The sequence below is a fragment of the Rutidosis leptorrhynchoides genome, chromosome 8 (genome assembly GCF_046630445.1).
Source record: "Rutidosis leptorrhynchoides isolate AG116_Rl617_1_P2 chromosome 8, CSIRO_AGI_Rlap_v1, whole genome shotgun sequence".
In the NCBI taxonomy this organism is placed as follows: Eukaryota; Viridiplantae; Streptophyta; class Magnoliopsida; order Asterales; family Asteraceae; genus Rutidosis; species Rutidosis leptorrhynchoides.
In genome coordinates, this window is record NC_092340.1 from 163,496,898 (window position 1) to 163,568,986 (window position 72,089).

The window sequence follows — 72,089 nt, forward strand, 5'->3', positions numbered from 1 at the left end:
CAAATTTAAACTTAATCTTTATATGTTTCCGACATGATAAGCAAAGTCTGTAATGTTAAGTCTCAAAATTTTTGAACTGTTATCATTTGACCTTTGACCATGCCCGACGATTCACGAACAATTGTTTGTAAATAAATATGTATATAAATATAAATGTAAATGTATATAATAATTTGACATTTTAAAATATAAATTAAATATTAAAATTAAATATGTAAAATAAGATACAAAATAATTAAGTGTAATTTAAAGTGAATCTATATATGATTACAATAATTATTATTCTATGTATACTATAATAAAATTTATAAATAATAAATATTCAATGAAAGTTATTATATATGTAATTTCAAGATAAAGTATAAATGTTATATTAATAATATGATCATTATCATTATTAGTAATCAAAATTATTAAAATTTTAATATGAAATTTGATATAAATTATTATATTATTATTATTATTATAATTATCATTAATAATATTAATAATATTATAAGAAGTATTATTATTAGTATCATTAATAATAATATTATTAACATTTTATAATTTCTCTCATTCTTATTGTTATTAATATAATGCGGATAAAATTATTATTAATATTCTTATTATTATTAATATAGTTATATTTATTAAATAATAAAGATAATTAATACACTGATTTATAAATATATATAGATATATAAATAAAGTCAATTATATATTATAGAATATAGATTCATTCATGAATCAGTTACAGGTTCCTTTCAACTTTAATTTTATTTTCCTCTTTTGTGTACGATCTATTCTCTCCTAGCTATAAAACAAACTGTGATTTGTCCTACAAAAATCACGTATCTACCTGTTGTATATTTTTATTTATCTGATTGATACCTATGTCCTTCCTGTCTGATTTCTGTTGCAAGTCGATTTCAATTGATCAAATCATGTTAGAGCATCCAACAATTACATTGTACGTTATATAACTCTGTTAATATTAGGAAAATAAAACCAATTTTGAAGAAACCGAACCACCTTGTAACATTATCACCACCCAAACCTACCACCACCTTTGTGAAGTTCTTGCAACCACTGTCGACAACCACTTCATCCCAAACCCATTTCGCCATCCTAACCCACCATCTTACATTACTTTCATTCGTTCTTCTTCGAGAATCACTTCCACCAACCACGAACACTTATTTTATTTTTCTGTTTCTTCTCCTTTCACCTACAAAACACCACACAAACAATCACTCGGTCATGATTAAACTAACCTATTGCTGCAGCCATCACCGAATAAACATTACTGTTGCTACTTCATTTGATATTTCTGTTTAGATCAGACAGCCCAAATCCACCATTATGAAATCAGCCATCTGTCTTTGTTTCAAATACCAAAAACCACCACTAATCACATATATATCTATACATTATATACATTCGCTTACACATGAAACCAACTAGCTTGATCACCATAGGACGACCATGAATCGCCCTAACCTCGAGCCACCATCGAAAGTACTATTGTTTTTCTGCTACGTATCTTCTTTCTTCTTCCGTTTTCAATTAGTCGTAACCATCAACCACTTGAAGAACCGCCACCTTGAATCATTTAAAAACCACCAATGAAGTCACAACAACTACGAGCCATTGTGAACCACCATTAATAACTCTCTCTCTCTCTTCTCTCTATCCTCATATTGATCATAAACGACCACCATTCCACCTTCATTTAACCCACTCTGCCACCTCTTTCTTCTTCTTCTTCTTCAAAAACAGATCGTAAATTACTAAAGCTGATGTCCCTTTTGTCACCCAAACGCCACCCCACTGCCCTTGTTTTTTTTTTTTTTTACGAAGAATGCTAATGCAACTTTTGCTAGTACTTCTTCTACTAATATAAGGTGGTGATAATTAATGATAGTGGATAATCATTAATACTAAATGACGAATGAGATTTAGTAATCTAAAATGCCCCACTCCACCCACATGCTAATATAATACTTGCTATATTTTTTTTTGCCGACCAATTCGAAGATAATGGAGTAGAATATGAGTGCTATTAACAAGTGGAGTGGTTAGATATAAAGATTGATTACACCAAAAATGGTTGGACTAGTATACGATTTCTTTAACAAAGAAAACCCCACCATGTTGTTACCTTTTAAATTAGCGAATTTAAATTACTGGGACAATGAGCTATTACGATTATGTATCGAGCTATATTTTGGATTTATACTTGGGCCGTGTGATTTTGATTGTTGGGCCAAAGAGTTCGATTAATTGGTGATGATTGAAATAAATGATAGATGAAAGAAAATGATAATGATAATACCGATCAAGATGATGATGACACAAAGATGATAAATCGATGTATGAGGAATACGGTTAGGATTAAGATGATGATGCTAGAGTGACAAGTATTACGAGATAAAAGAGTTTTAGGTGCTAATTAGAACAGAAAATAAGGAGCGGAGGATTTGTTAGAAGGGGTTTCAGGTTAGCGGGAGGTCGCGGGTTCAAGCCTGGGTCGGGGCAAATATGTTCTTTTTAGAAAGCCTTTGAGGTAGTCATTCAAATTTTTTTATTATTATTATTATTATTATTATTATTATTATTATTATTATTATTATTATTATTATTATTATTATTATTATTATTATTATTATTATTATTATTATAATTCTTAATATCATAAGTATTAGTATTATTATTAGTAATATTATTATCATTATAGTTATTAATATAAATAATAGCATCATTATTATTATTATTAGTAAAATCATTATTTTTATAATTATTATTATTAGTATACATTGTTATTAAAAGTAACATCTTTATTTAAAAGCATTATTCTTATTAAAATTATCATTTTATAATTTATATTAAAAGTATCATTTTTAACTCTATTATCATTATTAGTATTTTTTTTATCATTTCCAATATTATTTTAGTATTAATATAATTTTAACAAACAAAAGATATATATACATATATACAAAAAATGTATTAAATACATAAGCGTAACAAAATTAATATTTTTATTTATTTATTTTAAATATATAAAATAAATATATGAAACATATATGTTATTAATATAAAAATGATATAACTAATAAATTCATCTATATATATAAATTTTTTCGATTACAATTATGTGCGTTAATATATATATATATATATACATGATATAGGTTCGTGAATCCGATGCCAACCTTGCATTGTTCAATATCGTCATATGTATTTTTACTATAAAATACAGTATTGTGAGTTTCATTTGCCTTTTTACCCTTTATATTTTTGGGATGAGAATACATGCGCAATTTTTATAAATGTTTTACGAAATAGACACAAGTAATTGAAACTACATTATATGGGTGAATGATCGAAGCCGAATATGCCCCTTTTGCTTAGTAACCTAAGAATTAGTAAACCGATCTACTATTTGACGCGAATCCTAAAGATAGATCTATTGGGCCTAACGAACCCCATCCAAAGTACCGGATGCTTTAGTACTTCGAATTCGTTTTTATCATGTCCGAAGGATTTCCCAGAATGATAGGGGATATTCTTATATGCATCTTGTTAATGTCGGTTACCAGGTGTTCACCATATGAATGATTATTTTTTCTCTATGCATGGGACGTATATTTATGAGAAATGAAAATCTTGTGGTCTATTAAAATGACTGAAATGAATGATTATGATAAACTAATGAACTCACCAACCTTTTGGTTGACACCTTAAACATGTTTATTCTCAGGTATGAATAAAATCTTCCGCTGTGCATTTGCTCATTTTTAGAGATATTACTTGGAGTCATTTATGACATATTTCAAAAGACGTTGCATTCGAGTCGTTGAGTTCATAAAGATTATTATTAAGTCAATTATAGTTGGATGTATTATGAAATGATATGCATATCGTCAACTTTCGATGTAAGGAAAGTTTGTCTTTTCAAAACGAATGCAATGTTTGTAAAATGTATCATATAGAGGTCAAGTACCTCGCGATGTAACCAAATGTAATGTATTCGTCCAGATGGATTAGGATGGGTCATGAAATTATTAATTATGGGTTAATTTGGATTATGTTTTATCTTCAACGAGTGATAAAGAGTAAAGACAAAGTAAAAAAAGGCTAAAGAAAATGGGTCAAATGGGTAAAACCCACTCAAAGTGTACTAAAATGTATAAAATTTGTGTCTTTGTTTAATAAACCATAGCTTCAATAATATTTCTGATGCAATTTCTAAACTTTTTATATCAGTAAGATGATTTTGTTAGTTTCCCATAGATGAGATCCGTATAAAGATTCATGTTAATGAAAACTCAAGAAAGATTGGAAGTAAGCGTTAACAGTTGTAACGACTCAACTTCATTTTATTAAAAACACTCCTTAATTTTTTTTTTGTGAGATAGTGCATCTGGACGACGTCCAGTTATCTAGACGGCGTCCAGCAGTGAAGTCCAGGACAGCGTCCAAGCCTTCTGGACGGCGTCCAAATGAACTGAAAGTTTTTGATCAGTTTTTCAATTTCACGCGAGCGAAAAACCCGCTTCCCGACACATTTAAACGAAACGGTTTTCACAACACTTTATAATAATTATAACTAAGAGATTTCCATAATAAAATCGAGTTTTACAACACTGAGCCCACATCGACCCAAATTACGACAAGTGACCATTTCAACCCATTTTAGTTTAATACAAAACATAGACCGAGCATGGTGATTGGGGATACGCTACCCAATTCTAATCAAATCTAAAAGCAAGTATTCTAAAGCAAACTACGCAAGTTCACTAGTCCTCACGCTTACCCGAGCCACCGCCTCCACGCAATCTATAAAAATGTAAACAACGAGAGGGTATGCTAACGCTTAGTGAGTAAGAATATACTACTGATAGTGCTCCAAATGATCACATATTTAGTCGCAATATCCTTCCAATATGTAAAGTTTTTAGTTGTAATTGTTCTATTTTTAAGTTGTAATCGTTTATATTAAATAAGTACGAAGACAAAAGAAGAAAATGAAGATTGAAGACGCAAACGTCCAAAATGCTCAAACTTACAAGTTACAATCCAAGTGGTTCAATTTATTGATGATCAACATCTAAATATTGATAAAAGTACAAGTCGCGGAACGCAAAGTACAAGATATCTAAGCATACAAAAAGACGTTCGAAAATCCGGAACCGAGACATAAACCGAGCATCAACGTGCGAGTCAACGAACCTAAAATTACAAGTAAACTATGCACAAGAATATAATATAATATAAATATAATTAATTTAAATTCTATATATTATATATATTTAAATAATATGTCGACAAGCTAGTGTACAAAAATAATTGAAGCTGGACAGCCTAGCCATGCGAGTGCATGAGAAATGCACTAAAACCCCATGCACTTGCATGAGCCCATGCGAGTGCATGGGAAATACACTAAAATCTCATGCGAGTGCATGAGCCTCAGGATCAGGAAATGTTCTATAAATACCAGGCTTCTGCTCGAGTTCATTTTACACCTACACCATATCAATATCTCTCTACTCCCTTTGTAATATATATATATATATATATATATATATATATATATATATATATATATATATATATATATATTAGGTTAGTTTGGGTAATGTAAAGGTTATTTTACGGGTTTTAAAGTTGAAATTATGTCCGTGTAAAGCTACGCGATAAATAATCATCGTAAGTTAAATTCTCCCTTTTAAATTAATGTCTCGTAACTAATTTATCATTATGCTTATTTGAGCCGAAGTAATCGTGATGTTGGACTAAATATTAAGACGGGGATATTGTGCTTTGGACCATAATTGGGATTTGGACAAAAGACCGACACTTGTGGAAATTGGACTATGGGTTATTAATGGACTCTATATTTGATTAATATAGAGATTTACAATTTGACGTATCTATAAATATCCACATACGCTCGATTGGGTACGATGAGCGGAATATTAATAAATACTAATAATTGTTCATTTGACCGAACACGGGAATGGATTAATAGTCAATGGACTCATTAAAACATGGGTGGATTACATTAAAGGGTAATTGGTGTAATTGTTAATAAAGTATTAAAATCTTGAATTACACACAGTCGATAACCTGGTGTAATCATTAACAAAGTATTAAAACCTTATTACAGTTTAAGTCCCCAATTAGTTGGAATATTTGACTTCGGGTATAAGGTTAATTGGTGAAGACACTCGCACTTTATAATTATGACCGATGGACTATTATGGACAAAACCAGATGGACATATCAAATAATCCAGGACAAAGGACAATTAACCCAGGGTAATAAATTAAAATCAAAACGTCAAACATCATGATTACGGAAGTTTAAATAAGCATAATTGTTTTATTTCATATTTCTTATCGCAATTTTATATATCGTCAATTAAATATCGTTATTTACTTTACGCACTTTAATTATCGTCATTTATCTTTAAGCTTAAAATATAAAATCGACAACCAGTCATTAAACGGTAAAACCCACTTTTATAATAATAATAATTGTAATATATATATTTTGTACAAATATAGTTATATAAAAATATAGTGTAAAATAAGTCGTCTCCCTGTGGAACGAACCGGACTTACTAAAAACTATACTACTCTACGATTAGGTACAGTGCCTATAGTGTTGTAGCAAGGTTTAGGTATATCCCCATTTGTAAATAAATAATTAAAACTTGTATCATATTTCGTCAAAATAATAGTATTTCGTAGACCTCCGCTTGCACATCAACTACTGATGTGTGCGAGTTAGTGTACGAAATACTATTATATTTTACTACGAAATATGGCAAAATATTACACAATTTTTATATAATTTATTTACAGATGGGATATACCTAAACCTTGCTGCAACACCATAGGCAGTGTACCTAATCGTAGAGTAGTATAGTTTTTAGTAAGTCCGGTTCATTCCACAGGGAGACGGCTTATTTTACACTATATTTTTATATAACTATATTTGTACAAAATATAAATATATATATATTACAATTATTATTATTATAAAAAGGGAGTTTTACCGTTTAATGACTGGTTTGTCGATTTTATATTTTAAGCGAAGCGTAAAGTAAATGACGATATTTAACTAATGATAAAATAAATAACAATAATTAAAATGAAAATAAATAAAAGTACGAGGAAATATAAAATAAAATATATTATGCTTATTTAAACTTCCGTACTAATGATGGTTGACGTTTTGATTTTAATTTATTACCCTGGGTTAATTGTCCTTTGTCCTGGATTATTTGATATGTCCATCTGGTTTTGTCCATAATAGTTCATCGGTCATAATTATAAAGTGCGTGGGTCTTTGCCAAATTAACCTTATACCCGAAGTCAAATATTCCAACTAATTGGGGTCTTAAACTGTAATAAGGTTTTAATACATTGTTAATGATTACACCAGGTTATCGACTGCGTGTAACCCAAGGTTTTAATACTTTATTAACAATTACACCAATTTCCCTTGAATGCAATCCACCCCTATTTTAATGAGTCCATTGACTATTAATTCATCCCCGTATCCGGTCAAATGAATAATTATTAGTATTTATAAATATCCCGCCCACCGTACCCAGTCAAGCATATGTGGTTATATATAAATACGTCGAATTATAAATCTCTATATTAAATTAACAAGATATCATTTAGTTAATCAAATATAAAGCGCATTAATAGCCCATAGTCCAATTTCCACAAGTGTCGGTCTTTTGTCCAAACCCCAATTATGGTCCAAAGCCCAATAACCCCGTCTTAATATTTAGTCCAACATCACGATTACTTCGGCTCAAATAAGCATAATAATAACTTAGTTACGAGACATTAATTTAAAAGGAGAATTTAACTTACAATGATGAATTATCGCGTAGTGTTACACGGACAGAAACTCGACTTTCAAACCCATAAAATAACCTTTACATTACCCAAACTAACTAATATAAAACTAAACTATTATATATATATATATATATATATATATATATATATATATATATATATATATATATATATATATATATATATATATTATATTACAGAGGGAGAGTAATATGATAGATGGTGTAGTTTTTTCTTCGAGCAGAAGCCTGGTATTTATAGGCATATTTCCTGATTCTGATGCCCATGCAAGTGCATGGGGTTTTAGTGCAAATCTCAGGCACTCGCATGGGCTCATGTGTGATGACCTGGGAATTTCTGACTAAATTTAAACTTAATCTTTATATGATTTCGACACGATAAGCAAAGTCTGTAATGTTGAGTCTCGAAAATTTAGGAAACTATGTTCATATATTCAAATTTAACCTTTGACCGATTCCGACGATTCACGAACAATTAACTGTAAATAGATATACATATATTTAAAATATATATGTATGTGTATATAAGTATATAATAATATGAAATATTATATACTGAAATTGTTTGAATTAATGGTGTAAAATAAAATAATAAAAGATATAACAAGATATAGTATTACAATAAATCTGTATATATAAATTTATGATTTATATACATGATTATTATTTTATGTATATTACGATATATATATATATATATATATATATATATATATATATATATATATATATATATATATATATATATAATATAGAAATATGCAACATATATTATACAATTATTATATATTACATAATTGAAAAAAAAAAATTATATTTTGAAACAGATAAATTACAATTTCAGTCGCTATCTTTTCTGTATAATTTGTCTACTTGATTGAGATACATATCGAATGCAATTACATATACAACAAAATTTCTGTTAACAATCTCTTTCTCTTTAGCTTTAGTTTCTGTTCTTGATAATGAAAACTGTCGACCACCATACCTACTACACTACAACTTTGATCAATTAATGTAAACAACATCCAATTAACCCAAACACTACTTCATCATCTATCATACTTCCTGTCTCTGGACAAAATTACAACCATCACTTACTTTGAATCCGCAAACTTATCAACTCAAATTCAATTCTAAAACTGAACCCTTTATTGCTGTTGCACTTCTACTCTCGATTTCCACCTTGCAAACACACTCCAGTTCTACAGCTTCTGTTTTCTTTTCTTTATTTTTTTCTTCTTCTTTCTTTTTCTTTTCTATCGTTGTTTCTGTACAGGGACAGCAGTAGCTGTGGTAATGTTGTTACTACAGCTGCAAATGTGTTTCTATTCCATCTAAAACATAACCAAACCTCCACTACAAATTGACCCATGCTGCTGCAAAAGTAATTGCTACAGTTATAGTTCGTTCTGTTTGCTAATCTAGTTGAAACCACTACCACCCACGACCATCAAAACCCAGGTCAAGTATATTCGCAATCAATCAAGAAAACACAAGTCAATAGAGCAAACATATTTACAATCTAAATTGAAGAGTTAGAGAAGTATATTACACCGAAGAGTGAAAAAATTGCTGAACCAGCTATACGAATTTTTCCTTCAAAATAGCACGAGTACACATCTGTCATTAGAGACCAAGAAAAAGCCGGTAAAATTTTAAATCTATGCGTATGATCATTTATTTACCTGATTTCCTCATTATAACTATGAAAATGTCAAAATTTAGAACATAACAAATGAATCAACAATTTCAACGAAATCAAAACAAGAACTACAAATTTAAATTATGAATAAATATATGAACTCATACCTTTATACTATTAAATTCGAATTGTATAAAATTCAAAACCCTAATTTTACCTGCAACCCAATACCTTCGTTGCTATTATCGGACTGTTTATAATTCCTATTACAGAGATCAAATCATCTCATTTGTGAAAACCTCTTGCTGCTGCTATATTAACCAAACATCACCGGTTGCTTAATCTTTTCTGTTTTTAATCAGCACTCGAACCCCACCATCCACAAACCCACATAAACAATCGAAACCGAACAAGAACCAATAATTTTTCTTTTCTGTTACAAACACTCAATCAATTCGTACATACAATGAATAATAAATTAAACCTCTTTCAATCAACTAACAAAATTTCAATTAAATCAATGAAACCAAAATCTTTTTAGGGTTTTAATTAGGTGTTTGTTTGATTAGAACGAATTGATGGATCGTACCTGAGACTTGTCTTCAATTCCTGCGAGAAACCTTGAACGAATGAACAAATGAATTAGGTCAGATGGACGTTGTAGAAGTGATTGGGGTGAATTGGTTGTCTAGAAATATAAAGGGAAATACTAAATAAATAAAGATAAAATGCTCCGTATATCTTCCTTCATTATTTTTATAACTTTATTTAGTTACTTTATTATTATTATTATTATTATTATTATTATTATTATTATTATTATTATTATTATTATTATTATTATTATTATTATTATTATTATTATTATTATTATTATTATTATTATTATTATTATTATTATTATTATTATTATTATTATTATTATTATTATCATTATACACATAATCAGTAAAACAGAAGATATAAAAGGTATATTATGAAAATAATTATAAGTATTTCTTATTAATAGGTTATATTTATAAGTTATATAAATATTAATAATCATAAACCAATTTTGTTTTTAAATACTAATTAAACTGATATAAGCTTAAAGATATATTAATAAGTGTTTAACATAAAACTTTTTTTACAATTAAAATATTAAAGATATATAAATAATGCTAGAAACTTAATATAATATGTTTTGTTTAATTATGATTAAAGCAAATTCAATTCTTATTAATATATTAATAATTATAAATAATTAAATATATTAATATTAATTATTAATTAAATTATTTTAATAAGAACTTTAACATTAATAATTTACTATAATGATAAATATGAATGATTTAAAATTGATAATATAAATCTATTTAATTACTAACAGAACATATAAATTATTAAAATATAAAAACGGATATGAAAGTATATATAAATAGTAGTAGAAATATATATACAGTACTAATAAGAATATTATATGATTAAAAGTTATTTTATTACCATTAAAAGTTCACTATATTATTTAATATATATACTTAATATAGGTTCGTGAATCCGAGGCCAACCCTGCACTGTTCAGTATCGTCATATGTATTTTTACTACAAAATACAGTATAGTGAGTTTCATTATTCCCTTTTTATATACATTTTTGGGCTGAGAATACATGCAAATGCTTTATTAACTGTTTTACAATATTTATATGCGTGAGTTTCATTTGCTCCCTTTTTAAATGCTTTTGCAATATATATTTTTGGGACTGAGAATACATGCGCTGCTTTTATAACTGTTTTACGAAATAGACACAAGTAAATGAAACTACATTCTATGGTTGGATTATTAAACCGAATATGCCCCTTTTTAGTCTGGTAATCTAAGAATTAGGGAACAGACACCCTAATTGACGCGAATCCTAAAGATAGATCTATCGGGCCTAACAAGCCCCATCCAAAGTACCGGATGCTTTAGTACTTCGAAATTTATATCATGTCCGAAGGAGGATCCCGGAATGATGGGGATATTCTTATATGTATATTGTGAATGTCGGTTACCAGGTGTTCAATCCATATGAATGATTATTTTTGTCTCTATGCATGGGACGTATATTTATGAGAAATGAAAATCTTGTGGTCTATTAAAATGATGGAAATGATTATTTATGTTAAACTAATGAACTCACCAACCTTTTGGTTGACACTTTAAAGCATGTTTATTCTCAGGTACGAACGAAGTCTTCCGCTGTGCATTTGCTCATTTTAGGGATATTACTTGGAGTCATTAATGGCATATTTCAAAAGACGTTGCATTCGAGTCATTGAGTTCATCAAGATTATTATTAAGTCAATTATAGTTAGATATATTATGAAATGGTATGCATGACGTCAACTTCCGATGTAATGAAAGATTGTCTTTTCAAAAACGAATGCAATGTTTGTAAAAATGTATCATATAGAGGTCAAGTACCTCGCAATGTAATCAACTGTTGTGAATCGTTTATAATCGATATGGACTTTGTCCGGATGGATTAGGATGGGTCTCTACAGTTGGTATCAGAGCGGTGGTCTTAGCGAACCAGGTCTTGCATTAGTGAGTGTAACTAATAGTTGTTTAGATGCATTAGGGAGTCTGGACTTCGACCGTGTCTGCATGTCAAAAGTTTTACTTATCATTTCTAGTCGGAAATCATCTGCTTATCATCCTTAGGAAATTACCTGCTTATCATTCTTAGTCTAGACACATCTTACTGCAATGATTGCATGAATAGTGTATAGACAAAATTCATATCTTAGCGTATCTGATAATTCATATCTTAGCGTATCTGTTATTGTAGACGTTGCCTGACAGCTTCTGTAGATTCCTCCGTAACTTATGGGATTTTAGTATTATATATGCATATGTAAATTATGTATAGCAGGGTACTAATCTACATCCTATAGTCTATTTCATATCAAAAATCTTTCATCTGATCGTACGAGATGAATCCCTCACCACTAGTTCAAGTCCCTCAGATTCTGATATAGAGTTTCACCTAAGCTCCGGAAGCAGCGTCACCAGAATGAATCAACCAATCATCCATCCCCAATTCATCTGATGGGTTCGTAGCCTACTCAATCAACGGAGACGCGAAGAAGGCGATCCCTTCCACCAACCGGCGAACCTATTCGAAACACCATTCTCACCCTCATTTCCCGAATACCTTGCCACGATTATATTATATCTAAAATTCTAAACCTTATTCATCCGCTCGTTCCGACCGACAGTCATTCCGGAATAATAGAATAAGTCAATGAACTTCGCGCTCGAGTAATCAATTTGGAGAATATGGTGCAAAATTTACCAGCTTCAGCAACATCACCGGCACCAACAGTACCATCAGTAATAGCACCAGTACCATCAACAATCCACGCCTCAACATCTCATTATGTACCCCGAGCATAATCATCATTCTACATATCATTTTACATCATTTACCTTCGTTCGACATGGCGATTATGAAATCTCTAATGTTTTAGAGATTATATATTCTAGTTCTAACGGTAAACTAAATGAGTTTAATATCATATTAACTCAATGAATCCATGATTACATCTAAAGAAAATATATATGTATATATGTTTTCATAAAGATTGTAATTAAAAATTCTTTCGTACAAACTGTTAATGGTGAAAATATTTTAACGGGTAGGTAATACCCGAGGAATATTTAGATTTCACATTAATAAGTTACACTGTAAACTCTCTGAATCTGATTCAACAGTCATTTACTATCCTATTTATAACCACCGATATACGAATCCGTTCACCACAGAATAACCATTTTTATTCAATTTCATATTTGGATTTTGACTTCTCAGAATCCAACAAGTGGCATAATGAAGAAAATATTGAACAAAAATAAAATTTGTTAGAAACAAATGAATTAACTATTTGAAATATTGTTAAGAATCCACGCTAACTGTTCCTAGCTAACTGGTTACATTTTATTTACCGCAATTTAATTATCGCAATTTATATTCTCGCAATTTAATTTATCGTCATTTTATTTCTGTTATTTACTTTACGCACTTTATTTATCGTCATTTATTTTCTGTTATTCATTTTACGCACTTTAAATATCGGGACACGTATACAAGGTTTTGACATATCATATCGACACATCTATATATATTATTTGGAATCACCATAGACACTCTATATGCAGTAATGATCGAGTTCTCTATACAGGGTTGAGGTTGATTCTACAATAATATATATAGTTTGAGTTGTGATCGAGTCTGAGACGTATACAGGTCACGATACGTATTAATTCGAATATTATATATATATAATTATATATGAATTATTATTTGTACACTGCTAACTGTGAACTATCAACATTGGACAATTAAAATGAATTAAAATATTAATTATAACATATGAAACTAAACAATTCTTCAAGTTTGCCACTTGATTTCATCTTAAACCTCATTTGTATCTTGACGATTACAATCTGCGTTCAAACCTTTCGTGATTCTTGAAAACACCTCAATCGGGAGGATGAATCAACCGCACTTCATCTACGGAAGAAAATATTTACGTATATAGTTATGCACGTGAAAAACTCTCGAAACCTTAGTAAACGTTTAACACGTATCTGTGCTAGCTCCTTTGGTGTTGTTATTACCGAAAATCACTTTGCAACCCCTTTCTAAATTAGCCAATTTTGTCACAGCTTCAACAAGTCAACTTCGACTTTTCATTCGGATTAACTTTATTATAACCTTAATATTTATGCGTGTTCTTTTATTGTTACCGGGGAACCTTTTATATTCCACCATATTACCAGCAGACGTACCAGCAACCTCGTTGCTTCTTGGCTTAAATCTCTCTGATAAATCATTATATTTTGAAACCCTATCATATACTCATCCGCATCTTGTAACGAGAACTGCCATACCAATTACCGGGAATCAGTAATCAGAACTTTGAAAACTCACAGCATATCTACATCAACTGTTATATGTATAACATTTATCTCTTAGAATTATGATCTTTCATTCTGAAATTCTGGAAAGCATCCCGTCTGTGAATCAATACTTGGAATGTTGAAAAAGCTGAATGAAGCAGCACAAACTGTAAAATGACCTTAACAGCCAAAAGTTTGATGATAAAGAATAGCGTGTTGGTAAATCTCAGAAAAAGAGAAGGATTGGAACTGGAAAACGGATTGAGCAGATCATGAAGGAGATTGTGGACAAATCGCAAAGACTAAATCTGCCTTCAAAGAATCCAAATGATTCATCTACTGAAGTCATTAACGATTACGTTGCTCCTAACTCTAAACCCTCGCGGACAATATTCTTCATCATCCTCTGATCTTAGATATTCTAAGATATCATCTTATCTTTCATTATAAATATCCTCGATATTTCTGAAGATATTTTCATAACTAATCTTATCTGAAATCATTTATCTCTTCGCGCTATCAGTGTTACATCATATAAGAAACTGTTAGTTTCTATATTATGTAAACTTTCGAGCCTAAAATATGAATGTTATTGAAGTAATGTTGGGAACTGATGCATGAGTTAGTATCATATAATGACACTTGATCAACGTGATTATATTACAGTAAGTCATGCTGAGTTCTAATGAAATGTGATGATGGTTCACAGTAGATTATACCATCATCGTGTGTCATGTTACATAACTCTTTCATTCTGCTTAACTTCTGAACATATCAAGAAAGTATATTCTTGATAATTCTATTCTCAGTTATTCTGGTAATTTGACAAATCAAATCGTGCTAATACATTAGTTCTTATTTAGAACACGATGTTTATTCAAAATTCCATACTTACGAATTCTGGACCGTTACTCGATTTATTAGAGGTCGGGAGGATAATAAAAAGGCAAAGAGCTCCAAAATATAAGAGAAAATATAAAGCCCAATAACAACACGGAGGTTACAAACCATGGATATTAATAGGAACAGCAATATAAAGACACGGCATAATTAAGAATAGTATCACCCCAAGGTTATATTAAAAGTAAACAGATTTTTCTGGTGGAAGATTGAAAAGAAGGATGACAGAAATGATAATTAGGAAAATAATAGGGATTAGAACTGGACTAAGCATTTTCACAATCTTTTGGATGTATGAACTAAGAAAGAAAGTATAGGAATGGTGAGAATAATGGAACGGAGGAGTTTAATTTATAATGGAAATATCAGACATAGTAATCGGGGCAGATCACCGTATTTAATTATAGAGATCTTAATTTCCTTACTCGCTGAAGATTCAAATCTTTTAGATTTCGAAGATTTTCTTAAAATCCCTTGAATTCCGGAATTCAACCATGACTAGTCAAAAGTTATGATGAAACTTGTCTTTCTCATTTCACTCTTTTGTAATAACTTCACTCGTACGCTTTGCATAATCGAATCGTTTTAGCTATAGTACTCAATGATGATGAAACTCTATTTATCAATTCATATTCGTCATGAAAACATTTTTATTGTTAGCCATGACCACCTCACTCAAATTTCGGGACGAAATTTCTTTAACAGGTAGGTACTGTGATGACCCGGGAATTTTCGACTAAATTTAAACTTAATCTTTATATGATTTCGACACGATAAGCAAAGTCTGTAATGTTGAGTCTCGAAAATTTAGGAAACTATGTTCATATATTCAAATTTAACCTTTGACCGATTCCGACAATTCACGAACAATTAACTGTAAATAGATATACATATATTTAAAATATATATGTATGTGTATATAAGTATATAATAATATGAAATATTATATACTGAAATTGTTTGAATTAATGGTGTAAAATAAAATAATAAAAGATATAACAAGATATAGTATTACAATAAATCTGTATATATAAATTTATGATTTCTATACATGATTATTATTTTATGTATATTACGATATATATATATATATATATATATATATATATATATATATATATATATATATATATATATATATATAAATATAGAAATATGCAACATATATTATACAATTATTATATATTACATAATTGAAAAAAAAATTATATTTTGAAACAGATAAATTACAATTTCAGTCGCTATCTTTTCTGTATAATTTGTCTACTTGATTGAGATACATATCGAATGCAATTACATATACAACAAAATTTCTGTTAACAATCTCTTTCTCTTTAGCTTTAGTTTCTGTTCTTGATAATGAAAACTGTCGACCACCATACCTACTACACTACAACTTTGATCAATTAATGTAAACAACATCCAATTAACCCAAACACTACTTCATCATCTATCATACTTCCTGTCTCTGGACAAAATTACAACCATCACTTACTTTGAATCCGCAAACTTATCAACTCAAATTCAATTCTAAAACTGAACCCTTTATTGCTGTTGCACTTCTACTCTCGATTTCCACCTTTCAAACACACTCCAGTTCTACAGCTTCTGTTTTCTTTTCTTTATTTTTTTCTTCTTCTTTCTTTTTCTTTTCTATCGTTGTTTCTGTACAGGGACAGCAGTAGCTGTGGTAATGTTGTTACTACAGCTGCAAACGTGTTTCTATTTCGTCCAAAACATAACCAAACCTCCACTACAAATTGACCCATGCTGCTGCAAAAGTAATTGCTACAGTTATAGTTCGTTCTGTTTGCTAATCTAGTTGAAACCACTACCACCCATGACCATCAAAACCCAGGTCAAGTATATTTGCAATCAATCAAGAAAACACAAGTCAATAGAGCAAACATATTTACAATCTAAATTGAAGAGTTAGAGAAGTATATTACACCGAAGAGTGAAAAAATTGCTGAACCAGCTATACGAATTTTTCCTTCAAAATAGCACGAGTACACATCTGTCATTGGAGACCAAGAAAAAGCCGATAAAATTTTAAATCTATGCGTATGATCATTTATTTACCTGATTTCCACATTATAACTATGAAAATGTCAAAATCTAGAACATAACAAATGAATCAACAATTTCAACGAAATCAAAACAAGAACTACAAATTTAAATTATGAATAAATATATGAACTCATACCTTTATACTATTAAATTCGAATTGTATAAAATTCAAAACCCTAATTTTACCTGCAACCCAATACCTTCGTTGCTATTATCGGACTGTTTATAATTCCTATTACAGAGATCAAATCATCTCATTTGTGAAAACCTCTTGCTGCTGCTATATTAACCAAACATCACCGGTTGCTTAATCTTTTCTGTTTTTAATCAGCACTCGAACCCCACCATCTACAAACCCACATAAACAATCGAAACCGAACAAGAACCAATAATTTTTCTTTTCAGTTACAAATACTCAATCAATTCGTACATACAATGAATAATAAATTAAAACCTCTTTCAATCAACTAACAAAATTTCAATTAAATAAATGAAACCGAAATCTTTTTAGGGTTTTAATTAGGTGTTTGTTTGATTAGAACGAATTGATGGATCGTACCTGTGAAATGTCCCGTTCTTATTGATTAAAAACATTCTATATTAATTGATTTCGTTGCGAGGTTTTGACCTCTATATGAGACGTTTTTCAAAGACTGCATTCATTTTAAAACAAACCATAACCTTTATTTCATAAATAAAGGTTTAAAAAGCTTTATGTAAATTATCAAATAATGATAATCTAAAATATCCTGTTTACACACAACCATTACATAATGGTTTACAATACAAATATGTTACATCGAAATCAGTTTCTTGAATGCAGTTTTTACACAATATCATACAAACATGGACTCCAAATCTTGTCCTTATTTTAGTATGCAATAGCGGAAGCTCTTAGTATTCACCTGAGAATAAACATGCTTTAAACGTCAACAAAAATGTTGGTGAGTTATAGGTTTAACCTATATATATCAAATCGTAACAATAGACCACAAGATTTCATATTTCAATACACATCCCATACATAGAGATAAAAATCATTCATATGGTGAACACCTGGTAACCGACATTAACAAGATGCATATATAAGAATATCCCCATCATTCCGGGACACCCTTCGGATATGATATAAATTTCGAAGTACTAAAGCATCCGGTACTTTGGATGGGGTTTGTTAGGCCCAATAGATCTATCTTTAGGATTCGCGTCAATTAGGGTATCTGTTCCCTAATTCTTAGATTACCAGACTTAATAAAAAGGGGCATATTCGATTTCGATAATTCAACCATAGAATGTAGTTTCACGTACTTGTGTCTATTTTGTAAATCATTTATAAAACCTGCATGTATTCTCATCCCAAAAATATTAGATTTTAAAAGTGGGACTATAACTCACTTTCACAGATTTTTACTTCGTCGGGAAGTAAGACTTGGCCACTAGTTGATTCACGAACCTATAACAATATATACATATATATCAAAGTATGTTCAAAATATATTTACAACACTTTTAATATATTTTGATGTTTTAAGTTTATTAAGTCAGCTGTCCTCGTTAGTAACCTACAACTAGTTGTCCACAGTTAGATGTACAGAAATAAATTGATAAATATTATCTTGAATCAATCCACGACCCAGTGTATACGTATCTCAGTATTGATCACAACTCAAACTATATATATTTTGGAATCAACCTCAACCCTGTATAGCTAACTCCAACATTCACATATAGAGTGTCTATGGTTGTTCCGAAATATATATAGATGTGTCGACATGATAGGTCAAAACATTGTATACGTGTCTATGGTATCTCAAGATTACATAATATACAATACAAGTTGATTAAGTTATGGTTAGAATAGATTTGTTACCAATTTTCACGTAGCTAAAATGAGAAAAATTATCCAATCTTGTTTTACCCATAACTTCTTCATTTTAAATCCGTTTTGAATGAATCAAATTGCTATGGTTTCATATTGAACTTTATTTTATGAATCTAAATAGAAAAGTATAGGTTTATAGTCGGAAAAATAAGTTACAAGTCGTTTTTGTAAAGGTAGTCATTTCAGTCGAAAGAACGACGTCTAGATGACCATTTTAGAAAACATACTTCCACTTTGAGTTTAACCATAATTTTTGGATATAGTTTCATGTTCATAATAAAAATCATTTTCTCAGAATAACAACTTTTAAATCAAAGTTTATCATAGTTTTTAATTAACTAACCCAAAAACAGCCCGCGGTGTTACTACGACGGCGTAAATCCGGTTTTACGGTGTTTTTCGTGTTTCCAGGTTTTAAATCATTAAGTTAGCATATCATATAGATATAGAACATGTGTTTAGTTGATTTTAAAAGTCAAGTTAGAAGGATTTACTTTTGTTTGCGAACAAGTTTAGAATTAACTAAACTATGTTCTATTGATTACAAGTTTAAACCTTCGAATAAGATAGCTTTATATGTATGAATCGAATGATGTTATGAACATCATTACTACCTTAAGTTCCTTGGATAAACCTACTGAAAAAGAGAAAAATGGATCTAGCTTCAATGGATCCTGGGATGGCTCGAAGTTCTTGAAGCAGAATCATGACACGAAAACAAGTTCAAGTAAGATCATCACTTGAAATAAGATTGTTATAGTTATAGAAATTGAATCAAAGTTTGAATATGATTATTACCTTGTATTAGAATGATAACCTAATGTAAGAAACAAAGATTTCTTGAGGTTGGATGATCACCTTACAAGATTGGAAGTGAGCTAGCAAACTTGAAAGTATTCTTGATTTTATGTAACTAGAACTTGTAGAATTTATGAAGAACATTTAGAACTTGAAGATAGAACTTGAGAGAGATCAATTAGATGAAGAAAATTGAAGAATGAAAGTATTTGTAGGTGTTTTTGGTCGTTGGTGTATGGATTAGATATAAAGGATATGTAATTTTGTTTTCATGTAAATAAGTCATGAATGATTACTCATATTTTTGTAATTTTATGAGATATTTCATGCCAGTTGCCAAATGATGGCTCCCACATGTGTTAGGTGATTCACATGGGCTGCTAAGAGCTGATCATTGGAGTGTATATACCAATAGTACATACATCTAAAAGCTGTGTATTGTACGAGTACGAATATGGGTGCATACGAGTAGAATTGTTGATGAAACTGAACGAGGATGTAATTGTAAGCATTTTTGTTAAGTAGAAGTATTTTGATAAGTGTATTGAAGTCTTTCAAAAGTGTATAAATACATATTAAAATAGTACATGTATATACATTTTAACTGAGTCGTTAAGTCATCGTTAGTCGTTACATGTAAGTGTTGTTTTGAAACCTTTAGGTTAACGATCTTGTTAAATGTTGTTAACCCAATGTTTATAATATCAAATGAGATTTTAAATTATTATATTATCATGATATTATCATGTAAGAATATCTCTTAATATGATATATATACATTAAATATCTTTACAACGATAATCGTTACATATATGTCTCGTTTAAAAATCATTAAGTTAGTAGTCTTGTTTTTACATATGTAGTTCATTGTTAATATACTTAATGATATGTTTACTTATCATAGTATCATGTTAACTATATATATATCCATATATATGTCATCATATAGTTTTTACAAGTTTTAACGTTCGTGAATCACCGGTCAACTTGGGTGGTCAATTGTCTATATGAAACATATTTCAATTAATCAAGTCTTAACAAGTTTGATTGCTTAACATGTTGGAAACATTTAATCATGTAAATATCAGTCTCAATTAATATATTTAAACATGGAAAAGTTCGGGTCACTACAGTACCTACCCGTTAAATAAATTTCGTCCCCAAATTTTAAGCTGTTGAAGGTGTTGACGAATCTTCTGGAAATAGATGCGGGTATTTCTTCTTCATCTGATCTTCATGCTCCCAGGTGAACTCGAGTCCTCTACGAGCATTCCATCGAACCTTAACAATTGGTATCTTGTTTTGCTTAAGTCTTTTAACCTCACGATCCATTATTTCGACGGGTTCTTCGATGAATTGGAGTTTTTCGTTGATTTGGATTTCATCTAATGGAATAGTGAGATCTTCTTTAGCAAAACATTTCTTCAAATTCAAGACGTGGAAAGTGTTATGTACAGCCACGAGTTGTTGAGGTAACTCAAGTCGGTAAGCTACTGGTCCGACACGATCAATAATCTTGAATGGTCCAATATACCTTGGATTTAATTTCCCTCGTTTACCAAATCGAACAATGCCTTTCCAAGGTGCAACTTTAAGCATGACCATCTCTCCAATTTCAAATTCTATATCTTTTCTTTTAATGTCAGCGTAGCTCTTTTGTCGACTTTGGGCGGTTTTTAACCGTTGTTGAATTTGGATGATCTTCTTGGTAGTTTCTTGTATAATCTCCGGACCCGTAATCTGTCTATCCCCCACTTCACTCCAACAAATCGGAGACCTGCACTTTCTACCATAAAGTGCTTCAAACGGCGCCATCTTAATGCTTGAATGGTAGCTGTTGTTGTAGGAAAATTCTGCTAACGGTAGATGTCGATCCCAACTGTTTCTGAAATCAATAACACATGCTCGTAGCATGTCTTCAAGTGTTTGTATCGTCCTTTCGCTCTGCCCATCAGTTTGTGGATGATAGGCAGTACTCATGTCTAGACGAGTTCCTAATGCTTGCTGTAATGTCTGCCAGAATCTTGAAATAAATCTGCCATCCCTATCAGAGATAATAGAGATTGTTATTCCATGTCTGGAGATGACTTCCTTCAAATACAGTCGTGCTAACTTCTCCATCTTGTCATCTTCTCTTATTGGCAGGAAGTGTGCTGATTTGGTGAGGCGATCAACTATTTGAAATGTCCCGTTCTTATTGATTAAAAACGTTCCATATTAATTGATTTCGTTGCGAGGTTTTGACCTCTATATGAGACGTTTTTCAAAGACTGCATTCATTTTAAAACAAACCATAACCTTTATTTCATCAATAAAGGTTTAAAAAGCTTTACGTAGATTATCAAATAATGATAATCTAAAATATCCTGTTTACACACGACCATTACATAATGGTTTACAATACAAATATGTTACAACAAAATAAGTTTCTTGAATGCAGTTTTTACACAATATCATACAAGCATGGACTCCAAATCTCGTCCTTATTTAAGTATGCGACAGCGGAAGCTCTTAATAATCACCTGAGAATAAACATGCTTAAAACGTCAACAAAAATGTTGGTGAGTTATAGGTTTAACCTATATATATCAAATCATAATAATAGACCACAAGATTTCATATTTCAATACACATCCCATACATAGAGATAAAAATCATTCATATGGTGAACACCTGGTAACCGACATTAACAAGATGCATATATAAGAATATCCCCATCATTCCGGGACACCCTTCGGATATGATATAAATTTCGAAGTACTAAAGCATCCAGTACTTTGGATGGGGTTTGTTAGGCCCAATAGATCTATCTTTAGGATTCGCGTCAATTAGGGTGTCTGTTCCCTAATTCATAGATTACCAGACTTAATAAAAAGGGGCATATTCGATTTTCGATAATTCAACCATAGAATGTAGTTTCACGTACTTGTGTCTATTTTGTAAATCATTTATAAAACCTGCATGTATTCTCATCCCAAAAATATTAGATTTTAAAAGTGGGACTATAACTCACTTTCACAGATTTTTACTTCGTCGGGAAGTAAGACTTGGCCACTGGTTAATTCACGAACCTATAACAATATATACATATATATCAAAGTATGTTCAAAATATATTTACAACACTTTTAATATATTTTGATGTTTTAAGTTTATTAAGTCAGCTGTCCTCGTTAGTAACCTACAACTAGTTGTCCACAGTTAGATGTACAGAAATAAATCGATAAATATTATCTTGAATCAATCCACGACCCAGTGTATACGTATCTCAGTATTGATCACAACTCAAACTATATATATTTTGGAATCAACCTCAACCCTGTATAGCTAACTCCAACATTCACATATAGAGTGTCTATGGTTGTTCCGAAATATATATAGATGTGTCGACATGATAGGTCGAAACATTATATACGTGTCTATGGTATCTCAAGATTACATAATATACAATACAAGTTGATTAAGTTATGGTTGGAATAGATTTGTTACCAATTTTCACGTAGCTAAAATGAGAAAAATTATCCAATCTTGTTTTACCCATAACTTCTTCATTTTAAATCCGTTTTGAGTGAATCAAATTGCTATGGTTTCATATTGAACTCTATTTTATGAATATAAACAGAAAAGTATAGGTTTATAGTCGGAAAAATAAGTTACAAGTCGTTTTTGTAAAGGTAGTCATTTCAGTCGAAAGAACGACGTCTAGATGACCATTTTAGAAAACATACTTCCACTTTGAGTTTAATCATAATTTTTGGATATAGTTTCATGTTCATAATAAAAATCATTTTCTCAGAATAACAACTTTAAAATCAAAGTTTATCATAGTTTTTAATTAACTAACCCAAAACAGCCCGCGGTGTTACTACGACGGCGTAAATCCGGTTTTACGGTGTTTTTCGTGTTTCCAGGTTTTAAATCATTAAGTTAGCATATCATATAGATATAGAACATGTGTTTAGTTGATTTTAAAAGTCAAGTTAGAAGGATTAACTTTTGTTTGCGAACAAGTTTAGAATTAACTAAACTATGTTCTAGTGATTACAAGTTTAAACCTTCGAATAAGATAGCTTTATATGTATGAATCGAATGATGTTATGAACATCATTACTACCTTAAGTTCCTTGGATAAACCTACTGGAAAAGAGAAAAATGGATCTAGCTTCAATGGATCCTTGGATGGCTCGAAGTTCTTGAAGCAGAATCATGACACGAAAACAAGTTCAAGTAAGATCATCACTTGAAATAAGATTGTTATAGTTATAGAAATTGAACCAAAGTTTGAATATGATTATTACCTTGTATTAGAATGATAACCTACTGTAAGAAACAAAGATTTCTTGAGGTTGGATGATGACCTTACAAGATTGAAAGTGAGCTAGCAAACTTGAAAGTATTCTTGATTTTATGAAACTAGAACTTTTGGAATTTATGAAGAACACTTAGAACTTGAAGATAGAACTTGAGAGAGATCAATTAGATGAAGAAAATTGAAGAATGAAAGTGTTTGTAGGTGTTTTTGGTCGTTGGTGTATGGATTAGATATAAAGGATATGTAATTTTGTTTTCATGTAAATAAGTCATGAATGATTACTCATATTTTTGTAATTTTATGAGATATTTCATGCTAGTTGCCAAATGATGGTTCCCACATGTGTTAGGTGACTCACATGGGCTGCTAAGAGCTGATCATTGGAGTGTATATACCAATAGTACATACATCTAAAAGCTGTGTATTGTACGAGTACGAATACGGGTGCATACGAGTAGAATTGTTGATGAAACTGAACGAGGATGTAATTGTAAGCATTTTTGTTAAGTAGAAGTATTTTGATAAGTGTCTTGAAGTCTTTCAAAAGTGTATGAATACATATTAAAACACTACATGTATATACATTTTAACTGAGTCGTTAAGTCATCGTTAGTCGTTACATGTAAGTGTTGTTTTGAAACCTTTAGGTTAACGATCTTGTTAAATGTTGTTAACCCAATGTTTATAATATCAAATGAGATTTTAATTTATTATATTATCATGATATTATTATGTATGAATATCTCTTAATATGATATATATACATTAAATGTCTTTACAACGATAATCGTTACATATATGTCTCGTTTAAAAATCATTAAGTTAGTAGTCTTGTTTTTACATATGTAGTTCATTGTTAATATACTTAATGATATGTTTACTTATCATAGTATCATGTTAACTATATATATATATCCATATATATATGCCATCATATAGTTTTTACAAGTTTTAACGTTCGTGAATCACCGGACAACTTGGGTGGTCAATTGTCTATATGAAACATATTTCAATTAATCAAGTCTTAACAAGTTTGATTGCTTAACATGTTGGAAACATTTAATCATGTAAATATCAATCTCAATTAATATATATAAACATGGAAAAGTTCGGGTCACTACAGTACCTACCCGTTAAATAAATTTCGTCCCGAAATTTTAAGCTGTTGAAGTTGTTGACGAATCTTCTGGAAATAGATGCGGGTATTTCTTCTTCATCTGATCTTCACGCTCCTAGGTGAACTCGGGTCCTCTACGAGCATTCCATCGAACGTTAACAATTGGTATCTTGTTTTGCTTAAGTCTTTTAACCTCACGATCCATTATTTCGACGGGTTCTTCGATGAATTGGAGTTTTTCGTTGATTTGGATTTCATCTAACGGAATAGTGAGATCTTCTTTAGCAAAACATTTCTTCAAATTCAAGACGTGGAAAGTGTTATGTACAGCCGCGAGTTGTAGAGGTAACTCAAGTCGGTAAGCTACTGGTCCGACACGATCAATAATCTTGAATGGTCCAATATACCTTGGATTTAATTTCCCTCGTTTACCAAATCGAACAACTCCTTTCCAAGGTGCAACTTTAAGCATGACCATCTCTCTAATTTCAAATTCTATATCTTTTCTTTTAATGTCAGCGTAGCTCTTTTGTCGACTTTGGGCGGTTTTCAATCGTTGTTGAATTTGGATGATCTTCTCGGTAGTTTCTTGTATAATCTCCGGACCCGTAATCTGTCTATCCCCCACTTCACTCCAACAAATCGGAGACATGCACTTTCTACCATAAAGTGCTTCGAACGACACCATCTCAATGCTTGAATGGTAGCTGTTGTTGTAGGAAAATTCTGCTAACGGTAGATGTCGATCCCAACTGTTTCCGAAATCAATAACACATGCTCGTAGCATGTCTTCAAGCGTTTGTATCGTCCTTTCGCTCTGCCCATCAGTTTGTGGATGATAGGCAGTACTCATGTCTAGACGAGTTAATGCTTGCTGTAATGTCTGCCAGAATCTTGAAATAAATCTGCCATCCCTATCAGAGATAATAGAGATTGGTATTCCATGTCTGGAGACAACTTCCTTCAAATACAGTCGTGCTAACTTCTCCATCTTGTCATCTTCTCTTATTGGCAGGAAGTGTGCTGATTTGGTGAGACGATCAACTATTACCCAAATAGTATCAAAACCACTTGCAGTCCTTGACAATTTAGTGATGAAATCCATGGTAATGTTTTCCCATTTCCATTCTGGGATTTCGGGTTGTTGAAGTAGACCTGATGGTTTCTGATGCTCAGCTTTGACCTTAGAACACGTCAAACATTCTCCTACGTATTTAGCAACATCGGCTTTCATACCCGGCCACCAAAAATGTTTCTTGAGATCCTTGTACATCTTTCCCGTTCCAGGATGTATTGAGTATCTGGTTTTATGAGCTTCTCTAAGTACCATTTCTCTCATATCTCCAAATTTTGGTACCCAAATCCTTTCAGCCCTATACCGGGTTCCGTCTTCCCGAATATTAAGATGCTTCTCCGATCCTTTGAGTATTTCATCCTTTAAATTTCCCTCTTTTAAAACTCCTTGTTGCGCCTCCTTTATTTGAGTAGTAAGGTTATTATGAATCATTATATTCATAGATTTTACTCGAATGGGTTCTCTGTCCTTCCTGCTCAAGGCATCGGCTACCACATTTGCCTTCCCCGGGTGGTAACGAATCTCAAAGTCATAATCATTCAACAATTCAATCCACCTACGCTGCCTCATATTCAGTTGTTTCTGATTAAATATGTGTTGAAGACTTTTGTGGTCGGTATATATAATACTTTTGACCCCATATAATTAATGCCTCCAAGTCTTTAATGCAAAAACAACCGCGCCTAATTCCAAATCATGCGTCGTATAATTTTGTTCGTGAATCTTCAATTGTCTAGACGCATAAGCAATCACCTTCGTTCGTTGCATTAATACACAACCGAGACCTTGCTTTGATGCGTCACAATAAATCATAAAATCATCATTCCCTTCAGGCAATGACAATATAGGTGCCGTAGTTAGCTTTTTCTTCAATAACTGAAACGCTTTCTCTTGTTCATCATTCCATTCAAATTTCTTCCCTTTATGCGTTAATGCAGTCAAGGGTTTTGCTATTCTGGAAAAGTCTTGGATGAACCTTCTGTAGTAACCGGCTAGTCCTAAAAACTGGCGTATGTGTTTCGGAGTTTTCGGGGTTTCCCACTTTTCAACAGTTTCTATCTTTGCCGGATCCACCTTAATACCTTCTTTGTTCACTATGTGACCGAGGAATTGAACTTCTTCCAACCAAAATGAACACTTTGAAAACTTAGCGTATAAATCTTCCTTCCTCAATACTTCTAACACCTTTCTCAAATGTTCACCGTGTTCTTGGTCATTCTTTGAGTAAATAAGTATGTCATCAATGAAAACAATGACAAACTTGTCAAGGTATGGTCCACACACTCGGTTCATAAGGTCCATGAACACAGCTGGTGCATTAGTTAAACCAAACGGCATGACCATAAACTCGTAATGACCGTAACGTGTTCTGAAAGCAGTCTTTGGAATATCATCTTCTTTCACCCGCATTTGATGATACCCGGAACGTAAGTCAATCTTTGAATAAACAGACGAGCCTTGTAGTTGACCAAATAAGTCGTCGATTCTCGATAGTGGGTAGCGGTTCTTGATGGTAAGTTTGTTCAACTCTCGGTAGTCGATACACAACCTGAATGTACCATCTTTCTTCTTGACAAAAAAAACAGGAGCTCCCCACGGTGATGTGCTTGGTCGAATGAAACCACGCTCTAAAAGTTCTTGTAATTGGCTTTGCAGTTCTTTCATCTCGCTGGGTGCGAGTCTGTAAGGAGCACGAGCTATTGGTGCAGCTCCTGGTACAAGATCTATTTGAAATTCAACGGATCGATGTGGGGGTAATCCCGGTAATTCTTTCGGAAATACATCGGGAAATTCTTTTGCAATGGGAACATCATTGATCCTCTTTTCTTCAGTTTGTACTTTCTCGACGTGTGCTAGAACAGCATAGCAACCTTTTCTTATTAGTTTTTGTGCCTTCAAATTACTAATAAGATGTAGCTTCGTGTTGCCCTTTTCTCCGTACACCATTAAGGGTTTTCCTTTTTCTCGTATAATGCGAATTGCATTTTTGTAACAAACGATCTCTGCTTTCACTTCTTTCAACCAGTCCATACCGATTATCACATCAAAACTCCCTAACTCTACTGGTATCAAATCAATCTTAAATGTTTCGCTAACCAGTTTAATTTCTCGATTCCGACATATATTATCTGCTGAAATTAATTTACCATTTGCTAATTCGAGTAAAAATTTACTATCCAAAGGCGTCAATGGACAACTTAATTTAGCACAAAAATCTCTACTCATATAGCTTCTATCCGCACCCGAATCAAATAAAACGTAAGCAGGTTTATTGTCAATAAGAAACGTACCCGTAACAAGCTCCGGGTCTTCCTGTGCCTCTGCCGCATTAATATTGAAAACTCTTCCGCGGCCTTGTCCATTCGTGTTCTCCTGGTTCGGGCAATTTCTAATAATGTGGCCCGGTTTTCCACATTTATAACAAACTACATTGGCATAACTTGCTCCGACACTACTTGCTCCGCCATTACTCGTTCCGACATCATTTGTTCCTTTCGTTCTATTAACCCCTGGTCCGTAGACCTCACACTTCGCCGCGCTATGACCATTTCTTTTACACTTGTTGCAAAATTTGGTGCAGAACCCCGAGTGATACTTTTCACACCTTTGGCATAGCTGCTTCTGATTGTTGTTGTTGTTGCGGTTATTATTGTTATTGGGGTGATTGTTGTAGTTGCTGTTGTTGTTGTTGTTGTTGTTGGGCCGTTTGTTGTAGTTGCGATTGATGTTGCGATTGTTGGGATAATTGTTGCGATTATTGTTGTAATTGCTGTTGTTGTTGTATTGGTGATTCTTATCACCGTTTTCCTTCCACTTTCTTTTGACTTGCTTCACATTGGCCTCTTCAGTAGTCTGTTCTTTAATCCTTTCTTCAATCTGGTTCACTAGTTTGTGAGCCATTCTACATGCCTGTTGTATGGAGGCGGGCTCGTGTGAACTTATATCTTCTTGGATTCTTTCCGGTAATCCTTTCACAAACGCGTCGATCTTCTCTTCCTCATCTTCGAATGCTCCCGGACACAATAGGCACAATTCTGTGAATCGTCTTTCGTACGTGGTAATATCAAATCCTTGGGTTCGTAACCCTCTAAGTTCTGTCTTGAGCTTATTGACCTCGGTTCTGGGACGGTACTTCTCGTTCATCAAGTGCTTGAATGCTGACCACGGTAGTGCGTACGCATCGTCTTGTCCCACTTGCTCTAGATAGGTATTCCACCATGTTAATGCAGAACCTGTGAAGGTATGCGTAGCGTACTTTACTTTGTCCTCTTCAGTACACTTACTTATGGCAAACACCGATTCGACCTTCTCGGTCCACCGTTTCAATCCGATCGGTCCTTCGGTTCCATCAAATTCCAAAGGTTTGCAGGCAGTGAATTCTTTGTAGGTGCATCCTACACGATTTCCTGTACTGCTAGATCCAAGGTTATTGTTGGTATGTAGCGCAGCCTGTACTGCGGCTATGTTTGAAGCTAGAAAAGTACGGAATTCCTCTTCATTCATATTCACGGTGTGTCGAGTAGTCGGTGCCATTTCCTTCAAAATAGTCAAATGGAACAAGTTAATCATACAGAATATTAAGAGTAGTTAATAGTATTTCGTAGCATAATATGAACTCATTTATAAAAGCTTTTTCTTCATATTAGCGTTTTATAAGTTTAAATTCGGGTAGTACCTACCCGTTAAGTTCATACTTAGTAGCTAATATACAATTCAACTACTACAATTCTATATGAAAAACTGATTATAATAATATTTCGCGTTCAAACTTTTATACAATATTTTACAAACTTACAATACCGCTTATTTTACATAAAGCATGAAATATAGCACACAATAACTTTGATACAAGATAGTTGTGAAGATAATTCTAGCTAGTACACAAGTCGTTCAGCAAAGGCAATAAAGACATGTAATTCATACGTCCAGAAACAAGTCATGCATTCTGGTTTTACTAGGACTACTTCCCATCCTTGGTCTTGTGGAACATAACCATTATGGCCGTTGATAAGACAGCGTGTTGTAACGTCGTCAAAGGGACGAGGGTTACGTAATGTCCAACAGTCCCGTAACAATCTAAAAACCTCATTTCTTACCCCAATTACCGACTCCGTCACTTGTGGGAACGTTTTGTTTAATAGTTGTAGGCCGATGTTCTTGTTCTCACTTTGTTGAGAAGCGAACATTACTAATCCGTAAGCATAACATGCTTCTTTATGTTGCATGTTAGCCGCTTTTTCTAAATCACGAAGTCCAATATTCGGATATATTGAGTCAAAATAATTTCTTAACCCATTGCGTAAAATAGCATTTGGGTTCCCCGCAATATATGCGTCAAAGTAAACACATCGTAACTTATGGATTTTCCAATGTGATATCCCCCATCTTTCGAACGAAAGCCTTTTATAAACCAAGGCTTTCTTGGAACGTTCTTCGAATGTCTTACAAACTGATCTCGCCTTAAATAGTTGTGCCGAAGAATTCTGACCGACTCTAGACAAGATTTCATCAATCATGTCTCCGGGTAGGTCTCTTAAAATATTGGGTTGTCTATCCATTTTGTCTTTTTATACTGTAAAATAGACAAGAGTTAGATTCATAAAAAAAAATACTTATTAATACAAGCAATTTTTACATATATCATAAAGCATAAGCACACTATATTACTTATATTACACCACACGAATACAACTATCTTATTCCGACTCGCTTGTTTCTTCTTCTTCTTCGGTTTTGGTTCATTTTGCCAAGTTTCTAGGGATATATGATGTTCCCCTAATACTTGCCGTCGTTATCCACATTGGTTTAGAAAAACCTGGTGGTTTAGAGGTTCCCGGGTCATTGTTACAACTTAAGGACTTCGGGGGTTGACGATACATATAAAGTTCATCGGGGTTGGAATTAGATTTCTCTATATTTATGCCCTTTCCCTTATTATTTTCTTTTGCCTTTTTAAATTCAGTTGGGGTAATTTCTATAACATCATCGGAATTCTCGTCGGAATCCGATTCATCGGAGAATTGGTAATCCTCCCAATATTTTGCTTCCTTGGCGGAAACACCATTGACCATAATTAACCTTGGTCGGTTGGTTGAGGATTTTCTTTTACTTAACCGTTTTATTATTTCCCCCACCGGTTCTATTTCTTCATCCGGTTCCGATTCTTCTTCCGGTTCCGATTCTTCTTCCGGTTCCGACTCTTCTTCCGGTTCCTCTTCGGGAACTTGTGAATCAGTCCACGAATCATTTCAATTTACATTTGACTCTTCATTATTATTAGGTGAGTCAATGGGACTTGTTCTAGAGGTAGACATCTATCACATAATATCAAACGCGTTAAGAGATTAATATATCACATAATATTCACATGTTAAAAATATATAGTTTCCAACAAAATTTGTTAAGCAATCATTTTTCAAGTAAACACGGTCGAAGTCCAGACTCACTAATGCATCCTAACAAACTAGATAAGACACACTAATGCAAAATTCTGGTTCTCTAAGACCAACACTCTGATACCAACTGAAATGTCCCGTTCTTATTGATTAAAAACGTTCCATATTAATTGATTTTGTTGCGAGGTTTTGACCTCTATATGAGACGTTTTTCAAAGACTGCATTCATTTTAAAACAAACCATAACCTTTATTTCATCAATAAAGGTTTAAAAAGCTTTACGTAGATTATCAAATAATGATAATCTAAAATATCCTGTTTACACACGACCATTACATAATGGTTTACAATACAAATATGTTACAACAAAATAAGTTTCCTGAATGCAGTTTTTACACAATATCATACAAGCATGGACTCCAAATCTCGTCCTTATTTAAGTATGCGACAGCGGAAGCTCTTAATAATCACCTGAGAATAAACATGCTTAAAACGTCAACAAAAATGTTGGTGAGTTATAGGTTTAACCTATATATATCAAATCATAATAATAGACCACAAGATTTCATATTTCAATACACATCCCATACATAGAGATAAAAATCATTCATATGGTGAACACCTGGTAACCGACATTAACAAGATGCATATATAAGAATATCCCCATCATTCCGGGACACCCTTCGGATATGATATAAATTTCGAAGTACTAAAGCATCCAGTACTTTGGATGGGGTTTGTTAGGCCCAATAGATCTATCTTTAGGATTCGCGTCAATTAGGGTGTCTGTTCCCTAATTCATAGATTACCAGACTTAATAAAAAGGGGCATATTCGATTTTCGATAATTCAACCATAGAATGTAGTTTCACGTACTTGTGTCTATTTTGTAAATCATTTATAAAACCTGCATGTATTCTCATCCCAAAAATATTAGATTTTAAAAGTGGGACTATAACTCACTTTCACAGATTTTTACTTCGTCGGGAAGTAAGACTTGGCCACTGGTTGATTCACGAACCTATAACAATATATACATATATATCAAAGTATGTTCAAAATATATTTACAACACTTGTAATATATTTTGATGTTTTAAGTTTATTAAGTCAGCTGTCCTCGTTAGTAACCTACAACTAGTTGTCCACAGTTAGATGTACAGAAATAAATCGATAAATATTATCTTGAATCAATCCACGACCCAGTGTATACGTATCTCAGTATTGATCACAACTCAAACTATATATATTTTGGAATCAACCTCAACCCTGTATAGCTAACTCCAACATTCACATATAGAGTGTCTATGGTTGTTCCGAAATATATATAGATGTGTCGACATGATAGGTCGAAACATTGTATACGTGTCTATGGTATCTCATGATTACATAATATACAATACAAGTTGATTAAGTTATGGTTGGAATAGATTTGTTACCAATTTTCACGTAGCTAAAATGAGAAAAATTATCCAATCTTGTTTTACCCATAACTTCTTCATTTTAAATCCGTTTTGAGTGAATCAAATTGCTATGGTTTCATATTGAACTCTATTTTATGAATCTAAACAGAAAAGTATAGGTTTATAGTCGGAAAAATAAGTTACAAGTCGTTTTTGTAAAGGTAGTCATTTCAGTCGAAAGAACGACGTCTAGATGACCATTTTAGAAAACATACTTCCACTTTGAGTTTAATCATAATTTTTGGATATAGTTTCATGTTCATAATAAAAATCATTTTCTCAGAATAACAACTTTAAAATCAAAGTTTATCATAGTTTTTAATTAACTAACCCAAAACAGCCCGCGGTGTTACTACGACGGCGTAAATCCGGTTTTACGGTGTTTTTCGTGTTTCCAGGTTTTAAATCATTAAGTTAGCATATCATATAGATATAGAACATGTGTTTAGTTGATTTTAAAAGTCAAGTTAGAAGGATTAACTTTTGTTTGCGAACAAGTTTAGAATTAACTAAACTATGTTCTAGTGATTACAAGTTTAAACCTTCGAATAAGATAGCTTTATATGTATGAATCGAATGATGTTATGAACATCATTACTACCTTAAGTTCCTTGGATAAACCTACTGAAAAAGAGAAAAATGGATCTAGCTTCAATGGATCCTTGGATGGCTCGAAGTTCTTGAAGCAGAATCATGACACGAAAACAAATTCAAGTAAGATCATCACTTGAAATAAGATTGTTATAGTTATAGAAATTGAACCAAAGTTTGAATATGATTATTACCTTGTATTAGAATGATAACCTACTGTAAGAAACAAAGATTTCTTGAGGTTGGATGATCACCTTACAAGATTGAAAGTGAGCTAGCAAACTTGAAAGTATTCTTGATTTTATGAAACTAGAACTTTTGGAATTTATGAAGAACACTTAGAACTTGAAGATAGAACTTGAGAGAGATCAATTAGATGAAGAAAATTGAAGAATGAAAGTGTTTGTAGGTGTTTTTGGTCGTTGGTGTATGGATTAGATATAAAGGATATGTAATTTTGTTTTCATGTAAATAAGTCATGAATGATTACTCATATTTTTGTAATTTTAGGAGATATTTCATGCTAGTTGCCAAATGATGGTTCCCACATGTGTTAGGTGACTCACATGGGCTGCTAAGAGCTGATCATTGGAGTGTATATACCAATAGTACATACATCTAAAAGCTGTGTATTGTACGAGTACGAATACGGGTGCATACGAGTAGAATTGTTGATGAAACTGAACGAGGATGTAATTGTAAGCATTTTTGTTAAGTAGAAGTATTTTGATAAGTGTCTTGAAGTCTTTCAAAAGTGTATGAATACATATTAAAACACTACATGTATATACATTTTAACTGAGTCGTTAAGTCATCGTTAGTCGTTACATGTAAGTGTTGTTTTGAAACCTTTAGGTTAACGATCTTGTTAAATGTTGTTAACCCAATGTTTATAATATCAAATGAGATTTTAATTTATTATATTATCATGATATTATTATGTATGAATATCTCTTAATATGATATATATACATTAAATGTCTTTACAACGATAATCGTTACATATATGTCTCGTTTAAAAATCATTAAGTTAGTAGTCTTGTTTTTACATATGTAGTTCATTGTTAATATACTTAATGATATGTTTACTTATCATAGTATCATGTTAACTATATATATATCCATATATATATGCCATCATATAGTTTTTACAAGTTTTAACGTTCGTGAATCACCGGTCAACTTGGGTGGTCAATTGTCTATATGAAACATATTTCAATTAATCAAGTCTTAACAAGTTTGAATGCTTAACATGTTGGAAACATTTAATCATGTAAATATCAATCTCAATTAATATATATAAACATGGAAAAGTTCGGGTCACTACACTATTACCCTAATAGTATCAAAACCACTTGCAGTCCTTGGCAATTTAGTGATGAAATCCATGGTAATGTTTTCCCATTTCCATTCCGGGATTTCGGGTTGTTGAAGTAGACCTGATGGTTTCTGATGCTCAGCTTTGACCTTAGAACACGTCAAACATTCTCCTACGTATTTAGCAACATCGGCTTTCATACCCGGCCACCAAAAATGTTTCTTGAGATCCTTGTACATCTTCCCCGTTCTAGGATGTATTGAGTATCTGGTTTTATGAGCTTCTCTAAGTACCATTTCTCTCATATCTCCAAATTTTGGCACCCAAATCCTTTCAGCCCTATACCGGGTTCCGTCTTCCCAAATATTAAGATGCTTCTCCGATCCTTTGGGTATTTCATCCTTTAAATTTCTCTCTTTTAAAACTCCTTGTTGCGCCTCCTTTATTTGAGTAGTAAGGTTATTATGAATCATTATATTCATAGATTTTACTCGAATGGGTTCTCTGTCCTTCCTGCTCAAGGCATCGGCTACCACATTTGCCTTCCCTGGGTGGTAACGAATCTTAAAGTCGTAAACATTCAACAATTCAATCCACTTACGCTGCCTCATATTCAGTTGTTTCTGATTAAATATGTGTTGAAGACTTTTGTGGTCGGTATATATAATACTTTTGACCCCATCTAAGTAGTGCCTCCAAGTCTTTAATGCAAAAACAACCGCACCTAATTCCAAATCATGCGTCGTATAATTTTGTTCGTGAATCTTCAATTGTCTAGACGCATAAGCAATCACCTTCGTTCGTTGCATTAATACACAACCGAGACCTTGCTTTGATGCGTCACAATAAATCACAAAATCATCATTCCCTTCAGGCAATGACAATATAGGTGCCGTAGTTAGCTTTTTCTTTAATAACTGAAACGCTTTCTCTTGTTCATCATTCCATTCAAATTTCTTCCCTTTATGCGTTAATGCAGTCAAGGGTTTTGCTATTCTGGAAATGTCTTGGATGAACCTTCCGTAGTAACCAGCTAGTCCTAAAAACTGGCGTATGTGTTTCGGAGTTTTCGGGGTTTTCCACTTTTCAACAGTTTCTATCTTTGCCGGATCCTCCTTAATACCTTCTTTGTTCACTATGTGACCGAGGAATTGAACTTCTTCCAACCAAAATGCCACTTTGAAAACTTAGCGTACAATTCTTCCTTCCTCAATACTTCTAACACCTTTCTCAAATGTTCACTGTGTTCTTGGTCATTCTTTGAGTAAATAAGTATGTCATCAATGAAAACAATGACAAACTAGTCAAGGTATAGTCCACACACTCGGTTCATAAGGTCCATGAACACAGCTGGTGCATTAGTTAAACCAAATGGCATGACCATAAACTCTTAATGACCGTAACGTGTTCTGAAAGCAGTCTTTGGAATATCATCTTCTTTCACCCGCATTTGATGATACCCGGAACGTAAGTCAATCTTTGAATAAACAGACGAGCCTTGTAGTTGATCAAATAAGTCGTCGATTCTCGGTAGTGGGTAGCGGTTCTTGATGGTAAGTTTGTTCAACTCTCGGTAGTCGATACACAACCTGAATGTACCATCTTTCTTCTTGACAAACAAAACAGGAGCTCCCCACGGTGATGTGCTTGGTCGAATGAAACCACGCTCTAAAAGTTCTTGTAATTGGATTTGCAGTTCTTTCATCTCGCTGGGTGCGAGTCTGTAAGGAGCACGAGCTATTGGTGCAGCTCCTGGTATAAGATCTATTTGAAATTCAACGGATCGATGTGGGGGTAATCCCGGTAATTCTTTCGGAAATACATCGGGAAATTCTTTTGCAATGGGAACATCATTGATGCTCTTTTCTTCAGTTTGTACTTTCTTGACGTGTGCTAGAACAGCATAGCAACCTTTTCTTATTAGTTTTTGTGCCTTCAAATTACTAATAAGATGTAGCTTCGTGTTGCCCTTTTCTCTGTACACCATTAAGGGTTTTCCTTTTTCTCGTATAATGCGAATTGCATTTTTGTAACAAACGATCTCTGCTTTCACTTCTTTCAACCAGTCCATACCGATTATCACATCAAAACTCCCTAACTCTACTGGTATCAAATCAATCTTAAATGTTTCGCTAACCAGTTTAATTTCTCTTCCGACATATATTATCTGCTGAAATTAATTTACCATTTGCTAATTCGAGTAAAAATTTACTATCCAAAGGCGTCAATGGACAACTTAATTTAGCACAAAAATCTCTACTCATATAGCTTCTATCCGCACCCGAATCAAATAAAACGTAAGCAGATTTATTGTCAATAAGAAACGTACCCGTAACAAGCTCCGGGTCTTCCTGTGCCTCTGCCGCATTAATATTGAAAACTCTTCCGCGGCCTTGTCCATTCGTGTTCTCCTGGTTCGGGCAATTTCTAATAATGTGGCCCGGTTTTCCACATTTATAACAAACTACATTGGCACTACTTGCTCCGACACTACTTGCTCCGCCATTACTCGTTCCGACACCATTTGTTCCTTTCATTCTGTTAACCCCTGGTCCGTAGACCTCACACTTCGCCGCGCTATGACCATTTCTTTTACACTTGTTGCAAAATTTGGTGCAGAACCCCGAGTGATACTTTTCACACCTTTGGCATAGCTGCTTCTGATTATTGTTGTTGTTGTTGCGGTTGTTATTGTTGTTGGGATGATTGTTGTAGTTGTTGTTGTTGTTGTTGTTGTTGTTGGGCCGTTTGTTGTAGTTGCGAATGATGTTGCGATTGTTGGGATAATTGTTGCGATTATTGTTGTAATTGCTGTTGTTGTTGTATTGGTGATTCTTATCACCGTTTTCCTCCCACTTTCTTTTGACTTGCTTCACATTGGCCTCTTCAGCAGTCTGTTCTTTAATTCTTTCTTCAATCTGGTTCACTAGTTTGTGAGCCATTCTACATGCCTGTTGTATGGAGGTGGGCTCGTGTGAACTTATATCTTCTTGGATTCTTTCCGGTAATCCTTTCACAAACGCATCGATCTTCTCTTCCTCATCTTCGAACGCTCCCGGACACAATAGGCATAATTCTGTGAATCATCTTTCGTACGTGGTAATATCAAATCCTTGGGTTCGTAACCCTCTAAGTTCTGTCTTGAGCTTATTGACCTCGATTCTGGGACGGTACTTCTCGTTCATCAAGTGCTTGAATGCTGACCACGGTAGTGCGTAAGCATCATCTTGTCCCACTTGCTCTAGATAGGTATTCCACCATGTTAACGCAGAACCTGTGAAGGTATGCGTAGCGTACTTCACTTTGTCCTCTTCAGTACACTTACTTATGGCAAACACCGATTTGACCTTCTCGGTCTACCGTTTCAATCCGATCGGTCCTTCGGTTCCATCAAATTCCAAAGGTTTGCAGGCAGTGAATTCTTTGTAGGTGCATCCTACACGATTTCCTGTACTGCTAGATCCAAGGTTATTGTTGGTATGTAGCGCAGCCTGTACTGCGGCTATGTTTGAAGCTAGAAAAGTACGGAATTCCTCTTCATTCATATTCACGGTGTGTCGAGTAGTCGGTGCCATTTCCTTCAAAATAGTCAAATGGAACAAGTTAATCATACAGAATATTAAGAGTAGTTAATAGTATTTCGTAGCATAATATGAACTCATTTATAAAAGCTTTTTCTTCATATTAGCGTTTTATAAGTTTAAATTCGGGTAGTACCTACCCGTTAAGTTCATACTTAGTAGCTAATATACAATTCAACTACTACAATTCTATATGAAAAACTGATTATAATAATATTTCGCGTTCAAACTTTTACACAATATTTTACAAACTTACAATACCGCTTATTTTACATATAGCATGAAATATAGCACACAATAAATTTGATACTAGATGGTTGTGAACATAATTCTAGCTAGTACACAAGTCGTTCTGCAAAGGCAATAAAGACACGTAATTCATACGTCCAGAAACAAGTCATGCATTCTGGTTTTACTAGGATTACTTCCCATCCTTGGTCTTGTGGAACATAACCGTTATGGTCGTTGATAAGACAGCGTGTTGTAACGTCGTCAAAGGTACGAGGGTTACGTAATGTCCAACAGTCCCGTAACAATCTAAAAACCTCATTTCTTACCCCAATTACCGACTCCGTCACTTGTGGGAACATTTTGTTTAATAGTTGTAGCCCGATGTTCTTGTTCTCACTTTGGTGAGAAGCGAACATTACTAATCCGTAAGCATAACATGCTTCTTTATGTTGCATGTTAGCCGCTTTTTCTAAATCACGAAGTCCAATATTCGGATATATTGAGTCAAAATAATTTCTTAACCCATTGCGTAAAATAGCATTTGGGTTCCCCGCAATATATGCGTCAAAGTAAACACATCGTAACTTATAGATTTCCCAATGTGATATCCCCCATCTTTCGAACGAAAGCCTTTTATAAACCAAGGCATTCTTGGAACGTTCTTCGAATGTCTTACAAACTGATCTCGCCTTAAATAGTTGTGCCGAAGAATTCTGACCGACTCTAGACAAGATTTCATCAATCATGTCTCCGGGTAGGTCTCTTAAAATATTGGGTTGTCTATCCATTTTGTGTTTTTATACTGTAAAATAGACAAGAGTTAGATTCATAAAAAAAAATACTTATTAATACAAGCAATTTTTACATATATCATAAAGCATAAGCACACTATATTACATATATTACACCACACGAATACAACTATCTTATTCCGACTCGCTTGTTTTTTCTTCTTCAGTTTTGGTTCGTTTTGCCAAGTTTCTAGGGATATATGATGTTCCCCTAATACGAGCCGTCGTTTTCCACATTGGTTTAGAAAAACCTGGTGGTCTAGAGGTTCCCGGGTCATTGTTACAACTTAAGGACTTCGGGGGTTGACGATATATATAAAGTTCATCGGGGTTGGAATTAGATTTCTCTATTTTTATGCCCTTTCCCTTATTATTTTCTTTTGCCTTTTTAAATTCAGTTGGGGTAATTTCTATAACATCATCGGAATTCTCGTCGGAATCCGATTCATCGGAGAATTGGTAATCCTCCCAATATTTTGCTTCCTTGGCGGAAACACCATTGACCATAATTAACCTTGGTCGGTTGGTTGAGGATTTTCTTTTACTTAACCGTTTTATTATTTCCCCCACCGGTTCTATTTCTACATCCGGTTCCGATTCTTCTTCCGGTTCCGATTCTTCTTCCGGTTCTGACTCTTCTTCCGGTTCCTCTTCGGGAACTTGTGAATCAGTCCACGAATCATTCCAATTTACATTTGACTCTTCATTATTATTAGGTGAGTCAATGAGACTTGTTCTAGAGGTAGACATCTATCACATAATATCAAACGCGTTAAGAGATTAATATATCACATAATATTCACATGTTAAAAATATATAGTTTCCAACAAAATTTGTTAAGCAATCATTTTTCAAGTAAACACGGTCGAAGTCCAGACTCACTAATGCATCCTAACAAACTCGATAAGACACACTAATGCAAAATTCTGGTCCTCTAAGACCAACGCTCGGATACCAACTGAAATGTCCCGATCTTATTGATTAAAAACGTTCCATATTAATTGATTTCGTTGCGAGGTTTTGACCTCTATATGAGACGTTTTTCAAAGACTGCATTCATTTTAAAACAAACCATAACCTTTATTTCATAAATAAAGGTTTAAAAAGCTTTATGTAGATTATCTAATAATGATAATCTAAAATATCCTGTTTACACACAACCATTACATAATGGTTTACAATACAAATATGTTACATCGAAATCAGTTTCTTGAATGCAGTTTTTACACAATATCATACAAACATGGACTCCAAATCTTGTCCTTATTTTAGTATGCAACAGCGGAAGCTCTTAGTATTCACCTGAGAATAAACATGCTTCAAACGTCAACAAAAATGTTGGTGAGTTATAGGTTTAACCTATATATATCAAATCGTAACAATAGACCACAAGATTTCATATTTCAATACACATCCCATATATAGAGATAAAAATCATTCATATGGTGAACACCTGGTAACCGACATTAACAAGATGCATATATAAGAATATCCCCATCTTTCCGGGACACCCTTTGGATATGATATAAATTTCGAAGTACTAAAGTATCCGGTACTTTGGATGGGGTTTGTTAGGCCCAATAGATCTATCTTTAGGATTCGCGTCAATTAGGGTGTCTGTTCCCTAATTCTTAGATTACCAGACTTAATAAAAAGGGGCATATTCGATTTCGATAATTCAACCATAGAATGTAGTTTCACGTACTTGTGTCTATTTTGTAAATCATTTATAAAACCTGCATGTATTCTCATCCCAAAAATATTAGATTTTAAAAGTGGGACTATAACTCACTTTCACAGATTTTTATTTCGTCGGGAAGTAAGACTTGGCCACTGGTTGATTCATGAACCTATAAAAATATATACATATATATCAAAGTATGTTCAAAATATATTTACAACACTTTTAATATATTTTGATGTTTTAAGTTTATTAAGTCAGCTGTCCTCGTTAGTAACCTACAACTAGTTGTCCACAGTTAGATGTACAGAAATAAATCGATAAATATTATCTTGAATCAATCCACGACCCAGTGTATACGTATCTCAGTATTGATCACAACTCAAACTATATATATTTTGGAATCAACCTCAACCCTGTATAGCTAACTCCAACATTCACATATAGAGTGTCTATGGTTGTTCCGAAATATATATAGATTTGTCGACATGATAGGTCGAAACATTGTATACATGTCTATGGTATCTCAAGATTACATAATATACAATACAAGTTGATTAAGTTATGGTTGGAATAGATTTGTTACCAATTTTCACGTAGCTAAAATGAGAAAAATTATCCAATCTTGTTTTACCCATAACTTCTTCATTTTAAATCCGTTTTGAGTGAATCAAATTGCTATGGTTTCATATTGAACTCTATTTTATGAATCTAAACAGAAAAAGTATAGGTTTATAGTCAGAAAAATAAGTTACAAGTCGTTTTTGTAAAGGTAGTCATTTCAGTCGAAAGAACGACGTCTAGATGACCATTTTAGAAAACATACTTCCACTTTGAGTTTAACCATAATTTTTGGATATAGTTTCATGTTCATAATAAAAATAATTTTCTCAGAATAACAACTTTTAAATCAAAGTTTATCATAGTTTTTAATTAACTAACCCAAAACAGCCCGCGGTGTTACTACGACGGCGTAAATCCGGTTTTACGGTGTTTTTCGTGTTTCCAGGTTTTAAATCATTAAGTTAGCATATCATATAGATATAGAACATGTATTTAGTTGATTTTAAAAGTCAAGTTATAAGGATTAACTTTTGTTTTCGAACAAGTTTAGAATTAACTAAACTATGTTCTAGTGATTACAAGTTTAAACCTTCGAATAAGATAGCTTTATATGTATGAATCGAATGATGTTATGAACATCATTACTACCTTAAGTTCCTTGGATAAACCTACTGGAAAAGAGAAAAATGGATCTAGCTTCAACGGATCCTTGGATGGCTCGAAGTTCTTGAAGCAGAATCGTGACACGAAAACAAGTTCAAGTAAGATCATCATTTGAAATAAGATTGTTATAGTTATTGAAATTGAACCAAAGTTTGAATATGATTATTACCTTGTATTAGAATGATAACCTACTGTAAGACATAAAGATTTCTTGAGGTTGGATGATCACCTTACAAGATTGGAAGTGAGCTAGCAAACTTGAAAGTATTCTTGATTTTATGTAACTAGAATTTGTAGAATTTATGAAGAACACTTAGAACTTGAAGATAGAACTTGAGAGAGATCAATTAGATGAAGAAAATTGAAGAATGAAAGTGTTTGTAGGTGTTTTTGGTCGTTGGTGTATGGATTAGATATAAAGGATATGTAATTTTATTTTCATGTAAATAAGTCATGAATGATTACTCATATTTTTGTAATTTTATGAGATATTTCATGCTAGTTGCCAAATGATGGTTCCCACATGTGTTAGGTGACTCACATGGGCTGCTAAGAGCTGATCATTGGAGTGTATATACCAATAGTACATACATCTAAAAGCTGTGTATTGTACGAGTATGAATACGGGTGCATACGAGTAGAATTGTTGATGAAACTGAACGAGAATGTAATTGTAAGCATTTTTGTTAAGTAGAAGTATTTTGATAAGTGTATTGAAGTCTTTCAAAAGTGTATAAATACATATTAAAACACTACATGTATATACATTTTAACTGAGTCGTTAAGTCATCGTTAGTCGTTACATGTAAGTGTTGTTTTGAAACCTTTAGGTTAACGATCTTGTTAAATGTTGTTAACCCAATATTTATAATATCAAATGAGATTTTAAATTATTATATTATCATGATATTACCATGTAAGAATATCTCTTAATATGATATATATACATTAAATGTCTTTACAACGATAATCGTTACATATATGTCTCGTTTAAAAATCATTAAGTTAGTAGTCTTGTTTTTACATATGTAGTTCATTGTTAATATACTTAATGATATGTTTACTTATCATAGTATCATGTTAACTATATATATCCATATATATGTCATCATATAGTTTTTACAAGTTTTAACGTTCGTAAATCACCGGTCAACTTGGGTGGTCAATTGTCTATATGAAACATATTTCAATTAATCAAGTCTTAACAAGTTTGATTGCTTAACATGTTGGAAACATTTAATCATGTAAATATCAATCTCAATTAATATATATAAACATGGAAAAGTTCGGGTCACTACAACCTGAGACTTGTCTTCAATTCCTGCGAGAAACCTTGAACGAATGAACAAATGAATTAGGTCAGATGGACGTTGTAGAAGTGATTGGGGTGAATTGGTTGTCTAGAAATATAAAGGGAAATACTAAATAAATAAAGATAAAATGCTCCGTATATCTTCCTTCATTATTTTTATAACTTTATTTAGTTACTTTATTATTATTATTATTATTATTATTATTATTATTATTATTATTATTATTATTATTATTATTATTATTATTATTATCATTATACACATAATCAGTAAAACAGAAGATATAAAAGGTATATTATGAAAATAATTATAAGTATTTCTTATTAATAGGTTATATTTATAAGTAATATAAATATTAATAATCATAAACCAATTTTGTTTTTAAATACTAATTAAACTGATATAAGCTTAAAGATATATTAATAAGTGTTTAACATAAAACTTTTTTTACAATTAAAATATTAAAGATATATAAATAATGCTAGAAACTTAATATAATATGTTTTGTTTAATTATGATTAAAGCAAATTCAATTCTTATTAATATATTAATAATTATAAATAATTAAATATATTAATATTAATTATTAATTAAATTATTTTAATAAGAACTTTAACATTAATAATTTACTATAATGATAAATATGAATGATTTAAAATTGATAATATAAATCTATTTAATTACTAACAGAACATATAAATTATTAAAATATAAAAACGGATATGAAAGTATATATAAATAGTAGTAGAAATATATATACAGTACTAATAAGAATATTATATGATTAAAAGTTATTTTATTACCATTAAAAGTTCACTATATTATTTAATATATATACTTAATATAGGTTCGTGAATCCGAGGCCAACCCTGCACTGAGTTTCATTTGCTCCCTTTTTAAATGCTTTTGCAATATATATTTTTGGGACTGAGAATACATGCGCTGCTTTTATAACTGTTTTACGAAATAGACACAAGTAAATGAAACTACATTCTATGGTTGGATTATTAAACCGAATATGCCCCTTTTTAGTCTGGTAATCTAAGAATTAGGGAACAGACACCCTAATTGACGCGAATCCTAAAGATAGATCTATCGGGCCTAACAAGCCCCACCCAAAGTACCGGATGCTTTAGTACTTCGAAATTTATATCATGTCCGAAGGAGGATCCCGAAATGATGGGGATATTCTTATATGTATATTGTGAATGTCGGTTACCAGGTGTTCAATCCATATGAATGATTATTTTTGTCTCTATGCATGGGACGTATATTTATGAGAAATGAAAATCTTGTGGTCTATTAAAATAATGGAAATGATTATTTATGTTAAACTAATGAACTCACCAACCTTTTGGTTGACACTTTAAAGCATGTTTATTCTCAGGTACGAACGAAGTCTTCCGCTGTACTGATAATGCTAAAAACGAACATATATTTCATAGCATTATTCCTCAAGAAAGACAAGCTTTTAGTTGCAATTGTTCTATTTACAAGTGATATTCGTTTAAATAATAAAAGGTGAAGACAAAAGACAGATTCGACGATTTGAAGACGCAAACGACCAAAAAGCTCAAAAGAACAAAAGACAATCAAAAAGGTTCCAATTATTGATAAGAAACGTCTCGAAATCACAAGAGTACAAGATTCAAAACGCAAAGTACAAGATATTAAATTGTACGCAAGGACGTTCAAAAAACCGGAACCGGGACCAGAGTCAACTCTTAACGCTCGACGCAACGGACTAAAAATTACAAGTTAACTATGTATATAAATATAATATAATATATAATTAATTATATTAATTATATATATATTATATATATATATTATTAAAACCGTCGGCAGCCAGAAACTCCAAGGGTGTGAAATGAAAATACCTCTCCGCGACTCGCGGAGTTTAAAGGGGTTTTTGCCGCGAGTCGCGGAGCCCCAAAATTCATTTCTGGCTATAAAGCCAACCGAATTCTGATCGAATTTAACATCTTATATTTTCATCTCTCTCTCAATATATACGAGTAATATATATTTATATTTATAATTTATATTTTAATTTTAATTATAATTCTAATAATAAGGGTATGTTAGCAAATGTTGTAAGGGTGTAAGTCGAAATTCTGTCCGTGTAACGCTACGCTATTTTTAATCATTGTAAGTTATGTTCAACCTTTTTATATTAATGTCTCGTAGCTAAGTTATTATTATGCTTGTTTAAAACGAAGTAATCATGATGTTGGGCTAATTACTAAAATTGGGTAATTGGGCTTTGTACCATAATTGGGGTTTGGACAAAAGAACGACACTTGTGGAAACTAGACTATGGGCTATTAATGGGCTTTATATTTGTTTAACTAAATGAAAGTTTGTTAATGTTAATATAAAGATTTACAATTGGGCGTCCCTATAAATTACCATATACACTCGATCGGACACGATGGGCGGGGTATTTATATGTACGAATAATCGTTCATTTAACCGGACACGGGAATGGATTAATAGCCACTAGAATAATTAAAACAGGGGTGAAATTACATTCAAGGGTAATTGGTGTAATTGTTAACAAAGTAGTAAAACCTTGGTTTACACGCAGTCGATAACCTGGTGTATTCATTAAACAAAGTATTAAAACCTTGTTACAATTCGAATCCCCAATTAGTTGGAATATTTATCTTCGGGTATAATAATAATTTGACAAGGACACTTGCAATTTATATTTATGACTGATGGACTGTTATGGACAAAAACCAGACGGACATATTGAATAATCCAGGACAAAGGACAATTAACCCATGGGCATAAAACTAAAACCAACACGTCAAACATCATGATTACGGAAGTTTAAATAAGCATAATTCTTTTATTTCATATTTAATTTCCTTTATTTTATATTTAATTGCACTTCTAATTATCGCACTTTTATTTATTTTATTTTATCGCACTTTTAATTATCGCAATTTAATTTTATCGCATTTTTATTATTCGCAATTTCATTATCGTTATTTACTTTACGCTTTAATTTAAAGTCTTGTATTTATTTTATATTTTACATTAGGTTTTAACTGCGACTAAAGTTTTAAAATCGACAAACCGGTCATTAAACGGTAAAAACCCCTCTTTATAATAATAATATTACTTATATATATATTTGTATTTTTATAAAAGTAAACTAATATAGCGTTGAGCTTTGCTTAAAGATCTCCCTGTGGAACGAACCGGACTTACTAAAAACTACACTACTGTACGATTAGGTACACTGCCTATAAGTGTTGTAGCAAGGTTTAAGTATATCCATTCTATAAATAAATAAATATCTTGTGTAAAATTGTATCGTATTTAATAGTATTTTCTAGTAAAATATAAACTATTTTATATACACCTCGTTCGACATCAAGTATTTTTGGCGCCGCTGCCGGGGAACATCTTAAAAGCCGGAAGCGCAACGCTAATATAAAAAAAAAAAAAAAGTATTTTTATTTACTTTTATTAAAAGTCGTTTTTGTAAAAATTACGTTTTAATTATTCAAAAATATAAAAAGAAAAACAAAAATATAAGTATTTTTAGGATGTTGTTAAATATTTAAGTTTTATAAGTTTCTTTATCTTTATTTTAATTTATAAAAATATAAATTTTATTAAAAATCGTTTATTTAAATTAAAAACAGAAAACAGAAAATAATAAAAAAAAAAAAATAAAGAAAAACGCGTAAAAAACAAAACCTGTCAACTGAATTCCTGAACCCCGCGACTCGCGGGGTTTTCCTCTTTATTCACCGCAACTCGCGGAGGCCCTCTGACACACGGACAAAACCCTAATCACGGGTTTTAATTTATTATTATTATTATTAATTACTTAATTATTATTATTATTATTAATTTTAGTTTTATTTTTACTTTTTACTTTATATATGTATTTTGTTTAATTAGTTTTATTAAAATTGTAAAATTAGTAGTTTTATTAAATAAATAATATAAAAATAATATTTTTATAAAAATTGTACTTTTTACAACTTTTTGTATATTTTTATATTTTGTACCTTTTTAATCGTTGTAGCATAATATTTGTATTTTTTAGCTCATAATTAATTTTAAACTTAGTTTTTGCTATAGTTATTTTAACTTTAGATTTTTAGGCTTTGCCGTAGAATTCCTTAAGTGCTTTTTCTTTAGACTAAGATTTAGGTGCTTTAGAATTTTGCGACGCCTTTTTAAGTTTTAGTTTCTTTTTAAGTTATTTCCATTTGGGATTTAGTTTCTCTTGTAAGTTTTAATATTTTTAGAGACCTTTTACTATGTATCAATTATCATTCCAATTAGTAATTTCAATTTGCGATTATAATTTTAAGTTAGTTGTAGTAATAAGGTTAAATTAGTTAAGTATTTTTAAGTTTTTATAAGTTTCTTTTATTTCCGTCACCTTTTATTTTTCAACCATTTTTCTTTTTCGACATTTTTCGACGCGCAATCTTTTTCTCTCTTATTTCTCGCTATTCTAGTTTTTAGGACTTAGAATTTTATTCTACTTCTTATCTAAATTTCTTAAAATTACGAAAATTTATTTTAAGTGGTTAAATTGATAGACATCAAAATTTTCTGGTTCGTAGTAATAGTTGGATTTGTACGTGGACCGGGTTATTGGAGCCAAACAGTCCTCAATTATATTGAGACCAAACGAATCCTGCCCCTCTGCTGCATCTTTTGGCTATTCGAAACGTGGGCAAAATCAGAAAAGTCTATTGATTGGATAACTTATTATAATTTTTCTTTCCTTTTAAAAAAAACTAATAGGATATTCTGTGAATGCACCGAGCAATACGTTCATCACCTTTTGTACGTTCACCACCTGTAACTAGATCAAGACATCGTTTAACAAATATAACCGCCGTTGATTTTTCTTTAGAATCGTCATCCAGTCGACCAAGTACTTCAGTTCAAATTTCCGATAATCCAGTTTTTGAAACAAACCTCACAATTGAGAATCCAGAAAATATTCAGGAACGGTTCGTAGATCCTGAACCATTAAACTTTCCTCCGGAACCACCAATCATTCAAACAGAGATTGTTGAGGAACGAACTATTAAATCAGAATCATCTAGTGATACCGATTCAACAAATTCAAATATGGAGAATCTGGAACCTTTAAGTATGGAAGACCGAATGAGAGCTAAACGCACTGGCCAAGGTCACGCAATTACTCATCCAGACATTAATGCGCCAGATTATGAAATCAAAGGACAAATTCTACACATGGTAACTAATCAATGCCAATTTAGTGGTGCGCCGAAGGAAGATCCAAATGAACATCTACGTACCTTTAATAGGATCTGCACACTATTTAAAATCCGAGAAGTGGAGGATGAACAGATATATCTCATGTTATTTCCCTGGACTTTGAAGGGAGAAGCCAAAGATTGGTTGGAATCGTTACCTGAAGGGGCGATCGATACATGGGATGTTTTAATTGACAAATTTCTTAAACAATTTTTTCCTGCATCTAAAGCCGTAAGACTTCAAGCAGAAATTGTTACGTTCACACAGAAGCCAAATGAAACTCTATATGAGGCATGGACAAGATATGGAAAGTTGTTAAGAGGATGTCCGCAACATGGTTTAGACACCTGTCAAATAGTACAAATATTCTACCAAGGATGCGACATCACTACAAGAAAAGACATAGATATAGCAGCTGGTGGTTCTATTATGAAGAAAACCGAAACTGATGCTTACAAAATTATTGATAACACTGCTTCCCACTCACATGAGTGGCACCAAGAAAAAGATATCATTAGATCATCTAAAGCAGCTAGAGCCGATTCTAGCCATGACTTAGATTCCATTTCCGCAAAGATAGATGCTTTCGAGAGACGAATGGAAAAGATGACTAAAGATATTCATGCTATACGAATTAGTTGTGAGCAGTGTGGAGGACCACATTTGACAAAAGATTGTCTCAGTATTGAATTAACAATGGAACAAAGAGAGAATATTTCATACATAAACCAAAGGCCTGGAAATAATTATCAGAATAATTATCAACCGCCAAGACCGATTTACAATCAAAACCAGAATTATAACCGAAATATTCCATACAACAACCAACAAGGTCCTAGCAATCAACAAATATCCAACAATACTTACAATCAGCAAAGACCTAATTTTCAAAACAAACCACCACAACAAACCGATGATAAAAAGCCGAATTTAGAAGATATGATGACGAAGCTAGTTGAAACTCAAACGCAGTTTTTCACATCTCAAAAACAAACCAATGAACAAAATGCTCAAGCATTTAGAAATCAACAAGCTTCTATTCAAAATCTGGAACAAGAAGTAAGTAACCTAGCAAGGTTAATAGGTGAAAGAAAACCGGGAAGTCTACCAAGCGATACAAATGCTAACCCCCGGAATGAAACAGCTAAAGCTATTACCACAAGAAGTGGTACAACACTTAAACCACCTGAAATACCTGTAACCTCTGATGAAACTAATCCTACTCCACAAGAACCACAACCTGATCAAGATAAGGAAAAAGAACCGGTAGTTGAAAAGATTAATGAAAATAACACAGTTAAGGATAAACCTTATGTTAAACCATACCAACCACCACTTCCTTATCCGAGTAAAATGAAGAAGGAAAAACTTGAAGCCGAGCAATCCAAATTCTTAGATATGTTTAAACAGATAAATGTAAATCTTCCTTTCATTGATGTGATTTCAGGAATGCCAAGATATGCTAAATTCTTGAAAGATCTAATCACGAATAGAAAGAAAATGGAAGAACTCTCGGCTGTTACTATGAATGCTAATTGTTCAGCAGTGCTGTTGAATAAGATACCAGAAAAACTATCTGATCCAGGAAGTTTCACAATTCCATGTTTTCTGGGTAGTCTTAGTTCAATAGAAGCATTAGCAGATTTAGGTGCTAGTATAAATCTAATGCCGTATTCACTATACGCTAAACTAGACCTTGGAGAATTAAAACCAACCAGAATAAGCATACAACTAGCCGATAGATCAATAAAATATCCTAGAGGGATAATGGAGAACATGCTAGTTAAAGTTGGTACTTTAGTATTTCCAGTAGATTTTGTTGTTTTGGACATGGAAGAAGATTCTCAAGTTCCTCTCATATTAGGAAGACCATTCTTAAACACGGCTAAAGCAATGATAGACGTGTTCGGTAAGAAACTGACCCTAAGTATAGAGGATGAGAGTGTTACCTTTTCAGTGGATAGAGCCATGCAACAACCACAATCTGCAGATGATACATGTTATTATATTAAAACTATAGATGCACATGCAGAATTATTAGAAGAATTTCCAGAATTACAAGGAACAGGAGAATGTTCTTTAGGAGAAGGAAATGAACCAATTGATGAAGCTGAAATGTTAGCTACACTTATAGCTAATGGATATGAACCAACAACAGAAGAAATTCAAATGCTAAAAGAAGAAGACAGATATCGATATAAATCATCGATAGAAGAACCTCCAAAATTAGAGTTAAAGCCACTTCCAAACCATTTGGAATACGCTTATTTACATGGTGAATCTGAATTACCTGTAATAATATCGTCTTCTCTTACTAAAAATGAGAAATCACAACTCATTTCTGTGTTGAAAGCTCATAAACCAGCCATTGCATGGAAGATTCATGATATTAAAGGAATAAGTCCTTCGTATTGCACACATAAAATCCTTATGGAAGAAGGTCATAAAACGTATGTGCAACGCCAACGAAGACTAAATCCTAATATGCAAGATGTAGTTAAGAAAGAGATTATTAAACTGCTAGATGCAGGTTTAATATATCCAATCTCTGATAGCCCATGGGTAAGCCCAGTTCAATGCGTACCTAAGAAGGGTGGCATGACTGTTATCACAAATGAGAAAAATGAGCTTATTCCTACTAGGACTGTAACAGGATGGCGTGTATGTATTGATTATAGAAAATTAAATGACGCCACCAGAAAAGATCACTTTCCCTTACCTTTCATAGATCAAATGTTGGAAAGATTAGCCGGAAATAGTTACTATTGTTTTCTAGATGGATTTTCCGGATATTTTCAAATTCCAATAGCACCAGAAGACCAAGAGAAAACCACATTCACGTGCCCTTATGGTACTTTTGCTTACAAACGCATGCCATTTGGACTTTGTAACGCCCCTGCAACCTTTCAAAGGTGTATGATGGCGATTTTTCACGACATGATAGAAGAATGTATGGAAGTATTCATGGATGACTTTTCAGTCTTCGGTGATACATTTAAATCATGTCTAGTTAATCTGGAACGAATGCTAATTAGATGCGAAAAATCAAATCTAGTACTTAATTGGGAGAAATGCCATTTCATGGTTAAAGAAGGCATAGTTCTTGGACATAAAATTTCAAAAGAAGGAATTGAAGTGGATAGAGCTAAAGTAGATGTAATTGCTAAACTTCCACATCCCACCAATGTTAGAGGAGTTAGGAGTTTTCTAGGGCATGCCGGTTTTTACCGACGTTTTATAAAAGATTTTTCTAAAATTGCCACTCCTATGAATAAACTCCTAGAAAAGGATGCGCCATTCATCTTTTCAGATGAATGTATCAAATCTTTTAATATTCTTAAAGAGAAACTCACTAATGCACCGATCATGATAACACCAAATTGGAATCTACCATTTGAACTAATGTGCGATGCAAGTGATTTTGCAATGGGAGCCGTTTTAGGACAAAGGATTGAAAAACGATTTCAACCTATATATTATGCTAGTAAGACATTACAAGGAGCACAAACGAACTATACAACTACTGAAAAAGAACTCCTTGCTATTGTCTTTGCTTTTGACAAATTTCGATCATATCTAGTTCTAGCAAAAACGGTGGTCTATACCGACCATTCTGCTCTTAAATACCTATTTTCAAAACAAGATGCTAAACCAAGATTAATCCGTTGGATCTTACTCTTACAAGAGTTTGATATTGAAATCCGAGATAAAAGAGGAGCAGAAAATCTCGCCGCTGATCATCTTTCTCGTCTTGAAAATCCCGAATTAGAAGTTCTGAATGAATCGGCCATACAAGACAACTTTCCTGATGAATATCTATTGAAGATAGATTATAAAGAAATCCCATGGTTTGCAGACTATGCAAACTACTTAGTTTGTGGATTCCTTGAAAAAGGATTATCGTACCAAAGACGAAAGAAATTCTTCAGTGATATAAAACACTATTTCTGGGAAGATCCACATCTGTTTAAAAGTTGTCCCGATGGAATAATACGCCGATGTGTATTTGGAGATGAAGCTAGTAAAATTTTAAACCATTGTCACACAGGACCAACAGGAGGGCATTATGGGCCTCAACTAACAGCAAGAAAAGTTTATGAAGCTGGATTCTATTGGCCTACAATTTACAAAGACGCACACCTTCTTTGCAAATCCTGTGATGCATGTCAAAGGGCCGGAAGAATAAGTCAACGCGATGAAATGCCACAAAATGTCATCCAAGTATGTGAAGTATTTGACATTTGGGGTATTGACTTTATGGGTCCATTTCCAAAATCTCATAATAATCTATATATACTCGTAGCCATTGATTATGTATCTAAATGGGCGGAAGCACAAGCTCTCCCAACTAACGATGCACGAGTTGTAGTCAATTTTTTAAAACGTCTTTTTGCAAGGTTTGGAACACCGAAAGCTTTAATAAGTGATCGGGGTACTCATTTCTGTAATAATCAACTTGAGAAAGTTCTTAAAAGATATGGAGTAACTCATAAAATCTCCACCGCATATCATCCACAAACAAGTGGACAAGTTGAAAATACCAACCGAGCTTTAAAACGTATTCTAGAGAAAACCGTAGGATCAAATCCGAAGGAATGGTCCATTAAATTGGAGGATGCACTCTGGGCTTTTAGAACAGCCTACAAAACTCCAATTGGAACCACACCTTTTAGACTTGTGTATGGAAAAGCATGTCATCTTCCAGTAGAAATTGAACACAAAGCATTTTGGGCTTTGAAGACATGTAATCTTGATTTACATGAAGCCGGACGTCTACGATTAAGTCAACTAAACGAATTAGAAGAATTAAGACATGAAGCATACGAAAATTCGTTAATCTATAAAGAAAGAACGAAGAAATGGCATGATAAAAGAATCAGAAGTTCAAAAGAATTCAAAGAAGGAGACAGAGTTCTTCTTTTCAATTCACGATTCAAGCTATTTCCTGGAAAATTGAAATCAAGATGGTCTGGACCATTCATAGTCAAAAGAGTTTTCCCATACGGAACGATAGAATTGATAAATTCAAATGGGATTGAATTTAAAGTTAATGGTCACAGAGTTAAACATTACATACATGGTCCGATGGAAGTCGACAACGAAGTTAATCACAATTTCGACACCACAGCTAACTAAGTGTGGGGAGAATCAAGTCTTTAAAGAATAATATGAATTTCTGTTAGAGTTAGATTGTCTGTTTTCGTGTAGTTCTCGAAAATGGAACACGTATGGTCTTTCCCTAGCAGACCCTAAAGAACTAGTCTTCTCCCCCCATTCTGAATTTTTATTTTTTTTAGGTTTTTACAAAATGAAGACTGCCTGTGAACTAAACCATGGTCTAATGCTACACGCTTTGATCACTAAAAGAAATAATGACATACTACCTAGTGAATTAGTATCAGTAATCAGAGAAAGAATGGACGGAGTTAGAAAAGGATCCAGATGCGAAGATAATAAGTTACAATTTGGTAAAGGAAAATCAAAATCCGCAGCGAAAAGAAGAGCACGACACCTAGAAAAATGTCACAAATGCGGAAAATGGTCACATGGAGGTAAATGTTCAAATAATCAAACCTATTCAAATACCGAATTTGTTACTTTATGCAGAGACGGACCGTTCATATGTTTAGAAGAAAAGACAATGAATGCTCGAGGTTACGCCTATGCAGCCATGGAAAACCAATTAAACCGACTATCTTATGAATATAATAGATCATATAACTAAGAAATCTATTTCACAGGTATGTCTGTACAGTTTTTATTTTTATTTTTAATCTTTTGATAATAAACGCTAATTTGTTCGCTAAAAAGTATTAAATTGGTATTAAATAAAATTAGGTTTGGCGACCGAAATTATTGATATCCTTCAAAAATTTATTACATCACTGCGAAATTTAACGTTTATTCTTAAGGTATAAATATCTTTAATCAATCAAACCAAAATATTTCAAAAATTCGTCATGAGTTAAATTAGGTCTTGGAACCGAAATTACTTTACCGAAAAGAGGGGCGCATATTTTTGATAATATTTGATTGATTAAAGTGGGATAAAAAGACAAAAAGATTTTTAATTTTATTTTTACCATGTTTTTAATCTTAATATTTAAATCTTAAATTAATATTGTAAACTTTGTAAAAACAATATTTTTAAAATTGTAAATATTTGAAAAATTAATATAAGTTTGGTATGAATTTATAAATTTTTAAATTAAGTTTGGTGTGAATTTTTAATTTTTAAAATATGAAATTTTAATTTTATGCATTTTAAATTTTGAGTTTGATGTGAATTTTTAATATTAATTTTGAATTTTATATTTAAGTTGTGTGAATTTAAAAACAAAAATTTACTTTATCTCATTAAGTTAAAAATATGATTTTAAAATTCGTCGTAAGTTGAAGACTAGGTCTTTGAACCGAAATTGCTTTACCCGAGGGAGGGACGAGAACTTTTATTATCATTATTTTTAATCTTATTGATTTAAAGTATGCCAAAAACATTGAAAAAACCCAAAAATCTTAGCTTTTAAAACAATCGCTACAAAAAGACAAATTTTAAAAATTTTGTCGAGGGACGGACTAGGACATCAATCCGAAACGACCTCGTCCTAAATAACAAGGGAAAAAAAATTTAAAATTAATTTCTTAATTGTTTTATAAGTTAAAGATTATAAAAAAAAAAAAAAAAAAAAAAAAAAAAAAGTAACTCCGCGACTCGCGGAGTTTTCAGTGAAAACCTCCGCGACTCGCGGAGGGACAAAATTACAGAAAAAAAATATAAGGAGCTGCTCGATCAGTTTACTCCCACCACCAAAAACACAGAAATTTTCTGCGAAAAGAACCCCCGAAAAACCCACGAAAATCATCCCAAAAACTCGATTTTTCACCGTTAATCTTCAAATTTTTCACTACAATCATGTTGAGAAGGATGATATCTAGGAACTACTCAAGAAAACAGGTACAATTACACCCCAAATCACCTTTAAATCCGAATTTTAGTGTGTTCTTGAGCATATTTTCATAATTTGAATTTTGTTAATATTTAGTGTAATTAGTGTTAAATTGTTAGTATATTATGCATGTATAACCTAGATTGATGCTTGTTAACATGACTTGAAGCCAAAAACTTCAAAATCTTTAGAATCTAGGGTTTGTGTTCTTGAGCAATTTGGGGCTTTTTGATATAAACAGGTTATGGCCGATTTTTGTCATGAATTATTGCTAAATTGAGTAATGTAACATGTCTAGGTAGTTAAATGATCCAAACTTTGAGCCTAAACATGATTTTGAGAATTAAAGTGGACTTTTTCAAGTCCAAAATTCATGAACTTGATTTTTGAAAGATAATGCCATTTGAGACTTGTTTATTTGCTAGTAATGATTATTTTGACATGTTATTTGAGTTGAATGCTTATGAACTTGGTGAAAATTTTCGTATATGCTTATTTGAAAAAGTGTAGATTTGATAAAAATGTGAAAATAAGCTTAAGTTTGATATAAATTGATAATGTCATTGTAATTATTTTGATTGATGATTTTGCTGACACTAATGCATATTTGGATGCACAAAATTTGTGTTTGATGTGTTTTGCAGACTGAAAGGGGTGAATCTTCATCCCAAGCCCGTCACGCTCCTGCTGAGAACTTGGAACAACAGGAGGTAGATAACTACTACAAGCAGGATGTACCTCATCCAGTCATGACCTTTTCAGATATGCACTTAGAACAGTTGCACCCGAACTTGCGATTTGACAGACTTTGGATAGATTATCCAAAATATCAACGGGGTTTGCATACTCTTCACTCTAAGGTTGTTGAGGTACCGAGGGTCATAGAATGGGGACCCTTGGAAGCTGTAGAATTGGCCGGGCCAATTAGGGAATTACTGGTACAGAGGTATGGTAATTCTTATTTTAATGACTGGATATGTTTATTCACCATACGCAGACCTGTATATAAAGTATGGTGTGAAGAGTTGTTATGTAGTATAGAGTTGAATGATCGGGTAGCCAGTTTAACCGATCGTTCTTTTGTTAGATTTTTGTTAGGCGGTTCGATGCGCCACATGTCTTTACTAGACATGGCTCAGGCTTTACGTATATATACGCCTGAGGAATTAGCGTCTGCCGATTGTAGAGGATTGATACTAAACGGTAGGAAAATAGATGAGAATTTTGATACACACGGTGTGTGGAGTCAAATGACAAGCCACCACCGTTTCAAAGGGGGAAACTACTCTTATTTGGATATAGATAGAGCCGAATTAAGAGTAATACATAGGTTTTTAGCTAATTCGATTACACAAAGGGGTAAAAACAAAGAAAAGGTAAATGAACAAGATTTGTTTTACCATATGTGTATTCGAGACCCACACAGCGCTGTAAGTATACCATATTGTGTGGGTTATTATTTATCAGCTATGGTTCGAGGGATGCGTCCACATAGCATAATAGGAGGTGGTATTTTTATTACTTTGATTGGTGAATATCTCGGTGTGGATATAAGTCGGGGGGGATTATTAGTAGAAGAGCCGGAACCCCGCGACACTATAGGTTTAAATGTATACCATGGTGCGAAAGTGTTGAAGCGGCGAAATAACGCCGCAGTACGATACAATGGTAGACATCCACAGGTAGAGAGAAACCAAGAACAAGGTAATGTAGGAGGGGGGAACCAGATGCAAGAAATGCAAAGGTTTATAGCTTCTCAGGAATACGAAAATGCTAGACAGAGAGCATTTGAAGATTGGCAAGTTCATCAGAACCAGATCATAGCGCATTGCCAACATATAGGTAGAAACTATATTCCTACACCGAAACCCGTCTTCCCTCCTTGGTCGATAGAGATGCAGCCACCATATCCTACGTATGACCCTGCCGAAGCATTCTATAGCACTTATGGTTATGCGTGGAACCCCTATTGGTACCAATATCATCCTTAGTTTATTTATTTTTATTTTTATTTTGTAATTTGTATTTATTGATATGTTTAATACTTTTGTTAAATATTGTAATCATTTTTATAATTATCTAACTTTTATTCTTAGATTTTAATAATTTTTGAATGTGGGGTAATAAACCAAACTTCAAAAATATGTATATATGTTTGCAGTTTATCTTATGTACACAACAGGGTAAAACAACGCATTTTCAAAGACTGGCATTAAGTTCAGCAAAAGCAACTAATTTTGACGACAATGATGCAAAATGTATGTGAAATAACAACAAGACGGAATGAACAAATGACGTGCACCATTTATCATTCAGCAAACAAACGCCAATATATTTGGAAACTATGGTAAAAATTTAATCATTTTCACACAAATCACCCTCAATAATTTAAATTGTTACTGATTTCTTGCAAATGAGGGCATTGCAAGATCTTAAGTGTGGGAAGGGATTAAATTCTTTCGGATTTTAAAATTTTTTACTTTATACACTTGGTTACCATTAAAAATACTAGTAAAGCAGTAGTTGTATTAGAATCTAGTGCTCTCTGATAATAAAGAACAGCCCTGGTCTTATATACTGACTACCCAATTCTAGTAAAATTTTTCAAAATTTTCAATTAAATGAATTCAAAAACATGTTTATACATATTTATGAACGATGAAACTAGGTTTTAACACCGAAACTATTGTTACCTCAAAAAGGACATAAATTGAGAAACAAACTAAAACGTCAAAATTCATTTAAAATGGAATAGAGGACGATAAAAAGAAAAATAAAAAGCCAAGTGTGGGAAAATTTACCAAGTTATTTTAAACATATGCCACATATATTTGTAACAAATAACTGAAAATACTTTTGCTTTGGACTAAACTAAACTGTTTTACCCAATGAAAGAAAAGAAGAGATGGATCTACACGATGAATCAATTCCATCATTAAAAGGAAGTAAAGTCTTCCGAAAAAGACACGCGCTTCTTGATTCAGGTCATGAAGTTGTCGTTCAGACCAGCTGTAGGTTGACGAAAAATCTAGAAAAGTCATCACTAAAATCAGCTGGAAATCCACGGACCTCAGCATTAAACAGGGTCGCCAAGTGGTCAGATTTATCCTAACCATGAGAAGGATTTATCTCGTACAATGGGGGGGCACCGTGCAAATTAGCTTGATAAGACTAATGAATCAGATCCCCAGAAAGGATAATCTCCTTAAAGATTAAAAATCAGCTTTTAAGCCTGATATTACTCAATCCTTGAGATTGACCTTAAAGATTGAGAATTACAAACTCATGGAATTCAATGATATCTAAACTCGAGCTTAAACGAGAAAATATTTTGATCAAAAATACAAACCGATTTGTTTTCTGAAAACCCTATTTTTCAATGCGTTCATTACGATTGAACGTAAAATCCTAGGAATTCACCTGGAATTCATTAGGTCACCTGAACTAAATCGGGTGTCAACCGTAAGAACGGTGGTTGCATAGCATGGTCAAAGACAGGACCTTGTGCCAGACCGAAAAATTATAAGGGTGAGCTTTACTATTGCTCCTACCAAGGATAGTAATTGCGTCCGACACGTTATAGACCATAATCAAAAGCATGTCACGGGACATTGCCTTAAACAGTTGCTTGTTCAACGCTTTCCTTTACAACCGGACGGTAGTTTGCCGAAAGGTAATATACGGAACAAGTAAACTGGACGTGTTGCTTTCCAAATACAAGGTTAGCAAGTGGGTGACACAAAACCGCAAGTTTTGAGCTAAAATTTTCAAATCTGAAACCCACCAAACCCACAAAAATATTTTGCAAACACCGGTAAAGGGTTATTCCGGAAAACTTATCTAGGGTAAAAACTAGATTTAATTTTCAAAAGATCAAATGTTTTCATAAAGATCCAATTTCCTTAATGGATCTAAATTTTTATAGTCATGTGGGACTGTAAACCATATCGTTACTACCATTGTTTATACCGCCGTATAGAAATCACTGATGTACAAAGTGTGAAGAATAAAAAAGTGATTCTAGTATTTCAAGACGATATTGCTTGAGGACAAGCAACGCTCAAGTGTGGGAATATTTGATAATGCTAAAAACGAACATATATTTCATAGCATTATTCCTCAAGAAAGACAAGCTTTTAGTTGCAATTGTTCTATTTACAAGTGATATTCGTTTAAATAATAAAAGGTGAAGACAAAAGACAGATTCGACGATTTGAAGACGCAAACGACCAAAAAGCTCAAAAGAACAAAAGACAATCAAAAAGGTTCCAATTATTGATAAGAAACGTCTCGAAATCACAAGAGTACAAGATTCAAAACGCAAAGTACAAGATATTAAATTGTACGCAAGGACGTTCAAAAAACCGGAACCGGGACCAGAGTCAACTCTTAACGCTCGACGCAACGGACTAAAAATTACAAGTTAACTATGTATATAAATATAATATAATATATAATTAATTATATTAATTATATATATATTATATATATATATTATTAAAACCGTCGGCAGCCAGAAACTCCAAGGGTGTGAAATGAAAATACCTCTCCGCGACTCGCGGAGTTTAAAGGGGTTTTTGCCGCGAGTCGCGGAGCCCCAAAATTCATTTCTGGCTATAAAGCCAACCGAATTCTGATCGAATTTAACATCTTATATTTTCATCTCTCTCTCAATATATACGAGTAATATATATTTATATTTATAATTTATATTTTAATTTTAATTATAATTCTAATAATAAGGGTATGTTAGCAAATGTTGTAAGGGTGTAAGTCGAAATTCTGTCCGTGTAACGCTACGCTATTTTTAATCATTGTAAGTTATGTTCAACCTTTTTATATTAATGTCTCGTAGCTAAGTTATTATTATGCTTGTTTAAAACGAAGTAATCATGATGTTGGGCTAATTACTAAAATTGGGTAATTGGGCTTTGTACCATAATTGGGGTTTGGACAAAAGAACGACACTTGTGGAAACTAGACTATGGGCTATTAATGGGCTTTATATTTGTTTAACTAAATGAAAGTTTGTTAATGTTAATATAAAGATTTACAATTGGGCGTCCCTATAAATTACCATATACACTCGATCGGACACGATGGGCGGGGTATTTATATGTACGAATAATCGTTCATTTAACCGGACACGGGAATGGATTAATAGCCACTAGAATAATTAAAACAGGGGTGAAATTACATTCAAGGGTAATTGGTGTAATTGTTAACAAAGTAGTAAAACCTTGGTTTACACGCAGTCGATAACCTGGTGTATTCATTAAACAAAGTATTAAAACCTTGTTACAATTCGAATCCCCAATTAGTTGGAATATTTATCTTCGGGTATAATAATAATTTGACAAGGACACTTGCAATTTATATTTATGACTGATGGACTGTTATGGACAAAAACCAGACGGACATATTGAATAATCCAGGACAAAGGACAATTAACCCATGGGCATAAAACTAAAACCAACACGTCAAACATCATGATTACGGAAGTTTAAATAAGCATAATTCTTTTATTTCATATTTAATTTCCTTTATTTTATATTTAATTGCACTTCTAATTATCGTACTTTTATTTATTTTATTTTATCGCACTTTTAATTATCGCAATTTAATTTTATCGCATTTTTATTATTCGCAATTTCATTATCGTTATTTACTTTACGCTTTAATTTAAAGTCTTGTATTTATTTTATATTTTACATTAGGTTTTAACTGCGACTAAAGTTTTAAAATCGACAAACCGGTCATTAAACGGTAAAAACCCCTCTTTATAATAATAATATTACTTATATATATATTTGTATTTTTATAAAAGTAAACTAATATAGCGTTGAGCTTTGCTTAAAGATCTCCCTGTGGAACGAACCGGACTTACTAAAAACTACACTACTGTACGATTAGGTACACTGCCTATAAGTGTTGTAGCAAGGTTTAAGTATATCCATTCTATAAATAAATAAATATCTTGTGTAAAATTGTATCGTATTTAATAGTATTTTCTAGTAAAATATAAACTATTTTATATACACCTCGTTCGACATCATGTACATTTGCTCATTTTAGGGATATTACTTGGAGTCATTAATGGCATATTTTAAAAGACGTTGCATTCGAGTCATTGAGTTTATCAATATTATTATTAAGTCAATTATAGTTAGATATATTATGAAATGGTATGCATGACGTCAACTTCCGATGTAATGAAAGATTGTCTTTTCAAAAACGAATGCAATGTTTGTAAAAATGTATCATATAGAGGTCAAGTACCTCGCAATGTAATCAACTTTTGTGAATCGTTTATAATCGATATGGACTTCGTCCGGATGGATTAGGATGGGTCTCTACATCATGCACTCGCATGGGTTTTATGCCTATTTCCCATGCGATCGCATGGCCGTCAGATCCAGCTCACATATTTTTTGTTTTCTTGCTTGTCGACATATTATTATTTTATATATATATATATATATATATATATATATAAATATAAAATTTATATTAATTATATATATATATTATATTATATTCTTGTGCATAGTTGACTTGTAATTTTTGCTCCGTTGTCTCGTACATTTACGCCCGGTTTATGTCTCGGTTCCGGTTTCTCGAACGTCTTTTTGTATGCTTTAATATCTTGACTTTACGTTCCGCAACTTATACTCTTGTCAATATTTAGATGTTGATCATCAATAAATTGAACCACTTGGAGTTTAACTTGTACGTTTGAGCATTTTGGACGTTTGCGTCTTCAAATCTTCAAATCTTCGTTTTCTTCTTTTATCTTCGCACTTATTTATTTAAACGATTATTACATAAAAATAGAATAATTACAACTAAAAACTTTACATATTGGTGTGATATTGCGACTAAATATATGTTCATTTGGAGCACTATCAAATATCCCCACACTTGTGCGTTGCTTGTCCTCAAGCAATACAGAACTTGAAATTAAATCACACTTCACTCGAATCACTTTTTTTATTCTCACACTTTCTACATAAGTGATTTTGATACAGCGGTATAAACAATGATAGTAACGATGTGGTTTACAGTCCCACATGACTATGAAAATGTAGATCCTTTAAGAAATTTGGATCTTTATGAAAGCATTTGATTTTTTTTGAAAATTCATTCTAGATTTTGCCCTAGATAAGTTTTTCGGAATAACCCTTCACCGGTGTTTGCAAAATGCTTGTGGGTTTTGTGGGTTTCAGATTTTAAATTTTAGCTCAAAACTTGTGGTTTTGTGTCACCCACTTGCTAACCTTGTATTAGGAAAGCAACACATCCAGTATACTTTCTCCGTATATTACCTTTCAGTAAACTACCGTCCGGTTATAAAGGAAAGCGTTGAACAAGCAACTGTTAAGGAAATGTCTAATGACATGCATATGTTCATGGTCCACAATGTGTCGGATGCAATTACTATCCTTTGTAGGAGAAATAGTAAAAATACCCTATAATTTTTCGGTCTGGCACAAGGTCCTGTCTTCGACCATGCTATGCAACCATCGTTCTTACGGTTGACACCCGATTTGGTTCAGGTGACCTAATGAATTCCAGGTGAATTCCTAGGATTTTACGTTCAATGGTAATGAACGCATTGAAAATAGGGTTTTCAGAAAACAAATCGGTTTTAATTTGGTCAAAATATTTTCTCGTTCAAGCTCGAGTTTAGATATCATCGAATTTCATGAGTTTGAATTCTCAATCTTTAAGGTCAATATCAAGGATTGAGTAATATCAGGCTTAAAAACTGATTTTTAATCTTTTAGGAGATTATCCTTTCTGGGGGTCTGATTCATTAGTCTTATCAAACTAATTTGCACGGCGCTCTCCCCATTTTACGAGATAAATCCTTCTCATGGTTAGGATAAATCTGACCACTTGGCGACCCTGTTTGATGCTGAGGTCTGTGGATTTCCTGCTGATTTTAGAGATGACTTTTCTAGATTTTTTGTCAACCTACAGCTGGTCTGGATGATAACTTCCTGACCTAAATCAAGAAGCGCGTGTCTTTTTCTAAAGACTTTACTTCATTTTAATGATGGAATTGATTCATCATGTAGATCCATCTTTTCTTCCATTTATATTACAATTTACCAGGTAAAACAGTTAATCTTGTCCATTTCAAAAGCACATGCAATAACTTTACAGAAACATGTGATAGATAGTTTTTAATTGAATAACTTGGTACATTCTCCCCACACTTGGCTTTTATTTATTTCTTTCTTTGCCTTTTTATTCTCCTCTTTTCCATTTTAAATGAATTCAAGCATTTTAGGTTGTTTCTCAATTTATGTCCTTTCCTAGGTAACGATAATTTCGGTATTAACACCTAGTTTTTATCATTCATAAATATGTATAAACATGATTTTGAATTCATTTAGTTGAAAATTTTTCAAATTTTCACAAAATTTGGCAAATAAACCAAGTGCAAACCCGAGAGAATTTATAACCCTTCCCCACACTTGAGATCATGCAATGCCCTAATTTGCATTAAATCAGACTACAATAATAAATTCATGAGGGTGATTAGTGTAGCAAAGTGATTAAAAATACCCAGTTTGTAATTACAAAGCTCGTCGAATGATAGATGGCGCGCCTCATCGTTCATTCCTTTTGTTATTTTATCACACATGTTTTTCTTCAAAAATGGTTGATTTTCTGAACTGTTTGCTAAACTTTGAAAATGCGTCTTTTACCCTAATTTATCATGCATTTTTATTAACGAGTTATGCACTAAACCGAACCTCTAATTTAACGTTAAGTGGGGTTAGACTTCCCCACACTTAGCTGACGACATGTGAAGTAAGTAGAATAAGTTTCACGAATTAGAATAGTGAGCCAGTTATTTACATCTAGAGTGGTGTATAATATATCAATGGGTTTAAAGTTTAGACCCACCCGATCGTCACTACTTAATTCTTTTTTAAGTGTAGCTTTTAGTAAATGGATATGTCTCTTTTCTGGTTCTTGGTCAAATGGATCGATATACACCGATATACGTATTTCTATAGGGTGGATAATTCCTAACATTTCCTTCTGTTTATTCTCGGGATTAAAGGTTTCACCTCTATTACCCAATTGGGTGAAATCCAAGGTGTCATTATCTATTACAGCTCGTAGTTCATCTTCGGTAGATGACTCGTCTATTGAGAATATTGGGTTGGAAAGTTGTGAAATTGTGAATTTCGGGGTCGAAGCAAATTCTTCTTCTTTATCGGTCTCTATCGGTCCCACTATTTTGGTCTCGGGGGTAAAATTTTCAACGTTATCGTTTTTCCAAGAGTACCAATTTGTCACCCTTACTTCTTCTCATCCATTGATGGATCGATGATTTTGTCGGTATAGGCTAATGTGTCGATATGTTGTGAAATTGGTAAAACTGAATAAAAAGTATCATCGGGATAATTGGTGATTTCGGAGCTCTCGAATTCATCAAAATTTGATGATATGAGATTTTCTTGCACACGACTCCTCAGATCAACAGGTGTGTAGTCTGATAGAGTTTCAGCTTGCCTATTTGCAAACTCTCTCATTTGTTCATTTTGAGCGTCAAATTCTTCGAGTTTGAATTTCATATAATCTAAACAATTTTCAGACACATAATTTTCCTCGTCCTCTGATTGTTGAGTTTGGATATATTCTTGAGAATAATCCCAATTTGAATCTTCATAATCATTCCATTCAGGTTCTATGGGTGCAAAATTTTTCATAGGAACGTAATAATAACATTCCCATGTTGAGTGATAATCTCCACAGATTTCACAACCAGTTATTGTTTCATCATTCGTGATCCAAGATTGACCGAACGAATTGTCATCAACACCCGTTTGAGAGTATTGATGAGATTGATTTCATATGGAAATATTTTCAAAATTTTCCACAATGCGCTTATTACCAAATTTTAGCTACAATGTGGTGCATTTACTAATTATTCTTATTAGTTTCAAAACAAAAAATTATATAAGTTATCAAATTAATAGACTTTTCTGCTTTTGCCCACGTTTCAAATAGCCAATAGATGCAGCAGGTAGCCAGGACCCTTTAAATCGGAAGCCCACAACTCACCACTAACAAATCCAACTATTACTACGAACTAGAAAATTTGGATGTCTATCAATTTAATTGCTTAAACTAATTTTTCGTCGAAATTTAAAGAAAATAAAGAAAATTCTATGTCCTAAAAACTAGAGTAGAAACGAAAAAGAAAAAGAGCGTCGAAAAATAAGAAGTCGAAAAACAAACGTCGAAAAATAATAAGTCGAAAAATAATAATAAGAAAGTAAAGCGTCGAAACTTAAAAGTCTAAAAACTAAAAATTAAAACTTGCGTCTAAAGGTATTAAAGCTTAAAAGGAATTCTATATCCAAAACGGCAATAACTTAATTTAGGCACTAAAATCTAAAAACTGCGTCGCAAAATTTTAAAGTGCCTAAATCTTAATCTAAAGAAAAAGCACTTAAGGGATTTTACGGCAAAGCCTAAAAATCTAGAAATATAAAATAATTATGGCAAAAACTATAACTTAAACCTATATATTACGAACGACAAAATTAAAAACTACGAATTTAAACGAATAAAAAGATACAAAATATAAAAAGAAAACTAAAGTAAAAAAATAATACAATTTTATAAAAATATTATTTTTATATTATTATTATATAAAAATATTAATAGATATAATTAATAATAATAATTAAACTTAATATTTCAAATTATTATTAAAACTAAATACTAGCTAATTAATAATAAATAATTAAACCCTAATTAATAAATAATAATAAATATTAATAAACCCTACCGTCATAAATGCGTACCAGGTTTGTGGCCTGTCAAGTCGACTAATGCGACCGTATGAGGTTATAGCCTCGGGGTCATGCGATCGCATGGCCTGTCAATTCAGATCAGTTTTAGGCTTTTAATCCGTTTCGGCCTAATTTTTAATTTTAATTATTTTTTTCTGATTTATATAAAATATTTATATATAAAAAAACTTATATTTTAAAAACCTAAAAATAAAATATATATATATATATATATATATTTAATTTTATAGTAAAAATGGAAAATTAGCTTTTAAAAATATATAAACTTTTTATACAAATATATATATATATATATATATATATATATATATATTTATATAGAAATATATATATATATTTTAATGTTTTATATAATTTTTAATTATAGTTTTACAAATATAAAAAATATAGCGTTTCGCCGATTCCCCGGCAGCGGCGCCAAAAACTTGATGTGTGCGAGGTAGTGTACGAAATACTATTATATTTTACTACGAAATATGAGGAAATATTACACAAGTTTTATATAATTTATTTACAGATGGGATATACCTAAACCTTACTACAACACTATAGGCAGTGTACCTAATCGTAGAGTAGTATAGTTTTTAGTAAGTCCGGTTCGTTCCATAGGGAGACGGCTTATTTTACACTATATTTTTATATAACTATATTTTTACAAAATATAAATATATATATATTACAATTATTATTATTATAAATAGGGGGTTTTACCGTTTAATGACTGGTTTGTCGATTTTATATTTTAAGCGAAGCGTAAAGTAAATGACGATATTTAACTAATGATAAAATAAATAACAATAATTAAAATGACAATAAATAAAAGTACGAGGAAATATAAAATAAAATATATTATGCTTATTTAAACTTACGTACTCATGATGGTTGACGTTTTGATTTTAATTTATTACCCTGGGTTAATTGTCCTTTGTCCTGGATTATTTGATATGTCCATCTGGTTTTGTCCATAATAGTCCATCGGTCATAATTATAAAGTGCGAGGGTCTTCGCCAAATTAACCTTATACTCGAAGTCAAATATTCCAACTAATTAGGGACTTAAACTGTAATAAGGTTTTAATACATTGTTAATGATTACACCAGGTTATTGACTGCGTGTAACCCAATGTTTTAATACTTTATTAACAATTACACCAATTTCCCTTGAATGTAATCCACCCCTGTTTTAATGAGTCCATTGACTATTAATCCATCCCGTGTCCGGTCAAATGAATAATTATTAGTATTTATAAATATCCCGCCCACCGTACCCAGTCAAGCATATGTTGTTATATATAAATACGTCAAATTATAAATCTCTATATTAAATTAACAAGATATCATTTAGTTAATCAAATATAAAGCCCATTAATAGCCCATAGTCCAATTTCTACAAGTGTCGGTCTTTTGTCCAAACACCAATTATGGTCCAAAGCCCAATAACCCCGTCTTAATATTTAGTCCAACATCACGATTACTTCGGCTCAAATAAGCATAATAATAACTTAGTTACGAGACATTAATTTAAAAAGGAGAATTTAACTTACAATGATTAATTATCGCGTAGTGTTACACGGACAGAAACTCGACTTCCAAACCCGTAAAATAACCTTTACATTACCCAAACTAACTAATATAAAACTAAACCATTATATATATATATATATATATATATATATATATATATATATATATATATATATATATATATATATATATATATATATATATTATATTACAGAGGGAGAGTAATATGATAGATGGTGTAGTTTTTTGGTCGAGCAGAAGGCTGGTATTTATAGGCATATTCCCTGATTCTGATGCCCATGCGAGTGCAGGGGGTTTTAGTGCAAATCTCATGCACTCGCATGGGTTTTATGCCTATTTCCCATGCGATCGCATGGCCGTTAGATCCAGCTCACATATTTTTTGTTTTCTTGCTTGTCGACATATTATTATATATATAATATATATAGTTTATATTAATTATATATATATTATATTATATTCTTGTACATAGTTGACTTGTAATTTTCGCTCCGTTGTCTCGTACATTTACGCCCGGTTTATGTCTCGATTCCGGTTTCTCGAACGTCTTTTCGTATGCTTTAATATCTTGTACTTTACGTTCCGCAACTTGTACTCTTGTCAATATTTAGATGTTGATCATCAATAAATTGAACCACTTGGAGTTTAACTTGTACGTTTGAGCATTTTGGACGTTTGCGTCTTCAAATCTCCATTTTCTTCTTTTGTCTTTGCACTTATTTATTTAAACGATTATTACATAAAAATAGAATAATTACAACTAAAAACTTTACATATTGGTGTGATATTGCGACTAAATATATGTTCATTTGGAGCACTATCAACTACATACATATATATGCATAAAATGGACACGCCACACGAATAATCAAATATCACATACCGGATCATCCAAGCATAAAGGCAAGCTAATCTAAGCATATCGTACAATCGCTACACAACAAGCTAACAATATCAACAATGTAAGTTCACCAAAAACGATATGAACAATGCCATCAAGCTACACCCGGTGGGCTAGCTACATTACAAACAATATGACGATATATATATAACAATAAAGCGTAAAACGCCCAAGGTTAACCCCTTAACCCAATACCAAAAGAAGATTGGCCGAACTACACGAGCCTTAGTAAATCCGCATCCACACGAGACTAATATCTTCAATACCACAACAACATCGAGGTTGGCCGAACTACACGAGCCTTAGTAAATCCATATCCACATGAGACTACTACCTCAATAAGATGACCGAAACTACACGCGTCATCATGAATCCGCATCCACACGTGATTCACTTCCCAAATCAAAACCCACGATCCCGGGATTATGAAATCCACATCATCGGGGTTATCCAAATCACAACTCAATACCAACCCTTCGCCATTGGGGTTATATAATCCACATCACAAGCACATGTGATAACGTAAACACAAAGTGTGCACCTCGCCAAAGGTGGTCAACCAAAACGCACAACCGTGCCAATTGTGAAATGTCCCGTTCTTATTGATTAAAAACGTTCCATATTAATTGATTTCGTGGCGAGGTTTTGACCTCTATATGAGACGTTTTTCAAAGACTGCATTCATTTTTAAAACAAACCATAACCTTTATTTCATAAATAAAGGTTTAAAAAGCTTTACGTAGATTATCAAATAATGATAATCTAAAATATCCTGTTTACACACGACCATTACATAATGGTTTACAATACAAATATGTTACATCGAAAACAGTTTCTTGAATGCAGTTTTTACACAATATCATACAAACATGGACTCTAAATCTTGTCCTTATTTTAGTATGCAATAGCGGAAGCTCTTAGTATTCACCTGAGAATAAACATGCTTTAAACGTCAACACAAATGTTGGTGAGTTATAGGTTTAACCTATATATATATCAAATCGTAACAATAGACCACAAGATTTCATATTTCAATACACATCCCATACATAGAGATAAAAATCATTCATATGGTGAACACCTGGTAACCGACATTAACAAGATGCATATATTCACCCATCATTCCGGGACACCCTTCGGATATGATATAAATTTCGAAGTACTAAAGCATCCGGTACTTTAGATGGGGTTTGTTAGGCCCAATAGATCTATCTTTAGGATTCGCGCCAGTTAGGGTGTCTGTTCCCTAATTCTTAGATTACCAGACTTAATAAAAAGGGGCATATTCGATTTCGATAATTCAACCATAGAATGTAGTTTCACGTACTTGTGTCTATTTTGTAAATCATTTATAAAACCTGCATGTATTCTCATCCCAAAAATATTAGATTTTAAAAGTGGGACTATAACTCACTTTCACAGATTTTTACTTCGTCGGGAAGTAAGACTTGGGCACTGGTTGATTCACGAACCTATAACAATATATACATATATATCAAAGTATGTTCAAAATATATTTACAACACTTTTAATATATTTTGATGTTTTAAGTTTATTAAGTCAGCTGTCCTCGTTAGTAACCTACAACTAGTTGTCCACAGTTAGATGTACAGAAATAAATCGATAAATATTATCTTGAATCAATTCACGACCCAGTGTATACGTATCTCAGTATTGATCACAACTCAAACTATATATATTTTGGAATCAACCTCAACCCTGTATAGCTAACTCCAACATTCACATATAGAGTGTCTATGGTTGTTCCGAAATATATATAGATGTGTCGACATGATAGGTCGAAAAATTGTATACGTGTCTATGGTATCTCAAGATTACATAATATACAATACAAGTTGATTAAGTTATGGTTGGAATAGATTTGTTACCAATTTTCACGTAGCTAAAATGAGAAAAATTATCCAATCTTGTTTTACCCATAACTTCTTCATTTTAAATCCGTTTTGAGTGAATCAAATTGCTATGGTTTCATATTGAACTCTATTTTATGAATCTAAACAGAAAAAGTATAGGTTTATAGTCAGAAAAGTAAGTTACAAGTCATTTTTGTAAAGGTAGTCGTTTCAGTCGAAAGAACGACGTCTAGATGACCATTTTAGAAAACATACTTCCACTTTGAGTTTAACCATAATTTTTGGATATAGTTTCATGTTCATAATAAAAATCATTTTCCCAGAATAACAACTTTTAAATCAAATTATATCATAGTTTTTAATTAACTAACCCAAAACAGCCCGCGGTGTTACTACGACGGCGTAAATCCGGTTTTACGGTGTTTTTCGTGTTTCCGGGTTTTAAATCATTAAGTTAGAATATCTTATAGATATAGAACATGTGTTTAGCTAATTTTAAAAGTCTAGTTAG